At 34.5% G+C, this 72,089-nt stretch overlaps 2 protein-coding genes across 2 annotated transcripts in view; one reads left to right on the forward strand and one right to left on the reverse strand.

The window, feature by feature from the left end:
• Positions 1-18,667: 18,667 nt before the first annotated feature.
• On the reverse strand, positions 18,668-38,891 carry LOC145794724 (protein ACCELERATED CELL DEATH 6-like). Its single transcript, XM_082877105.1, has 3 exons — positions 38,004-38,891; positions 19,587-20,119; positions 18,668-18,842 (listed from the first exon to the last, which is right to left on the reverse strand). Exons 1-3 carry the CDS (start codon positions 38,785-38,787, stop codon positions 18,702-18,704), a joined length of 1,458 nt encoding a protein of 485 aa, XP_082733231.1. The 5' UTR covers positions 38,788-38,891; the 3' UTR covers positions 18,668-18,701.
• A 29,933-nt stretch (positions 38,892-68,824) lies between these two features.
• Positions 68,825-72,089, forward strand: part of LOC145795237 (uncharacterized) — a 7,457-nt gene continuing 4,192 nt past the window's right edge. Inside the window, exons 1-2 of the mRNA XM_082878965.1 lie at positions 68,825-69,036; positions 69,882-72,089. The exon at positions 69,882-72,089 is cut by the window's right edge and continues 4,192 nt beyond it. The gene's annotated coding sequence lies outside the window, so the exon portion shown is untranslated. The remainder of the gene's footprint in view (positions 69,037-69,881) is intronic.

The raw sequence follows: 72,089 nt of genomic DNA on the forward strand, positions 1-72,089 counted from the left end.
TATTAATCAAATATCAACCGTATTGTCCTAAAGCTTATATCTTTATTTACACTAAAATAATTCTTGGTACTCAAGAAAATCTAAAAAATGAAATCTCAGGCTTGATAATGACAGTTTGCTGTTGAAGTGGTGGTGGAGGTACGGGCAGGAGGATGAGGCATTGTGGAAGATGGTTATCTGTGAGAAGTATGGCTTCTTTGGGGGAAGATGGTTCCTTGATCAGATTGCTCATGGCCAAGCATCTCAGATTTGGAAGGATATATTAGTTGTGGCCCACAGAAATGGAAGTCTGTTCCAATTTTATAAGAATAATGTGGAAATTTTAATAGGTAATGGAGAAAGGATTAGTTTTTGGTCAGACACTTGGATGGGTTCAACAAATCTATCAAGTCAATTCCCTAGATTGTTCCAATTGGTTATTGATAAAGACAGTTCCTTGAGCACACAGGTAGCTCGAAGGTCTAGTCAATCTGGGTGGGGCTTCAATTTCAGAAGACAACTTCGGGCTTGGGAAGAAGGTGAGTTGGCCAGATTTATCACTGTTTTGGGGACTGGACCTGTCCTAAGAAGTGATTCAGTTGATTGTTTAGGGTGGAAGTCCACAGTCAGGTACATTCAAGGTTCATCTTGCTTATGATTGGGGCTTGATTAATGATGGTCCCTGTCACAGGTCAGTTGATATTATATGGAATAATTTCTCACCACCTAAAGCAAAATTTTTCACTTGGTTAGCTTGGCGAGGTAGACTAAAAAGAAAAGAGTTGTTGCATAGGTTTGGAATTTTGACAGGGGAAGATGTTCAGACTTGTCTTTCTGTCAGCAGGACAATGAATCAATTGACCATATTATGCTTCACTGTCCTTTTGTTTGGAAGATTTGGTCTGCTATAGCTGAATGGTGGGGCTTTCAGTGGGCTATTCCCAGATCCATTGATGATTTATTACTTTGGTGGTTGGGTTGGAAGTTTAAGAAGAAAGTCAAGCAGGTGTGGAGGGTCTTACCAGCAGCAGTCTTGTGGTCTGTGTGGAGTTACCGTAATGAATGTGTTTTTAAGGCAGTTCATCCTCATATTCATGATCTGTGTGAGTGTATAAAGGTGAGGATATCAATTTGGATGAGATCCCATTTTACTGGTAGTTTATTTTCAGTTAATGATGTTGTGTTCAATTTTCACCAAGTAAGAAGCTATTTAGGAGCCTAATGAATTGCCTCTGATGAAGATGGAGGTGTTGTATGGTCGTTTAAGTCTCAGATGCTGCACTGCTCTCATCACTGCCTCTTGTTGCTACGAGAGGTTATTATATACCAGTTCCTTGGAGTGTTAAGCAGCTGTGAGTTTTTGGGTGGATTAGAACATTTGCTTGACCTTTCCTAGGGTTATTGCATTCTCAAAAGACATGCTTAACAACACTAGTTTGGTGGGTGAAAATAGGCAGAGTCATAGACCTGACAGCAGTGGAGTGATGGGTGCTTGTATAATAAAGAGAGGTGTGTTTTACTGAAATGTTGGGATGCTTTGCTAAGTTTCTGGTTGCAAAGTACAGATCTTGCTATCAGAGAGGGGTGTGTTGTTCTGTTTTGTTGGGCTGCTTTGTTAAGTTGTGGACTGATGAATGATCTGAAATATTATGGTGGCTGCTAAGATGTGGTATGGTGACTGTCAGAGGAGTCTACCTGTCCTGTGCCTACTATGCTAATATGTGGATCAGTGGGTTATGAATTTGGCTGGATGGTTCTGCATCAGGATCTGTTCTACTGGATGATCTGTCCTGCTACACTATGGCTGGATGGTTTTGTTCTGCTTTTGGTCTTGGATATGGTTCTAGCTGCATGGTCGATGCTGGACTGTTATGCTTGGGTTGATGGCTGCTGTGTTCTGCAGATGAACTACTCTGTGGCTGCTGTTCGTTGCTGTATGAAGCAGTTCTGGTTTGTGCTGCTGAATTCATAAGGTCTGGTTGGCTTATGTCTGGGTGCCTAAATCTGTTGCTGAGTTGAATTGGTGTTGATCTGTGTTCAATTGGTGCTACAATTTGGAAGTGGGAGTTGAGCCCCTAATTAAGCTCAGAGGATGCATACCTGGGATTGCACTTATATCAGATGGGCTTTTTGAGTCAAAAAAATCAAACTGTCATGGAGAGTTTGCTATGCATTTGAGATGTATGAGTATGGATGGCTGCTGTGTTCTGCAGGTGGATGGCTGCTGTGTTCTGCAGATGGTGGACCTGTTTGGCCTACTAGGGATTTGCTTAGCAGGGGAATGGTGATGCCAATGCAGTGGGCAACTAAGGGGGTGTGATGCTGGTGGTAAGTTGCTCTGTTGTTGCTGCTGTCTCAGAACTTTGAGGAGTGACTCTGTGATGTGGTGCGGAGTTGCTGATTTGGTTTTACTGGTGTCTGAAGCTTGCATGAGTGTCTTAACAGATTTGCTGATTTACCTATTTTAGGACTTCTTAGGCTGCTTAGTGTTCCCTGTTGTTTTTCCCTTCCTTTCTTTTTGGTTCTTTGGATTGGTTTCTCACCAATCTTGGGTTAAGTGCTAGCAAAGGATTGTACTTCCTTATCGGTGCCAACCTAGTTGGGATTGGTAAGATTAGCTATGATGCTCTTTGCACTTCTCTTCTTTGCTGATGTAAATTTTTGCATGTATCTTGCTTTCTTCATCAATAAAGGTTTCTTTTGCTGATCAAAAAAAAAAAAAAAGAAATCTAAAAAATGAAAAGATATATTCTTGCTAGTCAAGAATATTTTAAAAGAAAAATACAATATTAAGAAATAAAAAATAATTCTTGTGATCAAACAATCTTATTATTGTAAAATAAGAAAATAAACCAAGTAGGAAACTTAAATAAATAAAAATTAAAAGATCCTAATCTTAAATAACAATCATAATCAAATACTAAAATAATAAAATAAAATACATTTATGTTTTTTTACTTGGCTCTCAACCATTTTAGGGTTTTCACACAACAAAACACAAGCAAAATTTGAAACTTTCGGAATTGATTCAGCAAATTAGAAACACAACATACATACTAAATTAACTTGTGACTCAAGCATTTTCGTATTCTTTTTAAGACATCAGTTAAGGGATGGGATTGTGTAAAGTTTAAGGACAAATTAAATTTAGGCACTCAGGCCATTTGGTTCAATTTTAAAACTTTTGAGGTAACAGCCTCAAACTCTATTCTTTTCGGGCCAAATGGATAATAATAATTTAACTAACCATATTATCCTTATATATTTATTTTTCTGTTCATTGTCTACCTAATCTACTTATCTATCCATATCACCACTATCACCATTGTCACCAGCAGACACCACTTTTTACCACCAGTCACCTTCGGCGATGACAAAACTTTCGGTGATCGGCTGACAGAATCTAGCGACGGTGGGATAAAATTGGAAAAAAAATTCCTTCAAATGAATAATTTATCTTTCTCACTATTAAACATTTGTATCACAAAAAAAAGATTAAATCTTAAACCAAATAATATATGGTTCTATAAGTGAACTTTTCACAAATTGTTCCATAAAATATTGCGGACTAAAATAAAATAAATGATTTATTTTAGTAACTATATTTTTGTGATTTATCCTATATATATATATGACAAGAAGGTGATCCTCGTGGGATTGAGATCTTCATGGTGTGAGTGTGATTTGTGTAGTAATTTATGACTACTGGGCGAACATATGATAATAATGTTGAAGTTTGTGTATTTTAATATTAAAATATACTTACTATTTTCTTATTTATTATTCTCAATATTCACATGCAAGCAAATGGTTGTAAAGTTCATACATCAATAGTGAACTATAAATACAAATAGTCGCATATGTTGAAGATGGGTGGATGGTGAAAAAAGTGAAGGAGAAAAATCAATATCAGATTGATAAACATGGTTCGTGCATTTCATGTCATGAATGAATGCATGGTGCGAAAGTGTTTTGTAGATTATACTTCAAATGGAGTTGTTCTCATCTTGTATAGATTCGCTCTAACATTCTCAGAACCAAACGCAGTGTGTGTGATCAATGACAGAGTCTCTCATTTATATGGTTTTGTCGTTATTTTGTGTTGTGTTTTTTTACAAAAAGATTTTAGGCAATTTGTAAGGGTATTTCTATGGTGGAATTTGTAGGAAAAAATAGTTGTATGGTGACTTTACATTACAACATATAAGAGTTTTAGAAATCAAATATTTTGGTCTCTAAAAGTGAAAATTTTGTTGCAAAAAACATTTAAGGATTAATTTCTATCATCGTGAAAATAATCGCTAAAAGACGATAAGATACAAGAGGCAGAGGAGGCACTGGCACTATGTCAACAGCAGCAGCAGATGCCACACTTGTTAGCTCAGCATCAGACTGTGATGCCGGCTGAGTCACACCATTGTAATATTAGTACTTCAACACAATATAGTTGTGCTAGTATGGTTACTTAGAGAGTTGTGTGCTAGTATAGTTAGTCAGTTAGAGAGTTTGTTAGGAAGTTTAGTTATAGCATTTTCTATATATGCAAGTTCTGTAATACAACCAGTTTAAGAGATGAACTAAGAAAATCACTTTTTCATCATGGTATCAGAGCTACAATAAAGCTCCAACGAGCAAAGTTCATCAATGACAGATTCATCTCCTTTACCATCAAATCTCAATCTTCTCATCTCAAATTTTGGATCATTGGTCACTGTCAAGCTTGATTCTACCAATTTCTTGATATGGAAGAATCAAATGCAAAACATGCTACGTACTATGAATCTCTTAGGCTTCGTAACAGGATTGATTCAATGTCCTGCTTCAGAGATCATGGATTCATCTGGAAAATCAATTCCAAATCCAGATTATGCAAACTGGCAAACAATTGATGGACATCTTTTAAGTTGTTTGACTGTTACACTATCTCCTACTATTTATTCATCCAATCTTAATCTTCAACATAGTTTTGAGGTATGGAAAGCTCTTGAAAAGCGATTTACATCTGTCTAGATCACATATTCATCATCAATTGAAAAATAAGCTTCAAAATATCTCCAAGAAAACCTCATCAATGGAAAAATATCTTTTCAAAATCAAAGATATTTCAGATCAATTATCACTAGCTTCTACACAAGTCGATGATGAGGATTTGGTTTTAATGACTTTGAATGGCCTTCCTAGTGAATATGATGCTTTCAATACTGCTATTCGTGCCAGATCTGAAGCTATTTCTATGGATGAACTATGTTCATTATTATGTTCAGAATCAATCCATATTGAGGCTAAGATGAAAGGTTCCAGCACCAGTAATGATCTCAATGTTGCCTACACGGAAGCTAAAGGATCAAATCACCATTATTCGCACTCTGGATTTGATTCTCAATCTTCCCACTCTGGATCTGGCAAAGGTGGTTTTTCACAATCTAGAGGTCGCAATTCTTATCGAGGATGAGGAGGTAGATTTATGCAATCTCGAGGAAGGTTCAACAATCGAAATAGAGGCAGATCTGTCTCATCTCAAGGTTGTCAGATCTGTGGTCGTCTCAGTCATTCAGCTTTTGACTGTTCATACCGTATGGACCCAAATTTTCAACCTATAGCATCACAGACTTCTCAGTCCTATCAGTCCTCAAGCCCTAGTCCTTCTAAAGCCTATACTGCCTCTGTAGCTCATAGTCATGCTTCTGGATCAGCTTCACACAAATCAAGAGTGCCTTGGTACAGTGACTCTACAGCCACCAACCACATGACAAATGATCTTTCAAATTTATCTCTGTATCAAGCCTATCCAAGACATGATCAAGTCACTGTAGGTAATGGTACTTCCTTACCTATTCATCATATTGGACAAGGTCTTTTACCTACTCTTACTTATTCTTTTCATCTTAACCATCTTCTCCATGTTCCTTCTATTTCCTCTAATCTTCTCTCTGTGCACTAGTTGACCAAAGATCACAATTGCATTGTTATTTTTGATGCTCATTCTTTGGTGGTTCAGGACAAAGCCACGAAACAGGTTCTGTATAAAGGAGTTAATGCCAATGGTCTCTATCAGTTCAGTGGTTCTTTTCTCCTTGTTCACCACATGCTTATCAATCCTGCTTTTCTACTTCTGATCTGCTATGGCATAAAAGACTAGGACATTTCTCATGAAAAATTTCAATGTTTAGCTCCTCATTTACCTATTTCTTCTTCTAGGAAAAATAAAGCTATGCCTTGCATTGATTGTAATATGTCTAAAATACATAGATTACCTTTCAAATTGTCCAATTCTCCTATAAATTCTCCTTTTTCTTTAGTTCATAGTGATGTATGGGGACCATTTGTTACTGAGAATGCCAAATTTCGATTCTATGTTTTATTTGTTGATGATTACACTAGATTCACTGGGATATATCCTTTACTTTACAAGATTGAAGTTTATGCTAAGTTTCTTGATTGGAAAAGCTATGCTGAAAATCAATTTCACACTTCACTTAAAATTTTGAGAACAGATAATGGATCTGAGTTTGTGAATAAAAGAATGGATTCGTATTTGTCTTCTCAAGGCATCATTCATTAAACTAGTTGTCCCTACACACAGGCTCAGAATGGTGTTGCTGAAACAAAACACAGACATGTTACTGAAACTGCCATTGCTCTTTTTCACCATTCTTCTTTACCTTTGTCTTTCTGGTTTGATGCAATTGCCACAGCTATGTTTCTTATTAATCGCATACCTAGTTCTGTTCTTGGAAATGTATCTCCATTTGAATCATTATTTCATTTTGTGCCTGATTACTCTTCTTTTAAGGTCTTTGGTTGTCAATGTTTTCCATGGCTAAAGCCATATGTTTCTCATAAACTCCAACCAAAGTCCATTCCCTGTGTCTTCATTGGATATCATCCTACTATCAAAGGTTATAGGTGTCTTGACCCCATTTTTGGTAAAATCTACATCTCTAGGCATGTTCTCTTCAATGAGTCATGTTTTCCTTTTTCTTTATCTTCTTCTTCATCTCTTTCTTGTTCTACATCTTCCTTTTCTTCTATTCTTTCTTTCTCTTGGTCTTCAACTTCTTCTCCATCCTCTTCTCTTCCTACTCCCTCTACTTCTTCTATGTCAACAAATTATGCTTCTCCTTCTTCTAGTTCTTCATCTATTCCCTATTGTCCCACTTCTGTTCCCATCAATTCTATTCCCATTGATCATACACCTGTCTCTCAGTGTCACGACCCAAACCCGGCCCTATGGGTTTAGCACCGTAACCGGCCAGTAATCCGGGATTACCGAAGGCCTGCTTAACAATAGTACAGTAAAACAGAGTACAGGGCCTGGCGGAAGCCAATACGGTAATTAAACAATGCCCAATGAGCTGTGACAGTCTGTATGCAAAAAGACTTTTCATACATTCATACATAAACGGTACAGAACAGTATGCACAATATTTACAACCATTCAGATTAGGGACTTAATCCCTGCATAATAGTACGGTAAACATTCAGTCTATACAGAACAGTAAGACGGTGCAGAAGGGGGAATCTAAAACACCCCTAAGCCTTGGCAAAATAGGCTTGGAACCTCGCAGTGAGGCACAAAGGCTGGCTTGACAAAACTGGAGTAACCCTGACGCTCCTAGCCGCGGTCCGGTGCCTGAACACCTACATATATATATGAGCAGTGAGCTAAAGCCCAGTGAATAACATAATGCGTAAAGAGGTTAAGAATGAATGTCCTTACAGTATGAAAACAGTTCATTTAAACAGTATTTCAGTTGTTCAGTCAGTACAGTCATATGTGGTACACCCATTAGCATAACAGTACAGTAAACAGTAGGTCTTAAAAGACCGAGCAGTAAATGATGGTCATCAGTCAGTAACAGTAGTGGTTCCAACGAGGGAACCGACAGAGATCTCTTTAACAGTAACAGTAAACAGTAGGTGCTAAGGATGCCACAATACAGTTCAGAATATAGGACATACATTCATTCAATTAACAGTATTCAATTCAGAAACAGTACAGTTCAGTCGTTCAGAAAATAATCATTTGTGAACATATCTTTACACAATCGTTACTCACAAAGTTTGGGCTACAGTATGCTAGAGCGTGTCTCCCCAATCGCCAACCCTACACAGTTAACAGATTGAACACACACTAAGCTACACAGTTGGAAAAGATAATAATTTAATCCCTAACGCCTCGGTGTGTTCTGCATCTATATCCTCAATAAGATGTCTTAAACTAGGCCTAGGAATGCCTAGAATGGGATGAGGATGCAAAGATGCACTTTTAAAAGCATTTCCAGAATTTTCAGAAAACAGAGTCCCGCTCGAGCTCAGGTTTCCCCGCTCGAGCGGACATGCAACAAAGGTACACGCTCGAGCGTCAACCTTCCCGCTCAAGCGTACTGTAAAAGTACTGGATGAGTGAAATCTCCGCTCGACGGACGCTCGATGTCCGCTCGAGCTTGAGACATATGACTCTGCTCGAGCACCCAATCCTCCGCTCGAGCGGACTGGAAAACAGTGCAGAGAAATACTGGATGCTCGGATTCCACGCTCGAGCGCCACTTTCCCCGCTCGAGCGGAAGTGCAAAATCTGGGAATTCCAGATTGCACCTCCAAGCCAAAAACCAAGTTTAAATGCATCAAAACCGATCCTCTTGGGCTGAATTTCCAGAAAACACTTGTAAACATACAGAATGACATGGTTCAAAGCTCAACTTTGAGAAATCAAAGCCCAAGGGTGTTCAATTGAAACCCAATTTCAAACCAATTTCATGAACATGAAGAACATGCAAACATGCATGAATTCAAATCAATTCAAAGCTTCAAAACATGCTCTAGTGAGCCAATTGATTCACAAACAAGATGAAAACATGGCCTACACTCAAGACATGAACATGCATGTGACAATTTTACCATGAATTCAACTCACAACTCACCAATTCAAACATGCAAGCATGAAATGAGCTCTATATCAACAGGTATGAACTAAAACATGACTTAGCTCTACAATTAGACATGAACCATGCACGAATCAACTTAAAGGCAAAATATGCACGAATCAACTTAAAGGCAAAATCAACAGATGAAATTCATACCTAGGTTCCTTGAATGCAAGTCTAGAGGTTCAAATTAGCAATCTACACTTCAATTAGCAAGCAATTCTCTAAGTTCCAAGCAATTCACAAGGTAGAGCTCAATTTCTCTCCCTCTCCCTCTCTTGGTCGGTTAAGCACAAGAAATGAGCTGATGAAATGTTTTGATTGGAGTGTATACAAGGCTTAACATGTGTGAAGTAGTGGCCACTAAGTGGTCTAATGGTAATTAAGTCCAAAACTTGCAATTAACTCATTTTAATCTAATTTAATCATACCTAATCAGTTTTCAGATAAATATACCATAAAGTCACATTAATTATGAGGATCACGAAACATTAATCAATTCCCAGTTCGGCCGCCGATAAGGCCTTCAATTAACAGTTTAAACACTAAAACACGAACAGATCAAATAAACAATCAACAGATAGAATGCAATTCAAACGTACACACTCAGTCAATTCAGTTCCAATTTTCAGTCAGTCAGTTCAGTACTTTAACCAGTCCAATTATCAGTCATAATCAGTTCAGTTTAACGGTAATCAGTGTTTATCGGTAAGCAGTGGTGAGGGTTATTACACTCAGCCACCTCCTGCTCCACTCTCACAGCCAACTGCAGCTCATGTCTTCACTTTCTCTCTTAATCTCATCCTTTGACAACTCAATCTAAGGCCAGAGTTCCTGTTTGTTTAAAGGCTACTTTTGTGTCTGATCTCTCTCTTAAGCTTCTTACTACTAAACCTAGTACTGTCAAGAAAGCTCTTCAATCTGATGTCTAGCTTAAAGCTATACAAAAGGAGTATGATGCTCTTCAAGTTCAAGGTACTTGGGATTTTGTTTCCTTGCCTTCTTCTAAATTGGCCATCGGCTGTAAATGGGTCTTTCGCATTAAACAACATTCTGATGGTCGTATTGCACGGTACAAGGCCAGACTTGTGGCAAAAAGCTATTTTCAACATGAGGGGATAGATTTTCATGAGACCTTCAGTCTTGTTGCTAAGCAGCCCACCATTCACATCTTTATCTGCATTGCTCTTCATCATAATTGGCCTATTACTCAGCTCGATATCTCCAATGCATTTCTTCATGGCTCACTTGAAGAGGAAGTATTCATGGCTCAACCTTAGGGATTTGTGGATCCTTCTTATCCTACTCATGTGTGCAAACTCAAGAAAGCTCTTTACGGCCTTAAACAGGATCCTTGAGCCTGGTATTCTACTTTCTCAGCTTTTCTTCTCTCTCAGGGATTTCATAACAGTTTGTTAGATGCTTCCTTGTTTGTTAAAAAGACTCCCACTAGTCTTACATTGCTGGTTGTGTATGTTGATGACATACTCTTGACTGGTAGTGATTCTGCTATTCTTATCCAGTTTCTTCAAAAGATGCACTCAATATTTTCTATGAAAGAACTTGGGTCTTTATCCTATTTTCTGGGTATCAATGTCATTGCTCAAGATTCTGGTTATTTTCTATGTCAACAAAAGTATGCTACTGATCTTCTTCTTAAAGCCGGTATGGTGGATTGCAAGCCTTGTTCTACTCCTTTGGCTGTGAAGTCATTTGTCTCTCCTTCAGATGATATTTTTTTTGCTCAACCTTCCCTTTATTGCAATTTGGTTGGAGGTCTTCAATATCTTACCATTACTAGGCCGGATTTGTCTTTGGCTATTAATCAAGCTTGCCAACATATGCATGCTCCTACCAATGCCCATTTTTCAGAATGTTAAACGTTTTCTTCATTATGTTAAAGGCACTGTTTCTCATGGATTGAGTTTCACTCCTGGTCCATTCAATTTTGATGCCTTTTCTGACTCAAATTGGGCAGGTGATGCTTTGGATAGACGTTCTACCTCAGGGTACTACATCTTTTTAGGCCCAAATCTCATTTCTTGGTCTACCAAGAAGCAGCTAACTGTCTCTCGTTCCTCCACCGAGGCTGAATACAGGTCCTTAGCCAATAGTGCTGCTAAACTTAGTTGGCTTTAGCAGTTGCTTAAGGATTCTTCGTTTCCTACTTCTTCTATTCCGACTTTCTGGTGTGACAACTTATCGGCTATCACTCTTGCTTCTAATCCAGTCTTTCATGCCCCGTCTAAACATATTGAAATAAATTGTCATTTTATTCTCAAGCGCGTTGTTGCCAAACAAATTATTCTCAAATATGTTCCTACGTCCGATCAATTAGCTGATTTGTTCACCAAACCGTTGTCTGGTTCTCAGTTTTATTATCTCAAAGACAAGCTTATGCTCCTTTCTTCTCCCATCAGCTTAAGGGAGGCTGATAAGATACAAGAGGCAGAGGAGGCACTGGCACTGTGTCAACAGCAGCAGCAGATGCCACACTTGTTAGCTCAGCATCAGACTGTGATGCCGGCTAAGTCACACCATTGTAATATTAGTACTTCAGCACAATATAGTTGTGCTAGTATGGTTACTTAGTTATAGAGTTGTGTGCTAGTATAGTTAGTCAGTTAGAGAGTTTGTTAGGAAATTTAGTTATAGCACATTCTTATATACAATCAGTTTAAGAGATGAACTAATAAAATCACTTTTTCATCAAAAAGTCGTGTCAAAAAGTCAAAAACAAGGCTTTTAACGACAAAATTTTGAAAATGTCACTAATAAATAGACTTTTAGGGACAAAATAATTTGGTCTCAAAATGGTTTATTTTTTTAGACAAAATTTAGTCCCAAAAAGATAATAATTCATTAATAATGTCCAATTTTTGTTGCCAAAAATATAATGACACTTTTTGCAACAAGAATATTTGGTCCCTAAAAAATAATTTTGTCCCTAAATTTTGGTCTCTAAAATCTAAATTTTTTGTAGTGTTAATGTGAAATTAAAGTAGGTCCCAACTACTGGTTGAGATAAGATCAAATGGGTTTAGATTCTTTGTAACAAGATCTTTACACTACAAAAAGAATGACCAAAAATCATTGAGAAGTTTGACAACGCTATGTTGTCAAATTAGTTTAGAATCCATGAGTGTGACAAATGCGTACATGTCAAAGATATTGACAGATGTTATGTCATTTTGTGTCTATGCGTTGATAACATACTCATTGTTGATAGTAACGATAAGATGATTAGAACTACCAAGAGATTATTAAACTCTAAGTTTGACACGAGAAATATGGGTCATGCAAATGTGATTATAGGTATTAAGATTACCAGAATATCTGGTGGTATTGTACTTTCTCAGTCTCACTATGTTGGGAAGATACTTGAGAAATTTGGTAAATCGGATACGAATGTATCAAGGACACCAGTAGACTTGAGTCTACATTTGACCAAGAATAATAGTGAGAGTGTCTCTCAGTTAGAATATTCTCGGGTCATTGGGAGTTTAATGTATCTGATGAATTGTACAAGAGCGGATATAGTCTACTCTGTTAGAAAGCTTAGTAAATACACAAGTAATGCTAATGCTAATGCTACTTATTAGAAAGGCATTATGTAGGTGTTAGGTTATCTCCGCTACACCCAGGATTATGGACTGCATTATACCAAATACTCAGCGGTACTAGAAGGGTATAGTGACGCAAATTGGATATCTAATATAAAGGACTCCAAATCCACTAATGGTTATATGTTTACCTTCGAAAGGGCAGCCATATCTTGGAAATCTTCCAAGCAGAAGTGTATATCGTGATCAACGATGGAATCTAAGTTTATTACTTTGGATAAAGCAACTAAAGAAGCTGAATGGCTTCGTCAATTCATTGAAGATATTCTACGTTGGCCAAAACCTATGCCCACTATTTGTATTCATTGTGATAGCCAACCGGCGATTGGTCGGGCATAGACTAATATGTATAATAGAAAGTCTAGACATATCCAACGTAGACATAATTCCATAGGACAATTACTCTCTAATGGAGTTGTCTCTCTAGACTATGTAAAGTCTAAGAACAACATTGCAAATCCGTTAACCAAAGGGTTAACTCGAAAGTTAGTAGAAACATCGTCAAGAGGAATGGGGTTAAGGCCTTTAGTTAATGTTACCTGAACGAAAAATCTAAGCTAGTTGACTAGAGATCCCAAGATCTAGGTTCAATGGGACAACCTAACTGCGTGTAATGGGTGAGTTACTGAAGAGGTAAATCCTCTTACCTATTCCATTATACAGTGATACCCTAGGGAGATGGAATGTTAAGCTATTGCTTTTATGACCTAAGTGATGTAAATAGTCAACCGTTGTATAGTGAGATATCTTATAGAGGTCATCTATGTGGATGCGAAGTGGGGTCGCTTCTTTAAGAATTGACAAGGCCGAATGTTTTAATTACACTCACTGAACTAGGTTAGTGTTCCAGGGCCATACTGGATACACCAGTGAGAACAAGAACAATGGTTAAACTAACTCCTGTGTGAGGTTTATTGTCTCGGCTTACACAAACAACAAAACAGTTCAAGACGTCACATTCACTGGTCAGCTAGTAAATTCGATAGGCTTTCACTACGAAAGGTTCAAGGCCAACTACCTTTTCTGATGCAGGGTTAGTCTGTGTGCTCTCTCTCCAAGTCTTTGTTATTAAACATTGTCCGTTTTTCTTTATTCGGTCAATTTATTCATATGGGGGATTGTTGAAAAAAATAATTTTATAGTGACTTTAATGTAAAATTAAAGTAGGCCCCAACCACCAGTTAAGGTGGGATCAAATAGGTTTAGATTCTTTATAACAAGATCTTTAGACCACAAAAAGAATGACCGCACACCATTGAGAATTGAATATGAAATTGTCTCATAATGCTGGACTCTTGAATGAGGTATTGGGAATAATATATAATTACTTATCCCACATTGATTGTAGAAGAAAGTATTGATGGGTATTTAAGTCCGAAGTTTTGGATAAGGGTATGAGCCTTTTGGGGCATCCAAATTTTCTGAAAGAAAGAAGTTATGGATGCTTCCAAGATAGGCTTGGGCCAAAACTATGGTCCAAGTTGGTTATGCAAAACTTGTCACCTATGAGCTCGTGAGCACGCCCCACCCACCCGAACCGAACCAGACCAGAGCTGGGTTTGGGTCTATGGTCCGTGATCCGTGGGTCGTGGGTTGTGGGTTGTGGGTTGTGGATCATGGATCTTGAGACTTGGGACTTAGGCTTGAGCTTGAGCTTGAGGCTTGAGGCTTAAGGCTTGCTAGAATGGATTAGGTTTTAGTTGGGTCGGATTAGTGGTCTACCAACCTAATCTTTTTGGTCCAAGTCTGTTAGGTGGCTACTGATATATATACATACATGTGTATATTTTGTGTAACTTACACACTTATATCCTATTAGTTTTGGTGCATTACTTCATCAGTTTTGTAGGAATAATTAGTTGCATTTGTTACCAGCCTTCATAGCTGGGAGGCTCTTCTTCTCTCTCCCATTGTGTATAACAGGAGATCATCATCTTTGGTTGGAGTATAGAATTTTTAGCTCTCATATTATACAGTCAGTCTACTCTTGTATTTTTTTTCTTGTGTAAGAGAGTGCTATCATTGTCAGTTCGCCGGAGCTAAACAGAAGGTACTTTTGCGTTAGTAGGTTTTAACAGTTGTATCTGAGAGACATACGCAGACATACCTCCAGCACCCACAGTGAGGCGGCGAATCTATTTTAAGGAGACTGTGATATCACACAAGTTTTGATTTGCTTCCAATACTATTCTATTTTAGTGTTTTTTTTTTTTTTGAATATTTCTATTCATCATGTTATATGATTTAGTCCCATGATTTCCTATTTTGTATCAATTTAATTAAATATGAATTTATTCATTTTATTTAAATGTACAATTTGTACTACAGAATTTTGGATTTAACTTCTTATGCAGAGACAGTTTAAATCAACACAATATATTGCCAGGTCGTTATATATTGGGAGAGACAAGCCATTTGAAATATTCTATTGCATCAGATGCCTTAAAGAATTACTAGCCGTAGAAAACTGGATTGACATTAAAGCAAGAAACATTACTTAATATCAGTCGTTTTTGTATAAATCCTCCATTTGGATATATTTTGTGTAACCATTATTATTTTAGTGATAGTTGATAATATTTAATTCTCTTTTGGCAATATCTAAAACAATCAATTTATTAACTTATTTAATTCATATCATCTCTTTATTTTTTTCATACATCTTTTCGTAATAAGTAAAAAAAAAAATTAGCTTATAAGAGCATCTAGCATCTCCAATCCACTAGGCATATAATGCTTGTTAGTTAAAATGCTTAGTATGACTCACTTATTTCAACTCCAATGCACTAGGCATATGATTAGGCATTTTAGCTCAACTCACATTCACTAGCTACATGTAGCTAGCCTTCACGGCTAGGCAAAATGTATTTAATCATTAGGATCATTTTGAGGAATTTGTATATGAAATGAAAAATATCTCTCTTGAATCTTTCTCAAGTACAGAGTTCACTATTTATACACAATATTCAATTAGTTATGTAACTATCCTATATCTAACTTTATAACTACTAACAGTTACAAATATAACTACTAACAGTTACAAAACAGAACTACTAACAGCTACAAAACAGTTATAACAAACTGAATAACAACTGAACTATCTGAACCTATTTTAATTACAATGCATAGCTTCAGCAGTAGCTTCTTCTGTGACTGGTAGTTCATCAGGCCCCCGCAAGCGAAGAGGAGAGGGACGAACCATGAGCTTGGGCTGAAGAAAAGCAAAGCAAGCAGAGGACAGCGGCTTAGTGAAGATATCAGCAAGTTGGTCAGAAGAACCAACAAATTTGACAACCAGCTTCTTAGAAACCACCTGTTCACGCACATAATGATAATCCACAGCAATATGTTTTGTGCGGGCATGAAAGACAGGATTGGAGGCCAAGCTGATGGCGGAGAGATTATCGCACCAAAGCGTAGGCACAGCAGAAGGGAGATGTAACTCAGTAAGAAGCATTTGAAGCCAAGTCAATTCAGAAGCAGCCTGAGCAAGTGCACGATATTCGGCTTCAGTGGAAGAACGAGAAACAGTGTTTTGTTTCTTGGCAACCCATGAGACCAGATTGGAACCAAGAAAAACACAATATCCAGTGGTGGATTTGCGATCAGGCACACTACCAGCCCAATCAGCATCCGAAAAAGCATGAAGATCCAAAGAACCAGCAGTAAAGACAAGGCCATAATGCAGAGTACCACGAAGAAAACGAAGAAGCCGCTTGACAAGATTAAAGTGAGCCACAGTGGGAGCATGCATAAATTGACACGCAAGATTAACAACAAAGGCAATGTCAGGTCTGGTGATAGTCAGATATTGTAAACCACCCACCAAGCTACGATATAAAGCAGGCTGAGCAAAGGGAGTGGAAACATCAAGCGAAGAGGAAGGCTTAGTAGCCATGGGAGAAGAAGAAGACTTACAGTTAGTCATGCCAGCTTTGGCAAGGAGTTCAGAGGCATATTTGTGTTGAGACAAAAACAGACCATCTGAAGTAGGTAACACAGATATACCAAGAAAATAAGAGATGGAACCCAGTTCCTTCATGGAAAACTGAGAATGCATATGAGTAATAAGCTGAGCAATTTGAGCAGAGTCACTCCCAGTAAGAAGAATGTCATCCACATATACCAACAGGAGAATGATGGAAGAAGAAGAGTGATAAATGAATAAGGATGAATCACAACGACTGTTAACAAAACCAGAAGTGAGTAAAAAGGAGGAAAAAGTGGAGTACCAGGCACGAGGAGCCTGCTTAAGACCATAGAGAGCTTTTTGCAATTTACACACATGGGAAGGATAAGTCGAATCAACAAAACCAGGGGGCTGGTCCATAAACACCTCTTCTTCAAGAATGCCATGAAGAAAGGCATTGGAGATGTCCAGTTGCTTAATGGACCAGTTGAAGTGAAGAGCAACACTAAGAAACACACGAATAGTAGGTTGTTTAGCCACAGGGCTAAAAGTTTCATGATAATCAAGACCTTCCTCCTGAAGATATCCCTTAGCAACCAAACGAGCTTTATGATGAGCAACAGAGCCATCAGAGTTTGTCTTGAGACGAAAAACCCATTTGCAGCCAATAACATGTTTGTGACTAGGAGGAGGAACCAAAACCCAAGTAGCTTGGCGTTGAAGAGCTGTAAATTCTTCAGACATAGCAGCAGCCCAAGCAGGGATAGTAAGAGCAGTAGACCAAGTGGAAGGTTCAATTAGAGAAGAATCAGGAGCAGAAGAAACAGTCAAATGAATGGGAAACTTATGCTTAGACCGAGTAAGCATGGGATGAGTGTTAAGAGAAGAAGCTAACGGAGCATAAGAACTGAAATCAATGTGGACAGAATCAATAGGAAAGGAGGAGTTTGAAAGATCAGGAGCTGAAAGGAGAGGAGCAGCTGTAGGCATAGCAGGAGAAGAAACAGACACAGGAAAAACAGTGCTAGAAGGATCCAGAGGAGCAGCATCAGCTGGAGAGACAGCAGCACCAGCAGATTCAGCAGGAACAGAACCAGAAATAACAGGAGCAGAAGAAGGAATAGACACAGGAGCAGCAGCAGCTGGACTGAAAACAGTAGACTGAGAACTAGAAGGAGAAGAAGAAGATAGAGAAGAGGAGCTGGAATGAGGTGGCCAAAAGAAATCATGAAGTTGAGATAAAGAAGGAACAGTAGAAGGAATTAGAGAAGGATGAGAGACAAAAGGAAAGACAGTCTCATCAAAAATAACATGTCTAGAAAGAAAAACTTTTCCGGAGACAGGATCAAAACACCGATAACCCTTAATAAAAGGATGATACCCAATGAACACACAAGGAGATCTGCCATTACTATTGGCTCCTCTGGAAAATCTGGCTCCTCTTCCTCCTCTGTAAGAGAATCTACCGCGAGAGGCATTACCGCGAGAGGAAAATTCTCTTACAGAGGAGGAAGAGGAGCCAGATTTTCCAGAGGAGCCAATAGTAATGGCAGATCTCCTGGCCATTACTATCGAGGCAGAGGCAGATTTACTCCAAATGCTCCTCACAATTCTCACACTTGTCAAAATAGCATTGAGTTTGTTCTTGAGTTGATGAACATGTGATCTGGATAAGGAGGTGAACCTTTTGGTGAGAAGAGTCCAGACTTCACAACTTGTAGAACATTGGAGAACAGATGTAAACACAGCAGGAGTGAGAGTTGCAGTGATGCAACTCAACAGATGAGAATCGATTTGTTTCCATGCAAGAAACTCTGAATTGGTACTTTCTTTACCAGTAGAATCATGAATTAGTGCAGGAGGACATGGAGAAGAACCATCAACATAGCCTATAAGATTTGTGGCTCGAAGTATGTTCTGAAACTGACTTTTCCAGATCAGAAAATTTGTAGAATTCAATTTGATTGTAACAAATGAATTCAAATTGTTAATCAGAAGAACAAGATTTGCTGGTAGAGAGAAAGCTGCAGACTCCATTGAAGGACCTTGAAGAAGCTTGACTCGTTGGAGTTAATAAGCTCTGATACCATGAGGAATTTGTATATGAAATGAAAAATATCTCTCTTGAATCTTTCTCAAGTACAGAGTTCGCTATTTATACACAATATTCAATTAGTTATGTAACTATCCTATATCTAACTTTATAACTACTAACAGTTACAAATATAACTACTAACAGTTACAAAACAGAACTACTAACAGCTACAAAACAGTTATAACAAACTGAATAACAACTGAACTATCTGAACCTATTTTAATTACAATGCATAGCTTCAGCAGTAGCTTCTTCTGTGACTGGTAGTTCATCGCATTTCCCTCCATCTTTATTGCCGATGTGTCATTCTATAAAGTTAATAGCATTTGGATGAATAGCTAAAATAAAGAGTATGATTGGAGTAGAAATATTTAATACTTAATAGGTAAAATAAAATGTATATTTTATAGTAATATTTAGATAGATAAAATACCTATTACCATTGAAGATGCTGAGACTCTTTAAATGAAGCATGTTAGCTATTATAGCTACCATCAGCATAAGTCACTCCAATGGACTAATTATTACAATAGTTATATTAACAAAAATTTTCAAAGTTAACTACATCTGAAGAGTTTTTGAAGGCTTTTTAAACAGTTTGTGTCTATAAATAGGTAAATAAAAAGTAACGTTGGAGCGTATAGATTAAAAAAGGAATTAGGTAAAATAAATAATATACCTTTTTTATATTTTAGCTAGTGAAAAATAAAGAGTATGATTAGAATCGCTCTAAGCCATATCCAAAATAACCCTTAATCACCTGACTAAATATAATAAACAAACAGAAAAGATTGGTGGTGGACATAGGCTATATTGGCCGAACCAAGTTAAATTTGTCAATTTCTCATGATGATGATTTTTTTTTTTGGTTCCATATTTAATTTTGTCCTACTTTTATTTTTTGATAATAATAATAATAATAATAATAATAATAATAATAATAATAATACAGCACCACTGCATCTACACAACTTTTACAGTTCAAATCTATATAATTGAGATGAAAAAAGTTTGTATAGACGAATCATTAATTATAATAATAATAATAATACCTTGTGAATTGAAGGAGTGTACCCCACGCAACTGAGAGCAGTATCTAAAGCGGTAAAGCCTTTGCCATCCTCTTTCTCTAACCTAACTCTCTTGTCCCATGTCAAAATGATCACTATCTCAGCATGAGCATTCTTTGTGGCCAAAAGCAATGGGGTGTTTCCATCTTCGTCTGTGTCATTGATAAGCATCTCAAGCTCAAGGGCTTTAAGCATATAGCTAACAATGTTGGCTTTCCCACTCTTAGCAGCAACATGAAGAATATTTTGTCCTTGTTTGTTTAGCAACTCTCTTGAATCTGGAAAACGTCGTAGAAACTCCTTAACAACTTCAATATGGCCTTGGCTTGATGCCTCGTGAATGGGATAAGACCCATCACCGTCTCTTTTGTATGTGCAATCAACAAATGTGTCCAGGATGTAGCAAACCCCATCAACATAACCTATGGATGCTGTGTACGAAAGAGGTTTCCTCCCTTTTCTGTCAGGTGCATCCATAAGAGATGACACTGACTTCAATGCTGTCTCAAGAACAACTGCAAATCTTTTTAAAACAAAGATTAAGACCCCAATTCATTAGGAAATAAAAACAAAATAAAATAATGCAACATCACTAGGAGGAGTCAGTTTTAAGCTAAACCAAATTAATGGCATTATGGTTAATTGTTGAATAATATTTAAATTAGCATAGAATAGTTCAATTTACTGGAGTAACATGCAATCATAAATCAACAGCTCTGTTAGATATTATTATTATTATTATTATTATTATTATTATTATTATTATTATTATTATTTTTTATTTTTGGGCAAAATTGGCTTTACTGATTTAGGCCAATTGTACTTTACCGCCTATTATTTAGAAATAGTCAATTACCTTCTTGGTGGTTTGATACCTTTGTGGTTTGATTTGGGACTAAAATGCTACTATTATCTTTTCTATCCAAACTTACAGAATTTGTAATACACTCACTATGTTTGACAATAGGTCTATTTTTCTTTTTAAATTAAGATAAGATTGAAATATAGAAAAACAATTCTACCCTTCGCTTTATCTCTATAAAATCTTTTTTGGGAAAACTTCCACTTTCTCATTTGGGTTGGGGGTTTCTCAACTCACCATCTTCTTAAAAACCCAGTTGTTCTTCTTCCTTTCCCCTTTCCCTCTCCATCTCCCTCTGCCTCCACTTTGGCTGTCGCGAAAACCTTAACGTTGTGTATGGTTAGGGGATTTAAGAAGAGATTTGGAAAAGAAAAGAGAAAAGATAGATGAAATGTGAATAAAATATATCTATATTTCACATAATTTTACATACCTTTTCTCTTTCCTTTTCCAAATCCCTTCCTAAATCTTCTAATCAAATACAACTTAAAAAAACAAAAAAGATTTGAAGTAGATCCAAAGCAAACTCGATGGCGATGGAGTGGACGACGACGCTATTTGCGGCGGAGATGAATCGACAAGCGAAGTAATCGAAGGTGGAGATGGAGGAAGTGGCAGATGAGTGGGTCTCTTTCTCTATCTCTCGATCTTTGCAAGGGTGACGAGAAAGTATAGAGAGTGAAGAGTTGGCCGGAGTGGAGGGGGAAGAGAAAGAGGAGCGGGGCTAGCACCGGTGGCCGGTGTGTGATAGGGAGACAGAGAGGGGCTAGAACGAATGGGGATCGCCACTGGCTGAAGCTGGTGGTCACTGGTGCTGTTTAGTGTAACTGTCAAAACAGATTATAGATTATAACTTAACAGATTATAGATTATGACTTTAATCAGAAGTTGTTAATCTGTTTGGTGCAATTGTTGGATTATAGATTTAAGTTGCTAAGTATTGTTTGTTAAATAAGCTGTTAAGTAGCTTTTTCAATTAACTTTTATTTTTTATTATTCACTATTTGTCTATATTTCTCATAAAAAATAATAATAATATTCTATAGTCCATTTGGGTCTTTTTCTATTTTTAAAAAATAAAAAATAAAAAAATTTAAGAGTATAATCGTGAATTAATATGTCCACAGCTATAGCGATACCGGTTGTCCCTTTACTGCTCTGTTGTATTCCGGACTCGGTTCCGTGGAGTTGGTAGTTGTATCTATCTTGTTGTCGTCCTTTAATTCCATTTGTTTGAGTTATAGAATGTGTTGGGCTTGTTTCGAACAGGTGGGTTGAACCTTGGTCTGAAATTTTGTTGCCAGGTTTTTGGTCGTTCCGCTCGAGCGGGTCTTGTTGCGCTCGAGCGGATATTGCACACTCCCAGTTTTTCGTGTCCCTGCAAAACTTCTGCAGGTGTGATTTTTACGCTCGAGCGGTTGCGCTCGAGCGGGTACTATGGCGCTCAAGCGGATAGTACCTTTTTGGTGTTAGTTCTGGGAGGGGAAAATCTACGCTCGAGCGGACTGGTTTTCGCGCTCGAGCAGATGTGCTTTATTCTTGTGTCTTAGCGCTCGAGCGGGTCTTCTTGCGCTCGAGCGTACCTAGTTTTTGTTCTTGACGCTGGAGCGTAGTGTTCTCCGCTCGAGCGGGAATGTCGTATATCAGTTGGCAGCTGGGCATTTTAAATTCACTTTTTACTTTCTCTCTCTCTCTCTCTCTCTCTCTCTCTCTCTCTCTTACTTTCTAAAAAAGCCATTTTGAGAGTTCCTCTCTCTAGAAACTCCCTTCTCTCTAGGGTTTGATCTAGTTAGAGTGTTTCTTTTTCCTTCGGCCTTTGTAAAAGGTGTGTTGATCGTCGAGGGCTACACATTGATCCGAGAATATTGAGTTTTGGAGCACGTTGAGTTTCTTCATCTTCTTTCCTTGAGCTCCGAATTTGAGGTAGGGATTCTTACTCACTCTTATGGGTTTTAACCTAGATTTTGGGCTTATTGTTTAAATGGTTGATTTTGGGACTTAGGGTTTCAAAATGTGTTAAAGAGGGTTTTGTAATTTTGGGCTCATAATATGTATTTTGGGTTTCAAAATGATGATATAGTTGTTAGTTGGTGATATTTGAACCTTTGAGTTGATATTGAGAGTTGGGGGTAAAAGCACTAATTTGTTGTTTAAAATTAATTGTTATAATTAATTTGGAAAAATTGTAGCTATATGGAATTAAGTTGGAAATAATGAAATTGGTTCATTATATGGTAGAATAATGGAGTTAGATTTATTAATCGCTCACTTTTGAAAACATTGATATTTTATCTATTAGAGCTTTTATTATCTGTCTAGAAATAATTGCTTGGGCTACCGGTGGAGGGTAGTTTTGATTGTTGTAGACAATGCATGATGATTAGGCAAACTAAAACTAATCAATTGGATAAGTCATAGAGTATGACAGTTGGTAGAATACATTAATGTTATGTATTGATTGATTGTGTATATGACCTTTGTGTATATACGTTGTGTATGTGGGAGGAGATAGGGGATGTACTCCACGATTTAGGGGAAGATAGGAGATGGACCTCTAAACCGGATGTTGTTTGGGAGGAGATAGGGGATGGACTCCACTGATACAGCTCATATGCTTGTCAGATAATGTGTTGATATAGCTCATATGCTTATCTTTGGAAGTGTTGATACAGCTCATATACTTGTCATTGGAAGTGTTGATATTGCTAATATGCATATCTGTTGAAATGTGGATACAGCTTGTATGCTTATCTGTTGAGATGTGATACAACTAGTATGTTTATCTATTGTAAAATGGGAAATGTTTAATATTAGTCATTGTCTCATATAAGTGGTTGGCCAGGTTCTGAGCCATTGATGTAAATTATGAAACTGATAGGGAATGGAAACTGATAAGAAATGGAAACGGGTTATGAATTGGTTTATGAAAATTGAACATTTATCAATTGCTAATGTCTTAGTTATTGCTCATACTGTGTTTAGCATACCTCTACTAGGCGTTGGCTCACCCTTTATGGGACATTATTTTCAGGTACAGGTAGTATGCCACCTCCAAGGACATAGCTTGGGTGAGGATGAGAGTTGAAGACTCTTTTTGTTTATTTTGATGTATTACTTGTAAATTCAAGCCAAGGGCTTAATATGTATTGAGTTAGCACTCTTCTTTTTGTAACCAAGTGTTAACTTGGAAAGCTGTAAGCCCATAGGGCATTTGCTTTTGTTGTTAACATGCAATACAGTTATAAGAATTACTCTGATGAATAGAAATGATTGGTTTCTTTTATATCAATGCATGTTTAAAGTAATGGGTTTTATGTATTATTTTGAGGGCGTTACAACTTGGTATCAAAGCGTACCGGGTTCGAATACTTTGGGTACGTGGGAAGTGATTAGGATCACAATGGGTTTGTCTCGCTTGATAGAGACTTAGATGTAGTGTCATATGCTATGTGCTTAATTGATAACATGCTTATGTGACTATGTGGGTATGGAATGTAGTTTCTAGGATGTTGATTGGATCCTTGGGTCTCTAGGAGTCTTATTGGAAAAGCACTTGATCAATGCTATTTCTAACCGGAACTCTAGTAACACCTCGGGACTATCGTTATCCGGAAATGAAATTCGTAAGTGCTTATGTGTTTATGTGCTTACGTGGAGTGAATTACAGTTGTCCATGTATTAGGACGCGAGTGTTTAGTTTTGGCACATTTATGAATGTGCTAACGTTCTTCGTTACCTTTATTAGGATGTCAGGACGAGGACGTGGTAGACGAGGCAGACGTGGTAGGCAGGAGATGCCTTTACCGGATGATATTCCGGCACAGTAGGAGGGGGTTGGCCAGGCCAATGTGGCCGAGCCAGCTGGTCAGGAGGCTATGGGCGCTTTAGCCCGAGGGATAGCCGATGCTTTGAGGGAGTCTGTGGGTATTTTCTGAGCTGAGAATCCAGTTCAGGCTCCAGTTCAGGCCCTGGTTGTTGAGGCAGGGCCTTCCTTCTTGAAGAGGGAATTCTTCCGGTTCAATCCGGACGAGTTTGTTGGGGATCCGAAGAAGCCACTCAAGGCTGACGAGTGGTTGGAACAGATGGAGAAAACGTTCAAGATGCTTGGCATCGAGGACGGGGCTTTAAAGGTGACTTTGGCATCCTTCCAGCTGAAGGGAGATGCGGGTCAATGGTGGAAGTACGAGAAGGGCAGTGTTGGTGGTGCATGGGAGGCGTTTGTGAATGCTTTCCAGGAGAAGTTTTTATCTTCAGCTGCTAGGGAGAAGCTGAGAGAGTAGTTTTTCCAGCTTAAACCGCAGGGCTTGTCAGTGGCCGAGTTTGAGGCTACTTTTACTAGTCTGTCCAAGTTTGCACCTGAACTGGTGGCGTCCGAGGAACGCCGTTGTTTTGAGTTTGAGCGGAAGCTGACGCGTGGACTCAAGTTGAGGGTTGGAGGGTCCTTTATCCGAGAGTACAGACGTTTGGTTGATGCTGCTGCTCATATGGAGAATACGATGCAAGAGGAAGATGAGGGGCAGAGAGGCTCCAAGAGGAGCCAAGATGGTCAGGGTGACGGTAGAAGACAGAGGGGTTCTAACCCTCAGCAGTCTCAGGGAGGTTTGGCTAGATCGACCTTTCTAGTGCCGAGTGCGGGCTCTGGGAGAGGTAGTCAGGGAGGCTTGACTTGTTTTGCGTGTGGCCAGCTGGGTCACAAGTCTTCGGTTTGCCCGCAGAAGGGAGGGGGTCAGCGAGCTGCTTCTTCTTCGGCTAGACCTCAGGGCCAGAGTCAGGGCAGGGGCCAGCCTTTGTCTTGTTATCAGTGTGGTCAGCCTGGGCACCTGAAGAGGTATTGCCCACAGTTGAGTGCTACTTCAGGAGTGTCTGGTTCTAGGCAGACGCAGAGTTATCAGCCAGCTCAGTCTATGCAGGCCTCGAGGGCCAATCAGGGAGCTTCGTCATCCCAGTCAGTGCAGCAGTCTTTTGCTCCTAGAGGTGAGCAGGTAGGTCAGGGGCCTACAGGGCGCGTGTATGCTGTTACCGCGCAGGATCTTGTACCTACTCCGTCAGTTGTGAGAGGTACCTTCTTGTTTTGCAACTCGGTTGCTAATGTATTGATTGATACGGGTGCATCTCATTCTTTTGTGTCTCCTATATGTGTAGTATCACCTGTTGGTGTTGAGTTGATCTTGAAACAAGGTGTTAGAGGTTGTGATATAGAGGTCGCCGACCATAGGCTTCATTTTCCTTTTGTTGTCATGCCCATGAAGGGTTTTGATGTTATTTTGGGTATGGACTGGCTATCGTCATACCGGGCTGTTATTGATTGCTACCGCTAGAGGGTCACGATTTATACCTTGAACGGGGAGTGTTTCCATTTCTTGGGGGATCGGGTTGGTAGTGTGTTGCCACCGATGTATGATCTGCGGGGGCAGAATAAGCTTAGTGGTCTACTTGCTAGCTTTATGAGTGGTGAGTGTGATGAGACTCAGATTGTATTGCCAAGGGTGGTTTGTGAGTATTCAGATGTTTTTCCCGAGGATCTCGTTAGTTTACTACCTCACCGAGAGATAGAGTTCTCTATTGATTTAGTGCCTGACACAGCGCCGATTTCTATGGCACCTTATCGTTTTGCCCCAGCCGAGTTGAGTGAGTTGAAGATTCAGCTCCAGGAATTGCTAGATAAGGGTTTTGTTTGCCCTAGTGTTTTGCCGTGGGGAGCACCGGTCCTCTTTGCTAAAAAGAAAGATGGTGCCTTGAGATTATGTATAGACTACCGGAAGTTAAATCGGGCTACGGTCAAGAATAAGTACCCTATGCCCCGTATAGATGATCTGTTTGACCAGTTGAAGGGTTCCCGTTATTTCTCTAAGATAGACTTGAGATCAGGTTACCACCAGTTGAGGGTTAGGGAGGAGGATATTCCTAAGACGGCATTCCGTACGCGGTATGGCCATTATGAGGTTCTGGTGATGCCATTCGGGCTTACCAATGCACCAGCAGTCTTTATGGACTTGATGAACCGGATCTTCCGGGAATTCTTGGATCGATTTGTAGTCGTTTTCGTGGACGACATTCTTATCTATTCGCCTTCTGAGGAGGAGCACGAGGAACACTTGAGAGTGGTACTCGAGTTGCTTAGAGCCCATAGGCTGTATGCTAAGTTTGGGAAGTGTGACTTCTGGCTAGGAGAGGTCAAATTCTTAGGCCATGTGGTATCCGAGAAAGGGGTGTCTGTTGATACATCCAAGGTAGAGGCAGTGCAAGATTGGGCACAACCTAAGAGTGTGTTTGAGATCCGCAGTTTTCTGGGATTAGCTGGGCATTACCGTCGGTTTGTGAAAGATTTCTTCAGGCTAGCTTCACCGTTGACTAGATTGACGCGAAAAAGGGTCAAGTTTGTGTGGAGTGAGACTTGCGAAAAGTCGTTCCAAGAGTTGAAAATTAGGTTGACCACCGCTCCGATTTTGATTATTCCGGAGAGAGGGTTGGGTTATGCAGTCTATTGTGATGCCTCACAAGAGGGTTTGGGTTGTGTGTTGATGCAAGAGGGGAAAGTGGTAGCTTATGGCTCACGTCAGTTGAAAATACACGAGGAGAATTACCTTACACACGACCTATAGTTAGCAGCAGTGATCTTTGCCTTGAAGATTTGGAGGCACTACCTTTATGGTGAGAGGTTCGAGGTGTTCTTGGACCACAAACGTTTGAAGTATCTGTTTACACAGAGACACTTGAATTTGAGGCAGAGGAGATGGATGGAGTTCATTGAGGACTATGATTTTGAGTTGCACTATCACCCGGGAAAGGCCAATGTTGTGGTCGATGCCCTTAGTAGGAAATCCATTAGTGTTGTAGCTTGTGTAGCCATCCGGGAATGAGAGATGTTGGGTATACTTGGCGAGTTTGATTTGCTTCTGGGCGAATCTGTTGAGGCTGTGGCCTTGTTTTCTGTTGTTGCGCAGCCTACACTTGTGACTCGAGTGTTAGAGGCACAGAGAGGTGACCTTGAGGTAGAGTCCCTCCGAGAGAAGATCTCTAGTGGGAAGATTGAGAAAGGTTTGACGGTGTATCCCGACCAGAGTATGAGATACCGAGACCGTTTATTTGTGCCGGAGTCTTGCCGAGAGGAAGTACTCCGAGAGTTCCATCATTCACGTCTTGCGGTGCATCCGGGAGGCACTAAGATGTATCGGGATTTGGGTCGCCAGTTTTGGTGGCGGGGTATGAAGAGAGATGTGGCTGTTTTCGTATCGAAGTGCCTTACTTGTCAACAAGTGAAGGCCAAGCATCAGAGGCCAGCGGGTTTGTTGCAACCCTTGATTAGTGCTGAGTGGAAGTGGGAGCATGTCACTATGGACTTCATTGTAGGTCTTCCGAGGACTCAGCGGGGTAGTGATGCCATTTGGGTGGTTGTAGACCGGTTGACTAAGTCGGCGCACTTCATTCCTATGCGCGTGAGAGATTCGGTAGATCATCTCGCCGACTTGTATATTCGAGACATAGTGAGATTGCACGGAGTCCCAGTGACGATCGTCTCCGATAGAGATCCTCGTTTTACTGCTAGGTTGTGGCAGAGTTTGCAGTGTGCCTTGGGCACTAAGTTGACTTTTAGTACGGCTTATCATCCTCAGACTGACGGGCAGTCCGAGCATACTATTCAGATCCTTGAGGATATGCTTCGAGGTTGTGTCCTTGACTTTAGTGGGACGTGGGAGAGGCACTTTCCCTTGGTGGAGTTTGCCTACAACAATAGTTTTCAATCTAGCATCGGTATGGCACCGTTTGAGGCCTTGTATGGCCAACCGTGTAGGTCTCCAGTGTGTTGGGCCGAGGTGGGTGATGCACCTTTGTTGGGTCCGAAGTTGGTTAGGGAGACGACGGAGAAAGTTGAGCTTATCCGTAGGAGGCTTGTTGCAGCCTAGAGTCGCCAAAAGAGTTATGCCGACCGTAGGAGGAGGCCTTTGGCGTTTGAGGTAGGTGATCATGTCTTCTTGAAAATATCACCTAGGCGAGGTTTGATGAGGTTTGGGAAGAGTGGCAAGTTATCCCATCGGTTTATTGGTCCCTTTGAGATCCTTGAGAGGGTAGGTGAGGTTGCTTATCTTTAGCTTTACCGCCACAGTTGTCCGGAGTGCATGATGTGTTTCATGTGAGTATGCTTCGGAAGTATGAGCCGGATCCGTCCCATGTGTTAGATTGGACCGACTTGGAGGTAGATGAGGATGCCTCGTATGAGGAGAGACCGGTTCGGGTCTTGGATAGGCGGGATCAAGTCCTGCGTGGCAAGACCATTCCTTTGGTGAAGGTTTTGTGGAAACATCATGGAGTGGAGGAAGCCACTTGGGAACGTGAGTTGGAAGTCCGCGAGAAATATCCGGACTTGTTTGTTGATGTGTAACCATGTGTTGGTAATTTTGTAATATCGTTGAACTTTAAGAACATTATATGTGTCTTAAGTTGTAAAACATTGTGAATGTTTTGGTTAATGGAAATTTGTTATAACATTGCATATGTTCAATGTATTGTGGAAATGCAGGCATGTTGTTAATGTTGCATGTATTATGGAATTGTGGAAAATGAGTTGAAATTGGTAAATTTCAAAAGAATGCATGTTGATAATGCAGGTTGTTATGAATAATGTGTTATGCCTCTTGAAAAGAGATGGGATTGACCGGTAATGGGTCGGGTTGTTTAATATTATGTTGTAATATTGATTGAGAATGGAGAGAACCTGTTTTTGAAAAACCTGTGTTTAATTTTGGGGACGAAATTCTTCAAGGGGGGGAGGTTATAGCGATCCCGGTTGTCCTTTACTGCTCTGTTGTATTCCGGACTCGGTTCCGTGGAGTTGGTAGTTGTATCTATCTTGTTGTCGTCCTTTAATTCCATTTGTTTGAGTTATAGGATGTGTTGGGCTTGTTTCGAACAGGTGGGTTGAACCTTGGTCTGAAATCTTGTTGCCAGGTTTTTGGTCGTTCCGCTTGAGCAGATATTGCACACTCCCAGTTTTTCGTGTCTTTGTAAAACTTCTGCAGGTGTGATTTTTACGCTCGAGCGGGTTCCTTTACGCTCAAGCGGTTGCGCTCAAGCAGGTACTCTGGCACTCGAGCGGGTAGTACCTTTTTGGTGTTAGTTCTGGGAGGGGAAAATCTACGCTCGAGCGGACTGGTTTTCGCGCTCGAGCGGATGTGCTTTATTCTTGTGTCTTGGCGCTCGAGCGGGTCTTCTTGCGCTCGAGCGTACCTAGTTTTTGTTCTTGACGCTCGAGCGTTGTGTTCTCCGCTTGAGCGGGAATGTCGTATATCAATTGGCAGCTGGGCGTTTTAAATTCACTTTTTACTTTCTCTCTCTCTCTCTTACTTTCTAAAAAAACCATTTTGAGAGTTCCTCTCTCTAGAAACTCCCTTCTCTCTAGGGTTTGATGTGTTTCTTTTTCCTTCGGCCTTTGTAAAAGGTGTGTTGATCGTCGAGAGCTACACATTGATCCGAGAATATTGAGTTTTGGAGCACGTTGAGTTTCTTCATCTTCTTTCCTTGAGCTCCGAATTTGAGGTAGGGATTCCTACTCACTCTTATGGGTTTTAACCTAGATTTTGGGCTTATTGTTTAAATGGTTGATTTTGGGACTTAGGGTTTCAAAATGTGTTAAAGAGAGTTTTGTGATTTTGGGCTCATAATATGTATTTTGGGTTTCAAAATAATGATATAGTTGTTGGTTGGTGATATTTGAACCTTTGAGTTGATATTGAGAGTAGGGGGTAAAAGCCCTAATTTGTTGTTTAAAATTAATTGGTATAATTAATTTGAAAAAATTGTAGCTATATGGAATTAAGTTGGAAATAATGAAATTGGTTCATTATATGGTAGAATAATGGAGTTAGATTTATTAATCGCTCACTTTTGAAAACATTGATATTTTATCTATTAGAGCTTTTATTATCTGTCTAGAAATAATTGCTTGGGCTACCGGTGGAGGGTAGTTTTGATTGTTGTAGACAATGCATGATGATTAGGCAAACTAAAACTGATCAATTGGATAAGTCATAGAGTGTGACGGTTGGTAGAATACATTAACGTTATGTATTGATTGATTGTGTATATGACATTTGTGTATATACGTTGTGTGTGGGGGAGGAGATAGGGGATGTACTCCACGGTTTAGAGGAAGATAGGGGATGAACCTCTAAACCGGATGTTGTTTGGGAGGAGATAGGGGATGGACTCCACTAATACAGCTCATATGCTTGTCAGATAATGTGTTGATATAGCTCATATGCTTATCTTTGGAAGTGTTGATACAGCTCATATACTTGTCATTGGAAGTGTTGATATTGCTAATATGCATATCTGTTGAAATGTGGATACAGCTTGTATGCTTATCTATTGAGATGTGATACAACTAGTATGTTTATTTATTATAAAATGGGAAATGTTTAATATGGGTCAGTGTCTCATATAAGTGGTTGGCCAATTGTGAAACTGATAGGAAATGGAAACTGATAAGAAATGGAAACGGGTTATGAATTGGTTTATGAAAATTGAACATTTATTAATTGCTAATGTCTTAGTTATTGCTCATACTGTGTTTAGCACTCTACTAGGCGTTGGCTCACCCTTTATGGGACATTATTTTCAGGTACATGTAGTATGCCACCTCCAAGGACATAGCTTGGGTGAGGATGAGAGTTGAAGACTCTTTCTGTTTATTTTGATGTATTACTTGTAAATTCAAGCCAAAAGCTTAATATGTATTGAGTTAGCACTCTTCTTTTTGTAACCAAGTGTTAACTTGGAAAGCTGTAAGCCCATAGGGCATTTGCTTTTGTTGTTAACATGCAATACAGTTGTAAGAATTACTCTGATGAATAGAAATGATTGGTTTCTTTTATATCAATGCATGTTTAAAGTAATGGGTTTTATGTATTATTTTGAGAGCGTTACAACAGTAGAAGCTGATAATCAGAAGCAAGATGTGAGTAACTTCTCAGAATCAACTTTTTTGACTTAAAATAAGATGTTAAAATCAGAAACTGTTTGAAATAAATTTAACCAAACAGTCCAAAATAACTTTTTAAAAACCAAAAATCATAAATTGACTCAAAAAAGTCCCAGCAAACACCCCCACTATTTTATTTCTTGTATCCCAAGACCCACATGTTCTCATCCCGATTTGTTGAATGGTCATTCATAAACCCATGAAAGAGAAATGAAACATTCTGCTCCTCTTTTTTATTTTATTTTATATTTTTGTTGCCCTGTTTGTTGATGACTTTTGTTCTTTCCGAAAAGATAATCAACCACATAAGATCTTTGGCTACATGTATACATATATAACAGTATGAGATTAAATTAAAAATAGAGTTAAGAAGTAAGAAAAATTATGTGATTAAATACTAATTGTATAACAGAAGAGATGGAATGAGATAATATAAAGGCAAAACATAGGCTTGACTGGAGATGTGGTTGGGACTTGTGAGACTGCCATGGGTCTCAGTCCAACAATCACAGTTCATTTTGCTACGTTATGTATGTATCTTATAAACATAGCTCATCATTTCATCAAATTTCTTTTCTTTTTTCAAATAAAATAAAATAAATGATTTATTTTTAAAATTATTTTTGTCGTTCATAATTTAAGAATATTTTGAAAAAATAGTTAAAAGTTGACATTTTAATATTTTTTTTAAAAAAATATATATAAAAAATATGAGAGATGATATTATTTAAAATATGTTAAAAGTTTAAAAGTGACTTTTAACACATTTTTCAAAAAAGACATTAGTTATGGTTATCAGATCAATATAATTTTAATCTGCATAACCCAACAAAAATGAATGGTTTAAATTGGAGGAAACCCGTGATGGCCGGGAAAAAATCCAATGAAACAATTATATCATGTCATTTTGGTAATATGATATAAGAAATCAATCATTGCCTACTATGTAGGTGTATTCAGGCCTACTGTGTATATATGAGGTAATTATTCATTAATTCTGAAATATAGGGAGGTATTATTTCATAACATTGTGATTAGTGGATAAAATCGATAGATGGGGTATTATGTTAGGTGATTGGAAACATGAGGAGACATATTAAATAATGATTGTTTGAGGAGTACAGATACGTGATACTCCAAAAACATTGAATAATTTTTCGTATATATGGCAATTAGTCGGATAAGTTGAATAGGTGGCTACAACTACGTGGTGGGATTCACTTTTTCTATGTGATATATTATTATTGAATGGTGATACCTCGTGTGAATGATGACATGATATCATTGTTGTATTAAAATTTTGAAAAAGTCTAGGATCCCAAAATAGGTATGTGTGGTAAAGACAATCGATAAAATGTGAAGTTTACAAGTGAAATGAATTTAAATTACTGATTCTTATTTTAAGATAAATTCGAAGTAGATAATTCTAAAATCTATATCTATATATTATATAAGAAAAAGAGACTTTTAGTGAGAAATCTTCTAAGAGCTTCAAATCCTCATTTTAATTTTCTTGATTTTCTTAATTTTAAACAATTAAGAAAATCTCCATTGACTAACTTTTATTTGATAATCCCATATCGAGAAAAGAATGAAAAAAATGAGTTGCTTTACTCATATAAAATAAATCTTATACTCTCATCCCATTTAGTGAGGAGTCTTGTGAGAGTTTCAATATCTCATATTAATTTTCTTAATTTTAAATAATTAAGAAAATCTCGATTGGTTAGTTTTTATTTGATAATCCCACATCGGGAAAATAAAGGAAAAAAATGAGTTGTTTTACTTATACAAAATGAATTTTATACTCCCATCCCATTTAATATTGTAGTGTTGTGCATGTTTCAATTCAATATAGTTTAAATTTTAAAAGTTTTAATTAATTAATTATGACCAAGATGATTATGCTAAATCATTTTTGATTTGATTGATCCGTTGGTTTAAAAGTGATTTTAGAAATTTTATCAAAATATATTGATTAAATTTGAAATAAACTAATTGATATAAGCAAAATGAGATTTTTAGTGAGAAAACCCTATGATCAATATCGCATATTCACTTTTTTGATTTTCTTAATTTCAAAAAAATCCACATTGGCTAGCTTTCATTTAATTTTATTTTTTACTCTCACATAGATGTTTTGATTTTAAAAATAATTTTGTATGATATTTTGAAACTCTCCTAATATTTAATTTCAAACTAATTACAATCATACATCAAGAGAAAGAAAAAATAAGTTGTTTCACTTATATAAAGTGTTACAATCCCACATTGAAAAAAAAAATTAAAAAAAAAAAAAAAAAAGGTTGTTATAAAGGGAGTTTTGAGGGAGAAGCTTTTTAGAAACTCCAAACTCTCATTCTAAAATTATTGAATTGTCTTAGTTTTAAATAAGGGCAATGATTGGTGACCACAAATTCTGTGGCTCAAATGACCCGAAAATGCCAAAACGACGTCGTTTCGGGGCCAAAACGACGTCGTTTCATTTTGGGTACAAAACAACTCTGAAAATGCCAAAACAACGTCGTTTTAGTATTTTTGGGCCATTTGAGCCACAGAATTTGTGGCCACCAAACATTTTCCTTTAAATAATTAAAAAAATTCTCATTGGCTAGCTTTCATTTACTTTTTATTTTACAATCCCACATCGGGGAAAAAAAAATAAACAGTGAATTGTTTTATTTACATAAAGTGAATCTTATGCTCCAATTTATATAAATTATTGAATTTTTTTAATTTTAAACAATTAAGAAAATCCTCATTAACTAGCTTCCATTTAAATTTTATTTTATAATCTCACATTATGAAAAGAAGGAAAAAGTGAATTGTTTCACTTATATAAAGTGAATCTTATACTCTCATTTATATTAACAAAAGAAGATTTTTAGTGAGAAGCCCTATAATCAATACATTTTTTTTATTTTTTTAATTTTAAACAATTAAATAAAATCTCCAATGGTTAGCTCTCATTTAACTTTTATTTTACTATCCTACATAGATTTTGAATTTAAAAATAATTTTGTATGAGATTTTGAAACTCTTATAATATTTAACTTTAAAATAATTACAATCCCACATCGAGAAAAGAAAGAAAAAGTGAGTTATTTTACTTATATGAAGTGAATTTTATGTTCCTATTTAATATTATAATATTGTGCATATTTTAGTTTAAGATGGTTTAAATTTTAAAATAAAATTTAAAAGTTTTAATTAATCAATTTTGTTGTAAATTGGTTGGTCTTTTAACTTAGCTGACTAGGCTGAATCATTTTTGATTTAACTGATTCACTAGTTTAACTGCAATTTTAGCTGTTTTATCAAAATATATTGCTTAGATTTATTTGATTTGAAATAAACTAAGATTGACCATATTAAAAATTGAACAACTAAGATTACTTAATTAGGAATGAACTTCCAATCCAAACAACTGTTAACTTTTATTGCACAATCCCACATCAAGAAAATGAGGGAAAATGAGTTGTTTTACTATATAAACCTTATATTCTAATTCGATATTATAATGCTATGTATGTTTCAGTTCAAGACGGTTTAAATTTTAAAATTAAAATAATATTTAAAAGTTTGAATTGATTAATTTTTGTATAAATTGGTTGGTCCTTTGATCTAGGGGATAGGGTGAACCGTTTTTAGTTTGACTGATTTGTTGGTTTAACTGTGATTTTAGCGGTTTTATCAAAATATATTAGTTAAATTTGTTTGATTTGAAATAAATTAAAAATTGGCCTAATTAAAGATTAAACGGCTAAGATTGCTTAATTTGAAATAAACTTCCCGCCCAAACAATTGTTAACTTTTAAACAATTAAGAAAATCTCCATTAGCTAGCTTCCATTTAACTGTTATTTTATAATCTCACAAGGAGAAAAGAATGAAAAAGTGAATTGTCTCACTTACATAATGTAAATCTTATGCTCCCATTTATCTAAGCAAAAGGAGATCTTTAGTGAGAAGGCTTACGATCAATATATCATACTAATTTTTTTTATTTTCTTAATTTTAAACAATTAAGAAAATCCCTATTGACTAGCTTCCATTTAACTTTTATTTTATAATCCTACAAAGAGTTTTTGATTTTAAAAATAATTTTGTATGAGATTTTGAAACTCTCATAGTATCTCTACTTAAAAGTACTCTTTTATAAAATATATAGATATATCGATAATCTCAATGTCACTCTTAGTACTCATTAATACAAAAATTATGAGATAATTAAGATAATTTTAAATTTGTATTTAAAACTTATAAATTATGAGATAAATTATTATAATTTTAAATTTATATTGTGTCGATTTTAAATTTAAATTAATAAATTATTTTTCATATTTAGTGACAGTTTAAATTTTAATAAAATAAAATTTAAACGTTTTAATTAATTAATTTTTGTATAAGCTGGTTGGTCTTTTGACCTAACTGATTAAGTTAAACCGTTTTTGGTTTGAATGATTTGCTGGGTTAACTGTGATTTTAGTGATTTTACATGTTACGATAATTCTTTCTTACTCATTAAGTTTTTAAAATTTCTTTAATTATTTCCCTTTCAAAAACCAATATGATAATTTTTTTAAATTCATATATTTTTATTCTAAAATAGTGAAGTATTAAAACTATATCATTTTTTTTTATAACAAGGTATAATTTTAATTATTAATTGTCAATACAACAATTTTAATCTATCTATACTATATATTATAGTAAAGGAATATTTGAAACAAAACCCTTAAATTTATATATAAAATTTTATTTACAAAAGACAGAATATATAAAAATTAAATATAATTATCGTATTTTTAATAAATAATATATTATTTTATCTCATGCATAACACGGATGATAGGCTAATTAGAGTATTATTGTAAAGTTTTAGTTCGTCACGGACCTTATGGAAGAAAAACCTCACTTTTAATAAAATATGGTACTATAAATTAATTGGCTCATATTTGTCTCCAATTCATTGTTGGGGGATCATACCTCTTCTCTATATACCTTTTCATATTATTTTTATGGGTTTTAATTTAAACCCACACTAATGATCCGAACCCACATTAAAGTAAAAAATTAATTTCATCGAACAACTATAAACTTGAGAACAAATCACATTTTATTTTATAAAATAGATGGTTCAAATTTAATTATATTTTATATTTACAATTTTGTGATGAATTTGATTTTTTATTATGAATGACCTTTATTATGGGGCCAATGAGATAGACAGTTCGGAATATTGATGTGGTTCTAGAGTGAAACTTACAATAAGAGTATAGAGAGGTATGAAGAAATGAGATATGAAGAAGAGCTTATCCCGTTGTTGGGCTTTATGGAACCACCGTGAAACGGTGATTTGAATTGTTAATTTTGTTTGAATTTATGTGTAGATTATTCTAAAAAAAAATCAAATTGATTAAATAATTATTACTATATAATTTTGTTATTTTCTCGTCAAAAAATTGAAAGGTCAATTTCTAAAATTATACAATTGTTTTTTTTTTTTGAATTTGTATCTGATAAAATTATGTAGTAAATATATTTATAGAATTAATGTGATTTTTTGGGTACACATAAAATTTAACAAAATAAATAGTTCAAATTATCGAAATAAGTCTCATAACAAGCCATACAAAGCCTAACAGTACCTAGAGAAAGCAAATATTTCAAATTATCAAAATAAATTCCGTGATGAGTCAGTCCAACAGTACCTTATGTGTGGATCGGAGAAAAGCTCACTCAAATTAATTAGGGGAAATGTTTGGGCCTCGAATGGTTGAGGCTCAAATGCCTTGAATTTCTTGTTTTTATTTTTTTATTTGTTGGGCTGTGTTGGTTGTTGTTGTTTTTATTTTTATTTTTTTTATTTGTTGGGCTGTGTTGGTTTAGTTATTTTTATTTTTTATTTTTTCTGGAAGGATGGTTATGTGTAAGGGTGTACCAAAAAATTAGATATCCTGCACCCACTCAGCTTGTATAGTTTGATATAGTGAGTGAGTTGGGTTGAACTGGTTAGATGATAAAATTGACTGATCAATTAGAAATAAAAAATATAGTAAAGACTCGTACAAAATATATGAAATTAAGAAATTTTAAACCAGCAGTCTAAATAATCAGTTAATTTTATCACTCAATTAGTCCAACTCAGACTGAGTTGGCGTGGGATGTCCACCCTATCATTCCAAAAAAAAAAAAAACCAAACCAACACAGCCCAAAAAAAATAATAATAATAAAATAAATAAAATAAAAAGAAGAGAGAGGAATTGTCGAGGCCCCTGGCACTGCCGATTAATTAATTAGAATCAATGAAATTGAGTTATAGAAAACAACATGTTGTATATAAAGAAACAGAAAAGTTAGGGATCATAAAAAAGAAATTTGATAAAAATGATCATGAAAGATTTATGATATTTGGATTACCTAATTAGTGTATGGTGTTTTATTCTAAGTGTAATTTAAGGATCACAAAACTTTCATAATTACTTTATGAAAAATTTTTCATAATACCTAGCATTGCTGATAAAAAAAAATAAATAGTGGTAAAAGATTGAATTACCCTTGTTCCTTGTTGTAATAGCAATGTGCAGAAGTGGTTGGCCATCCTTGAGCATATTTTGAGCGTCAACATTCGAAGCAACGAATTGCATCATAAGCTCAAAAAGCTCCTGATGCCCTGCTTTGGCGGCCATATACAAGGGTGACTTTTTTTCCAGATTCGGAACACATGAAGTTAATAGACTTCCAGCCCCCGTAAACAAAAACAAAGCCACCTCGTATTGATGATTCTTCACGGCCATATGCAATGGAGTATTCCCTTGTTTATTTTGCCCCTTTGTGACATCTAAAATGTCCTGCTCTGCTTCAGTTTCTCGCCCAGAAGAAATCGCAAACCGTAAAGCATTACTGATCAAAGACTGGACTATAGATAGATGACCACCAGCTGCAGCAAGATGTAGAGGATGATCATCGTTGCAGTTTTTGCTCTTGAAAAGGTCTGGGCAGCTACTTTGGATTGGTTCCACTAGATGGTGATGGCCTAGTATTGCGGCGATATGAAGAATCGTGTCGTCTCGCGGGGTGAGTTGGTTGAGAAGATTGAGTTGGGAGTCTTGTTGTAGTGCTGTTCTCAGGCCATGGATGTCTCCAGCTATAGCTGCCCTGTATATTGCAGCTTCCATAGAATTAGATCTCCCAAAATCAGACGCCTCATATTCGTATCTGTCATGTGTATCACGATCCTCTGTTTTTGTAAAATGTATTCCCCTGCCTGCTTCCATCTGTATATCAGATAAAACCATACACAGCTGTACTACAGGCTCATCTGTCGCCATTGTATCCATTTCAGAAGCACGGCTTGCACCTATCTCTCTCTCTTTCTCTCTCTCCCTCTCTCCCTCCGTCTCTCTCCCTCCATCTCTGTTTGTGTTTGGTTGTTGTACTCCTGTGTTAGTGTTTATGTGTGGTTAATATAACTCTCCGCATATCATATATACATATAGAGAGAGAGAGAAGGAGAGGACGATTCCATCCCCGGGCTGTTTGGGTCTGTTCGTTTTGTTGGAAATTTCTTAAAAGTTTCATAACTTTATTTGCATTTTATTTTATTTTATATTTATATTTATTTATTTATATATTTCTTTTAACATCTTATTTGTTTGAATTTTAAATAAATGTTTGGTTTCAAAATAAAAAGTGTCTGTTTCCAACAGACATCAAAGAGCCTATTTAAATAGAACTTTTACTTAGAAAAAGTTATACAACGTTCTCTGTTTTCTTTCTCTCTCTCTTTTCTTATTGTATTTTTATTCCATATTTTTAAGTAATCGTTACATTCCTGACAAATTCTTTTAATACAATGTACATTATGTCAGATCTTGTAAAGTTTTGGATTGTATCTTGAAATCGTTTGTGATCGTTAAAACTTGTAAAGAGGGAGCGCATAACGATTTTAGGATAACATCTTTAATGTGACTCTCACAATCACACAGACTATTTTCCGAATCCCTTTTTTCTTCATCTTTCTTATTATGTTATATATATATATGTATATAGTTTCATTGAATTGTCAAAACTTATTTTCAAAATCTGTTTTGTTTTAAATTTTTATTCTATAAAATTGATTTGAAATAATTATTGTACAATTTCCCTAGCAATCGAAAGTCGTTATAAGTTTTTTTATTAAAAAAGGAAAAAAATTATGACGTAGGAATCAAATACCATTCCCATTCTTTCGTTGTTTTGTTTGATTTCTGAGAAATTGCGTTCAGGAAAAAATATATGTTTTGGCGTATTTGACTTGGATTTTTTTTTTTTTCTAGAAAAGCAAATAATTCGTCGACTTGTTTATATTTTTTCTTTGGGTGGTATTTTATTATTATTGTTATTCTATTAGTTTATTCGGGGTTACAGAACTAGTTTGACTTGGGTGTTTATTATTATTATTATTATTTTTTTTTTTTTTTTGTAAAAAAAGAGAAAAGTTGTAAAGTAACTTTTTATATGATAAATATGATATTATTATTTAAAAGTGTGTAGTTTTTCTGAGTTATTGAACACTTCATATTATTCATGATATTTGATTAGTATTATTTTGTTAAAATTTGATTTTTATCAAAACTTGTCACTTTTTATCTATCCTTAAATAGTTGGTAATTAAATTTACACTTTCAATAACATTAACATTTGTTTTATTGTTATTACAGATTAAGATACACTACAACAAAAAGCAGTTTTGACGACTAAAAATGTAAATTTCGTCGCTGAAAGTAGGACAATTGGCGACTAAAATTGAATTAGTAGCCAAAAGTGAAGACTTTTGGCGACCAAAACAGTTTAGTAGCCAAATGTGTACTTATTGGCGACTAAAAATCAGATTAGTCACTGATTACATGGGTTTTAGCGACTAAAACAATTTTAGTAGCCAAAGGTGAAGGTTTTTGGCGACTAAAAAAGATTAGTAGCCAAAAGTATAGGCTTTGGCGACTAAAAAATGGTTTGGTCGCCGATTGTAGGTGTTTTACCAACAAAAAAAAAATGTTGTAGCCAAATGTAAAGGTTTTTTGCTACTAAAAAACTTTTAGTAGCTAAAAGTGGACAATTGGAGACTAAAATTGAGTTTAGTCGGCAAAAATGGCGGTTTTGACGACTAAAAATCAGTTTAGTCGCCGAAAGTGGTTATTTTTAGACGGAAATTAATTTTTTTAGCGACTAAATTATTGGTAGTAGCCAAAACTAAGGTTTTTGGCGACTAAAAAAAACTTTAGTCACCAAAAGTGGCTCCCTTTTTTTTTAATAATTAATTTATTTTTTACATAAATTAATATTGAATAAAAATAATTATATTTATATATATAGTTTTAAATTAATACGGGTCAATATACTATATAAATAATATCTATTGCATATGTATTTATGTGATCTTGTGGCGGCATAGTGGAGGGAGTGTGTTGATAAAGGTGTACAAAGTAGAAGGTTCGTGGTTCAAATCTCAGAAAAAGCAAAAAAGTTGGTAATTTTTTTTTTTCACAGAACCACCTTTGGCGACTAAAATTGTTAGTCGCCAAAAGTCTTTATTTTGGCGACTAAATGGATTAGTCGGCGATTCAGTGAGTATTGGCGACTAAAGGATTAGTCGCTAAATGTATGATTTTGAAAAGTGTAAATCACTATTGGCGACTAAAATGTTGGTCGCGAAAGAGCTGCTTTTTGGTGACTAAAAAAAGTTTTAGTCGCCAATACCTCTGCCGACCATCTATACGCGACAAAACCAGCGACTAAAAAAATTAGTCGAGGAAAGTAAAAAGTCGACTTTTGGCGACAAAAAACGGACTTTTGGCGACTAAAAATTTAGTCGTCAAAGGTGCTTTTTCTTGTAGTGATACTCTTTTGCTCTCTTGTTCCTTAAATATTTAAAATGGCTAATTTAGAAGAAACTGATAGTGTGAAACCTGAAAAATTTAATGGACAAAATTTTGAAAGATGGCAAAAACAAATAAAATATTGATTGACCGTGTTGGGTTTTATGTCTGCTATAGAAGATCAGGATTTTGTTGGATCTTGGTTGTCGCATGAACAAATTGAATTTCATTGCTATAACAAAATCCTTAGTGTTTTGTCTGATCATTTGTATGATGTGTATCAGTCAACCACCTCCACTGCAAAAGAACTACGGAAAACCTTAGTGGCTAAATATGAAACTGTAGATGTTGGTATTGATAGGTTTACTGTCTTTAATTTTAATGGGTACAAAATGAAAGATGACAAACTTGTAGGAGACCAAATATTTCAGTTTCAAGAACTACTTAGAAAAGTAGAAAAGAAAGGGACAACTTTTAGTGAGGAGTTCAAAGTGTCTTGCCTTATCGATAAATCACCTCCATCTTGGAATGACTTTGCTAAGCATCTTAGGCACAAAGAAGGAGATCTGTCATTAACTCAACTAATCAATACACTTAGGGTGAAAGAGAAGCATAAATCAAATCTAGAAACTAGAAAAAAGAAAATGCCTAAGGTAAATGTTGTGGAAAATGGGAATAAGAATAGTTTCGACAATAGGAATAACTTTTGACCTAAAGATAAAATTTTCAAGAACAACCTTAAGTTTAAATTTAGAGGTCAAAATGGAAAACACCATAATAACAACTACCAAGCCAATGCTAATAATTTTAAGGGACAAGAGAGTGGCAAAAGGTTGTGCTATGTATGTGGAAGAACCAATCAATATGCTAAGGATTGTTTTTTGAAGAAGACTGATGAGTATAAACCAAGGTTCAACAATAAGCAAAGAAAACAAGGTCATAATGCTCAAGTGAATATGATGTTGGAGAAAGAAGAAATTGCCTGGCCATCTTTTAGGTATAATCCTGAAATTAATTCTACTTTTGAATATAAAGATTGGTGGTTAGATTCTGGGGCTAATATACATGTGTGTTTTGATTGTGGTTATTTTAAAACTTTCCAGAAATCAAGTGGAGGAAGTGTAACTTTGGGAAATGGATCAATTGCACCAATAGTTGGCATTGGAGATATATATTTAAAGATGACTTCTGGAAAAATCTTAACTTTGAGAGATGTGCGGTATGTTCCTGAAGTTAGAAGAAATCTTATTAGTGGATCGTGTTTAGTATAGTTAGGTTACAAAATTGTAATGGAATCGAATAAAATTGTAATAAGTAAAAATGATATTTTTATTGGTAAAGTTTTTGTATGTGATGGTTTATTTAAATTGAATGTATCTTTTGAAGTTAATTATATCTCTCTTAATATTTTGAATATTGAAGTTTGTGATTTATGGCATAGAAGACTTGGACATGTGAATTTAAGGAAAATTAGGAAAATGATGGATTTAGAATTAGTACCTAAATCACCTATTGATCTCAAACGCAAATGTGAAATATGTGCGCAAGCAAAATAACCTAAAAAACCTTATAAATCTATAGAACGAAATTCACAACTCTTAAACCTTATACATAGTGACGTTTGTAATTCTAATAGACCACTAACTAGAGCAAGAAATAAATATTTTGTAACCTTTATAAATGATTGTTCTAAGTTTTATTACTTATATTTAATTAAAACCAAAGATGAAGTGTTTAGTAAATTTAAAGTTTATAAAGCTAAAGTAAAAAATCAATAAGATAGAAAGATTAAGAAACTTAGATTTGATAGAGGAGGCGAATATAATGTTGGTACCCTTAGTACTTTTCATGAAGAACATGGAATTATTCATGAAGTAACCCCACCTTATTCTCCATAATCTAATGGGATAGCTGAAAGGAAAAATAGAACTCTAATGGATATGATAAATGCAATACTTATTAGCTCTGGTTTACCAGAGAGCTTGTGGAGGGAAGCGACACTCACTGCTTGTGTTATATTAAATAGAGTAATAGTGAATGAAAATGATAAAACACCTTATGAAGGTGTTTAGCAAAAATAGCAATTCCAAAACCTAAACGTAAAAAAATAGGACCTAACACTGTTGATACCATTTTCTTAGGATATGCTCAAAATAGTAGTGCTAATACATTTCTAGTAATAAATTCTGAAAACAGTGAAATTACTAATAATACAATAATTGAATCTCGTGACGCTACATTTTTTGAAGATATTTTTCCATACAAAACTGGGATCTCAAATAAAGTTGTAAATAGAACTTCTACTGCCAGTGCTAGTGTTGTTATTTTGAGAGATGATTCTGAACATCTAGACATAGAACCTAGAAGGACTACGAGAACTAGAATAGAGAAAAGTTTCGGAGATGATTTTTATACTTTTTTAACTGAAGGAGAACAAAATACTTTTGTAGAAACTATGTTGTCTTTAGATGCACCATTTTGGAAGGAAACAATTAATAGTGAGTTTGAATCTATACTTCAAAATAATACTTGGAAGTTCACTAATCTACCTCCTAGTAGTAGAGCTATCGGTTGCAAATGGGTATTTAGAAAGAAATTAAAACCTAATGGAAGTATAAATAAATATAAAGTGTAAATCATAAAGCATAATAACGCAGCGGATAAAATATCAGAATCATACCTTTTAGAGAAGAACCTCGTGGGTAAATCACGTGCTTCTAGAATCTGATCAATCAATTCAACAGTGGAGTGATACTACAAAATGAGTATCACCCATACAAGTCACAGTGCAGAGGCTTGATCGTTGTTTTAATGGGAGAGAGTCAGAGAGAGAGTTTGGGAAAAAAGGTTATGGGTAAAAACCACATAACGTATATCTGATATACATATCTGATCTATTAAATATATTATATATAAAATATATAATCAGATATAACAACCAATATCTATCTATCCATCTATCCGTATCTATTGATATGATAGATATAGATATCCCGAATGGTTATCCAAATAAGTTTTGAATTCAAATTCAAACTTACATGGATAAGGTTCAAAAGGTTCAGGTTCAAAAGGTTCAAAGGGTCATGCCACATGGGCGCCCAATTTCTAACATCTCCCACTCGTACATGAGTTGGCGTGACACTGCCACATCTCTATCTCAATCTCCCCAAAAAAGAACAATCTCATACTAGCCAATGCACTGTGCGACTGCTGAGAACACCTGCATGTGAGAGCTCTATACTAGAAACTCAAAATGAGCCAGCATAGAGACATCAACCCAAAAAGAATAGAAATAGTGTCCCATACACCCCAAACCCATCTAATTACACCGGTCCAAAAAGCATCTCTAATCCCTCAAAAAGAGCATGTTTGACCCTCTCAATTCTTGCAATATATTCACACTCAATTCGCCTCACATACAGAGCGATGTGAGTTGCCGGCAGTGAATATACAACAGTGGTGTAATACTAGATGATCTTCCCTTTGCCCTCATGCCATTTAGTTTAGGATTGACCGTTTTCCCAGTAATGTCCCTTAAGGCCGAATCATACATGACCGCAGGCAACATACCTAAGTAGCAGAACATCAACCCCTTACCTTATGACATAGTCAAAAGTCACAAAAGGGTACATAAATGAAAGTCATATCAATAATGACACGTAAAACTCACACGGTGAGGAAACAGGGATCCATTCTCTCACCTTATTACTCGGTCGCCAAGCACATATAGTATGAATACATGCTACGATGGAGTAACTCTTCCATAAAGAGTGACGTCATACTCGATACACCGTACAGATATTAGTCTAGTCGCTTTCTAGCGCCTAACTCGAATTCTCTATTTGCTCGCCTTCCAGGCGCCAAATGAGATCTCGCATCTGGCTAATCATAACAGGCACAACATGGAAAGTGGGTACTAACATCCATGTTTGGTCCTTAACACGACCTCATCTTGGTTGTAACCAAGGCGACATGCATAGTGGATTATTTAAGCCTCTCTTGGCTCCAAATAAAAATAAACCACTAGCCTCATCCTTGCTCGCTCCCAAGCGCCAAGGGCGATTGCTCGTGTGAGTGAGCCAATCTTGCCTGCTGACATCAACATCTGCTAATCATTATGACACAAACCATAATAGTGTCAACATCCCATCATCTCAAAATAAGTGATCGATTTAAAAAAAAAAAAATTGACCACAGCTTGCGCAATTATAGATTCCAAACATAAGCCTTATCAGCACCTCTTGCAATAAGTATATACAACGGAATCCACCATGTGCGCCTCACATGAAGTGATTCAAGATCACAACCTCTTGCGCAATAACCTCTCTAAAGATATTTTGGTGACCAATTTGCGTTCATTCTTAATGTGCCTAACTAGCGCAGATGCGCCCAACTAGCGCATTGAATCTTACAAGGAGCAAATTAATATGCTACTAGTAAAGCATTTTATCCACAGTCTAATAAGCAAGGTCAATGTCTAAACAACTCAGTTGACCATTTACCAAAGATAACACTTATCATGCCGAATACGCCCACATAGCGTACTTTAGGCTCCCACAACAAAGAAAAAATCAAGGAATATAGGTCATCTGTTTCTCCCAAAGACAATCCGAGGATTCACTCAATAGCTAAGGCTCTGGCTTTTACCGATAGGTAAGTCAATGGGTTTGCAATTTTGCATCTAGAATCATTCTAGGATATTCCTTATGTAAGTCGAAGACAAAATAGGAATTCTCCCATAACAATCCCTAAGGATTGTATATCCGAGCATATAAATTACATCACCCATGTCCATCATATCTAAAACAGAGGACTGCCCACCCTAGGTAGCGACAACCCTATAAATTCCTGGCTCATAATGACTAAGCAAGGAAAAACTTCTTTTGGACCATTGATGATGCCTTAGTAGTCGTCATCGATCATCGTTGGCCTATCATGGCTTGACGAAATCTAAGAACCACTATTTGGATAACTGTTTTAGGATGTAAAAGATTTATTGGAACTAGCAACCTTTTTGCGCTCCTAACTTTTCACCATAAGAGCAGAAGGTAAATCCCTACGGATCTACTTATCCAATTCTCTAACGAGAAAGTTAGGTCACAATGTCTACAAATCAATGTTCCGAACTTATGTCAATCATAGCCTAAGTCAAAATAACCTCACTCCCTAGGAGGAAGTCTTCTCATGGTCTACACTTTCCTCAATAGTGCGACTTTTCGGTATCTAGCGAGCCTTATGCCTCAACAATGACTATCCAAATTACGCATAACTTTAGAACAGTTTCGCTTCAGAATGGAAAGTCAACCAAATTATAGAAATGGTTAATCCTCAAAGACTTTGTCTTAAACTGCGCAACATTAATCCACTTTCTAAAACACAGGGGACTAGAGCCTTTGGCATTATCCTAGGCTCTTTATCATCTTACGGAGTAATCATGAATGTTTCACTCTCAATCACCCAGTGATGACGTGGAAAATTTTCACATTCGCTACCACGCAGCTAAGAATGTAGAGCATTCTTCTCTAATGAAGTAATCTATTAGTAGGCACATCGCTTCCACTGTCTCTAGGATATTGAAAATTTCTTTTCATTCTCAACTAGGCTACATAAAGCGCTATGCTTAGAATTCTCTATCTTATAGAGTTCTAAAGCTGTATTCACATCACCTTTACTAAGAAAACTTTATGTGACTTTGTTATACTACCACAAAGCTGCTTACCTATATGCACATGACCCAGAGGGTTTGCATGACCTCATACAATAATGCGCCACACGACCCTTTGTGTTTACAAGACAACATACAATAATGCGCTATAGAACCCTAGGTCTTAACTTATGAGAAGTAGAATAAAGATAAGCTGCTTAACGGATACAGATCGCCCATAGATGGCTCTCTGCTAACCCATTACTCAAAATGGAGTGTAAAATCTGATATGGAGGGCACTCAGTTAGGGATATAGGCAACAAACTAGTGCAATTCCCAATTGGGAAACATTTTGCGCCATCATCCACCTAACATTAACAATATTTAATTCCTTATCTCTACTACACCATTGTGTTGTTAAGTACTAGGAATAATCAATTTTCTAAGCATCCATTTCTCTTCACAGAGTTTTCTAAAAAATAACTCAAATAGATACTCGCCACCTTGGTCAAAACTAAAAGCACAAAAGTTCTTATCTAATTGATCTCGACCTCATATGTGCAATGTCAAAAATCATCTCAAAACTTTTGACTTATGGGAGATCAAATAGTCTTGACTCACATGCGTATCGTAATCTATAAATGTGTTGAGATTGAGGCTTAGCTATCATACCCTCACACATATCTAGTCACAAATATCATAGTGGACTAAATGCGCCAATACAAATGACCTTCTATGGCTTTCCTACTTACTTGTGCGCAACCATTGCGAACAAAGTTACACATTCACATGAGAGCAGGATGTCATAAGCGAGTGGGCCCGAGAAGGGCTACTCAAACCATCGTGTCATCATCTCATTAATGTGATTAAGTATAATAAGCCACTGGTTCATGACCAATGTCATAAACTAATTCCAATCATCTTAATGTGTGAGTTCTTGAAGACAAGTTTAAAAGGTTTAGGCCCAACTAGGTAATGACTCAGGACTAATTCATATTCATTAGATGATAAAAGGATGTCATGGAGATATCAAGTGCGCCTAAGTCGCAAATTTAACTAGTAAGTGCTAATCTCCTACACCTTCAAGTCAATTTTATTCTCCATACACTTTACTGCATCTAGTTGAAAAATGACGATGCTCCTCTTGCCATATCTGTTTCTCGCTTCATAGTTACTTTCAATTAATTCTACTATCCACAAGAAGGAGAGAATAGGCTATCAATCTATGACAGCTCCTGAAGTAACTTAAGCGCGAATTAGGCTAAAGAGTCTAATTCAACACAATGCTCTCACAAGCGATGCGTCAAATTCTTAGAGTTATAACAACCTTGTCAGCCTTGACCTTTTCATTATTATGCTGCAACGTTTGCGCTTAGTGGTAAACGTTATTCAAAAACGTTAGCCTAGCTAAGGAATCATACAAAGAAGCCCCTCCTCATATCTCACACTCAAGTGTGGAAACAGTAAGTGTCCAAAGTTAGACAAGTTGGCAATGTTAATAGATTTTGCAGCTTCTAAGCGCTAATCTTTTAACTTCACGTGATATTTCAACGCACACTATTATAGTGCATGAAATTTTGCTCCATCCACTCCCAATTATTGGGTAGAGAGCAAAACACTGCTCATACTGGCTACTCGTTTTACACTTAATGACTAATTTATTTAAGCTCGCATTTCTTGGATGACGTGACTCTTGAATGTTACTTCATCCAATGATGTAACAATATTTACAAGTCAAATTACAAAGTCAATCCGCGCAACTCAATAGTCAAGATCATATACAGATCTATTGAGGGCTTACTAATTTCATAACTCCAAAACTCGCCAACCAAAACTACGTAGCGTGCCGCTAACCATAGTGCACACATTAGTTTTTATTATGCCAAACAAGGCAACAAAACAACGACGACTTAGAGTCATGTTTCCTTACTTTGGCTCAATTAAGGCTTGACCTAAAGTCTCAAAGACTTTTGCTCATCTAAAGAATGGGATTAAATTGTTCACATTTGAACATCTTTACTAAGTCTAGGTCAACCAATTAACTTCCATAAGCCAAGTCAATTTAGAGAGAAATTCGCATTGGGATTAATTCGATTAGCATAATATAATTTTGCCACAAAAATCTAAATTAAATAGTGACAATATTACACAAGTCGCAAGATAGAAAATCTGTTATGCTCGTAATCATCTCTTGCGCCACAAGTGACAATTATCCAAAATTTAATTTAATTTATGTGCAAAATATTAGTTTTCGGAGTTAATCTACAAAGATTTCTCTCAACCGAATAACCTCCCACTTACTATGGCATGTCTAAAAGCATGATAAAAAATTCTAATTCCATACAATAGCATCATAATGTAGATTCACAACCAACTCATGCTATGTCACAATTAATAACGGAATTTAAACAAATAACAATTAATCATGCTATTCTCATTACAACATATTAGAAACTCTAGGCAAAAAATAACAATATGCTTTATTTAATATTCAAATTATGCCATAACAGAAACTATATCACTTCTGAAATTTTCTGAAATTTTTTGGTATTTTCTGGAATTTTAAATAACTAATAAACACACATAAAATTAGAAATAAATATTCCAGAATCTGATAAGATGCTATAACTATACCAGTAAATAGTAAACTACAACAGTAGTATACAATAAAAAATTCAACCCCGGAAACTTAATCATGCAACACCAGATGCATTTTAAACCAGAAATAAGGAATTATTATTTCAGGAAAAATATTTTTTATTTTCATAAAATTTTAAAAATTTTACAGAAGACAGCAAATTTAATTCTGAGTCTAACGGTACCAGCCATGCTTAAAACAAAGCTATAACGAATTAATTATGACAATTTAACGTAATTCAGCGAATAACCTCCCACTTACTATGGCATCTCTAAAAGCATGATAAAAAATTCTAATTCCATACAATAGCATCATAATGTAGATTCATAACCAACTCATGCTATGTCACAATTAATAATGGAATTTAAACAAATAACAATTAATCATGCTATTCTCATTACAACATATTAGAAACTCTAGGCAAAAAATAACAATATGCTTTATTTAATAATCAAATTATGCCATAACAGAAACTATATCACTTCTGAAATTTTCTGGAATTTTCTGGTATTTTCTGAAATTTTAAATAACTAATAAACACACATAAAATTAGAAATAAATATTCCAGAATCTGGTAAAATGCTATAACTATACCAGTAAATAGTAAACTACAACAGTAGTCTACAATAAAAAATTCAACCCCAGAAACTTAATCATGCAACACCAGATGCATTTTAAACCAGAAATAATGAATTATTATTTCAGGAAAAACATTTTTTATTTTCATAAAATTTTAAAAATTTTACAGAAGACAACAAATTTAATTCTGAGTCTAACGGTACCAACCATGCTTAAAACAAAGCTATAACGAATTAATTATGACAATTTAACGCGATTTAGAATTTAAAACAGAACAAATAGAGCCTTATGCATCAGCAGCCAAGCCGGCAGAGGAAAAACGACGCGGCTCAGCACGCGGCTCGGCGCGCAGCTCGGAATGCGGCTTAACGCGCAGCTCAGCACGCGGCGCCCGCATGTGGTGCGGAGGGCGCGCGCGTGGACAGCGCCGCTGACGCCCGTGTGACGACGCGTGGAAGCGCGTCTGAATCGCGTCTGGCACGTGAAGGTGCGTACAAGGGCGTGGCAGCGCGTGGAGGCGCGTGGAAGCCTCCCACTGCGTCAAGTGGCGCGCGAAGCCCACGCTCCGCCTTCCAGGGTGTTTTCTGGTTCGATTTTTGTACTGCCGAACTCCATTTTTCACAATAAAAACATTTATGGCATTAAAAATAACATTTAATGAACATAAAAATGAAGACATCTTCCTCCTTTATTAATATTCATACATATATCATGTATATATATTTATATAAAAATATACACATATTTTAATGCATAAAAATAAGCACGAAAATACCCATATTCGCTCTGATACCAATGTAAATCATAAAGTATAATAACGCAGCGGATAAAATATCAAAATCATACCTTTTAGAGAAGAACCTCGTGGGTAAATCACGTGCTTCTAGAATCTGATCAATCAACCCAAGAGTGGGGTGATACTACAAAATGAGTATCACTCACACAAGTCACAGTGCAGAGGCTTGATCATTGTTTTAATGGGAGAGAGTCAGAGAGAGAGTTTGGGAAAAAAGGTTATGGGTAAAAACCACATAACGTATATCTGATATACGTATCTGATCTATTAAATATATTATATATAAAATATATAATCAGATATAACAACCAATATCTATCTATCCATCTATCCATATCTATTGATATGATAGATATAGATATCCTGAATGGTTATCCAAATAAGTTTTGAATTCAAATTCAAACTTACATGGATAAGGTTCAAAAAGTTCAAAGGGTCATGCCACATGGGCGCCCAATTTCTAACATAAAGCAAGATTAGTAGCCAAGGGATTTACACAAAAGAAAGCAATAGATTATTTCAATACCTCTGCACCTGTTTCTAGGATTACAACCATTAGAGTTTTAATTTCTCTAGCATCCATTTATAATTTAGAAATTCATCAAATGGACATTAAAACTACTTTTTTGAATGGAGATTTAGATAAAAAAAAATTATATGGAGCAACATGACGGTTTTGTGGTTAAAGGACAAGAATATAAAGTTTGTAAATTGGTTAAATCTTTGTATGGACTTAAGCATGGTCCTAAATAGTGGCATGAAAAGTTTGATAAGATAATTCTAGAATTTGGTTTTAAGATCAATGAACATGATAGATGTGTATACTATAAAGAAGCTAATGGAGAATGTATTATTTTGTGTTTATATGTTGATGATATCTTATTATTAGGAACAAATTTAGAGATAATTAAAAATGTGAAATCTTATTTATCTTCAAAATTTGATATGAAAGATTTAGGAGAACCGCATATAATTTTGGGTATGAAATTAGAGAAAACAACTAAAGATATTGCATTGAATCAATCTAGAATCTTAGAGAAAATGTTAAAAAAAAGTTTGATTATTATAATCTCAAACCTGTTTCAACTCCTTTTGATCCTAGCATGAATTTGAAGAAAAATAATGGTGTACCTGTATCTCAACTTAGATATTCTCAAATTATTGGATCATGGACAGAGTTTTTAAATATCTAAAAAGAACTCTAGATTATTCACTTTGCTTTAGTGGTTTTCCTAATGTGGTAAAAGGTTATAGTGATGTTAATTGGATAACAGATAACTTAGATGTTAAGTCTACTACTGGGTATATATTTATGTTAAGTGGAGCAGCAATATCTTGAGGTTCTAAAAAACAAACCGTTATCTCTAGAAGTACAACATAATCAAAACTTATAGCCTTAGATACTACATGTACTGAAGCTGAGTGGATTAAAAATTTACTCCTTGATATTTCACTTGTGAAAAATTGAATACCTACTATGTCCATACATTGTGACAATAGAGCTGTAATAGAACTTGTGAGACAAGCACATACTAATAAAAAGATGAATAGGCATATGCAACTGAGGTATAAATCTATAAAAAGTTTGGTGAATAAAAATGTTGTATCTTTGAATTTTGTAAAATCTGAAAAGAATATTGTTGATTAGTTAACAAAAGGTTTATCTAAGAGTGTAGTCTTAGATTTATCAAGAGGGATGGGTCTAAGCCCTAGGGAGTCAACTAAGGAAGTAACCCGACTTCTATGATTGGAGATCCCATGAAGGAAGTTCAACGAGTAGGAACAATCCTTATAGCGTGACTCGTATTCCAGGACTTTAAAGAAGGAGACTTTATTAAATTTATTATTTATATTCTCTTAATCATCCCTAAGATATTAGTGCTGATGTAAATGTGATGGTTAAGGAAAAGTACTTACTCTAAATAAATTCGAGGCGCGCATACTCTCGCAAGATAGACATCCATCGCTTCTATCTTTGGAGTATTCACCTAAGTAAGAGCGTTGTGAAGCCGCGATTGTGGGAATAGGGCTATTTCCTAAAACTCTCATGATAATCAAAATTGAGCACATGGCTGCTAATAGTTTTAACCCGCACCGCAATCATGTTTCATACCATATGTGTGACATGTTGAATTCTAGTAAAAGGGAATTAGTTCAAGACCTGGTTCACTAAGATTCTTTTAGAATGAAACTGTTAACACTAAGTGGAGTTCAAGTTTGAAAAACACCTACACCCATTGTATGGTTTTATTTTTGCCCATATTATTGTTATCTTTGTATTTATTTGACGTTTTACAAAGTTTTGAATCGTGTGGGGGATTGTTGGAAATTTCTTAAAAGTTTCAAAACTTTATTTGTATTTATTTTTATTTTATTTTTTGTTTGTATTTATTTATTTATATATTTCTTTTAACATCTTATTTGTTTGAATTTTAAATAAACATTTAATTTCAAAACAAAGGGTGTGTCTGTTCCCAACAGACATCAAAGAGCCTATTTTAATAAGACTCTTACTTAGGAAAAAAATATACAACATTCTCTCTCTCTCTCTCTCTCTCTCTCTCTCTCTCTCTCTCTCTCCTCTTTATTGTATTTTTATTCCATATTTTTGGGCAATCGATAGATTCTTCGCAAATTCTTCTGGTGCAACTGTGCATTGTGTCAGATCTTGTAAAGTTTTGGGTTGTATCTTTGAGCCGTTTGTGATCGTTAAATCCTGCACGGAGGGAGTGCATAATGACTTTGGGACAGCGTCTTTAACGTGTCTCTCACAATCACACATGCTATTTCTGAATCCTTTTTTCTTCATCTCCTTCTTATTATGTTATATATATCTACATATAGTTTTATTGAATTGTCAAAACTTATTTTTAGAATCTGTTTTGTTTTAAATTTTTATTCTATAAAATTGATTTAAAATAATTATTGTTCAATTCCCCTAACACATTTCAATAATCTGAACTTTTTATTTTGTTGAGTATTTCGTATATTTATTTTACAAAAAAAGTTAGATCGATTTAATAATTGGAACTTGTTTAGCCGATTGTAATTTTCTCAAAAAATAAATGACAATTGTGTTTTTAAAAAGTGAATCATATATTTTTTTGATGACAAAAATAATAAATTGAACAAGTTGTAGTTATTGAATCGACCTAATTATTTATTTATTTTGTTTGTAGTGTTAGTCCTTAGGCCATCGATGTCTCCAGCTATAGTTTCCCTATATATTGCAGCTTCTATAGAATTAGATCTCCTAAAATCAGACGACTTATATTCGTATCTGTCTTCTATAGACAAGTCCTCTGTTTTTATAAAATATATTCCCCCGTCTAATTCCATCTGTATCTTAGATCTAAGCAAATTCTTCATTTTTGTATCCCTTCCAGACATACGGCTTGCACCTCACTCTCTCTCTCTCTTTGTCTGTTTGTGTTTGGTTGTTGTCCTTTTGTGTTATTGTTTCAGTGTGGTTAGTACATACAATTGTCGGCATATCATCTATCTATCTATCTATCTATCTATCTATCTATCTATCTATTATATAAGGGAAATAGACTTTTTAGTGAGAAGTCTTCTAAGAGCTCCAAATCCACATTTTAATTTTCTTGATTTTTTAATTTTAAATAATTATTTTTATTAGATAATTCCACGTCGGGAAAAGAAGGGAAAAAATGAGTTGTTTTACTCATATAAAGAAATTCTTATACTCCCATCCCATTTAGTGAGGAGCCTTGTGAGAGTTTCAATATCTCATAATAATTTTCTTGATTTTCTTAATTTTAAATAATTAAGAAAATCTCTATTGGCTAACTTTTATTTAATAATCCCACATTGGGAAAAGAAGAAAAAAGTAAATTATTTAGGTTGGGATAGTTTAGGTTGAAAGCTTTTATTATAGTTTAGGTTGATGATTCACCAAACTGTACGGTGAAAATATGCCTCTCTAATAGGAAGCCAACTTATATAATTTAAAGACTTTTTTTTTAATAATTAATGTTATTATTATTATTATTATAATAAAAGGGTTTCGAAATTTGGAGGCCGTCACCCATCTCTCCCAATTGGGTCCATCTTACTTGCATGACTACAATTAATTATATTTTTAAAATAATATTTTGCTCCAAATACAATGATGTAAGTTAATTCCACGATTATGACTACATGGATGACAATATAACAAGGCACATATCGAAGAGGAGAAGAGGTCAGTTGATTAACCGTGATCTATTTTCAGTTTTTATTAGCAACATTCTGAATAAATTAAAGTTCGATTTATTTTGAGCTAGATTATCATTTATAATCACGTAATTTTATTATATTTAATTTCTAAAAATAAATAATAAATATGATTTTATAAATAGATCATATATTTTTATTAAAGATAATTACATTGAAATCACATGAACATTACTTTAGAATGAATTTGATTTTGTTTTTTTAATATGCATATGAGTTTACAAAATGATTGAGTATGATAAATTCACCAACTTAAACTATGTCTGTCTAATTCTCGTTGGCTAGCTTCCATTTACCTTTTATTTTACAATCACACATCGGAAAAACAAAGAAAAAGTAAATTGTTTCACTTATATAAAGTGAATCTTATGATCCCATTTATATAAATAAAAGGAGATTTTTAGTGAGAAGCATTATGATCAATATCTCATACTCATTTTTTTTTTCTTCTTAATTTCAAAGAATTAAGAAAATCTCCATTGGCTAGCTTCCATTTAACTTTTATTTGATAATCTCACGTAGTTTTGATTTTAAAATAATTTTGAATGAGATTTTGAAACTCTCATAATATTTAACGTTAAAAAGAAAGAAAAAGTCAGTTGTTTCACTTATATAAAGTGTTACAATTCCACATCGGGGGGGAAAAAAATGAGTTGTTTCACTTCTATAAAATGAATCTTATGAAAGGAGTTTTATGGGAGAAGCCTTATTGAAGGTCCAAACTTTCAATCTAAAATTATTAAATTTTCTTAATTTTAAACAATTAAGAAAAATCTCATTGGCTAGTTTTCATTTACCATTTATTTTACAATCCCAAATCGGGAAAAAAAAAAGAAAAGAAAAGTGAATTGTTTTTTTTTTGATCGGCAAAGTAAAAATTTCATTAACAACATGAAATTAAAGGTACAGGAAGAAGGCATGCATCGAGAGAGATTCGGAAAGTACAAATTACCCCTACTACTGCTACTCGCATCCATACAACCAACCCCTCGGCCTCACGATTTTTTTTTTTATACAAAAAATAAAAAAAAATAAAAAAAAAAAGTGAATTGTTTGATTTACATAAAGTGAATCTTATGCTACAATTTTTATAAATTATTGAAATTTTTTAATTTTAAACAATTGAGAAAATTCTCATTAGTTAGTTTCCATTTAACTTTTATTTTACAATCTCATATCCGAAAAATAAGGAAAAAGTGAATTTTCTAATTTTCTTAATTTTTAAACAATTAAGAAAATCTCCATTGGCTAACTTTTATTTGATAATCCCACATCGAAAAAAGTGAATTGTTTAAGTTGGGATAGTTTAGGATGGAAGCTTTTATTATAGTTCAGGTTGATGGTTCACCAAACTATACGGTGAAAATATACCTCTCTAATAGGAGGCCAACTTATATAATTTAAAGATTTTTTTAAATAATTAATGTCATTATTATTGTAATAAAAGGGTTTCGAAATTTGGAGGTCGTCACCCATCTCCTCTAATTAGGTCCATTTTGCTTGCATGACTACAATTAATTATATTTTTAAAACAATATTATGCTCCAAAAGTAATGATGCAAGTTAATTCCATGATTATGACCACATGGATGATAATATAACAAGGCACATGTCGGAGAGGAGAAGAGGTCAATTGATTGATTTTGATTTATTTTTAGTTTTTATTAGTAACATTATGATCAAATTAAAGTTCGATTTATTTTGAGCGAGACTATCATTTACAATCACGTAATTTTATTATATTTAATTTTTTAAAAGAAAAAATATATATAATTTTATAAATAGATCATATATTTTTATTAAAGATAAATACATTGAAATCACATAAACATGATTTTAGAATGAATTTGAATTTTTTTTTAATATGCATATGAGTTTACTAAATGATCGAATATGATAAATTCACCAACCTAAACTATGCCTCTCTAATTCTCGTTGGCTAGCTTTTACTTACCTTTATTTTACAATCCCACATCGGGAAAAGAAAGAAAAAGTGAATTCTTACACTTACATAAAGTGAATCTTATGCTCCCATTTATATAAGAAAAAGGAGATTTTTAGTGAAAATTCCTATGATCAATATCTCATACTCATTTTTTTTATTATCTTAATTTTAAACAATTAAGAAAATCCCCATTGGCTAGCTTCTAAATAGTGATTCCAATTTTGACCCGTTACTTGTTGTATTTCGGACTCAGGTTTGTGGGGTTTTGAATGGTTATTCACATCTTATTTCCCTTGTCTCCCCTCTATTTTGGTTATTGAGTTGTAGTTGTGCATTTGGAACAGGTTGGTTACTTGTCTTTCCAAACCTTGTTGCCTAGATTTTTTTTGCTTCTCCGCTCGAGCGGTCTATGTAAATTCTAGTCCTCCGCTTGAGCGGCCTTTCTTGCACTCGAGCGGGATTTGCAAACTCTCAGTACTTTGCACATCTGCAAAAATACTGGAAGGGTGTTCTTCACACTCGAGCGGCGTTTCCTACACTCGAGCAGGTGAGCGCTTGAGCGGCTTTTCTTGAGCTCGAGCGATTTGTCTGTTCTGCAAAAGTTCTGGAGGTGTGTTATGCGCTCGAGCGGGAACATCATTTTGTGCCTCACGCTCGAGCGTCAACTTCTCCGCTCGAGCGAACTGCGCATATTTTTACATCACTTTTCCATATCTTTTCATCCTAAACCCTAAAGTTGAGAGTCTCTCTCTCTAAAACTCACATTCTCTCTACTTTTCCACCTAGATCTAGTGATCTATCAACCCTACTTCCTTTGATAAAAAGATTGAGCTTCTCACGATCTTTAATTTGATCCGAACGAACTTGGATTTCAGTGTCTTTGGAGTTTCAACCTTGCTTTACTTGGTTTCTCTTCTTGAGGTAGGGATTTTTCTACACTTTGTTATGACTTCTAACTTAGTTATTTGTGGTTGTGTAACAATGGTGGGTTTTGGGAGCATTTTGAACAAACCTAGGGTTTGGGTGTAAATGGAAAAGAGGGGTCTTTGGTGGAAGTGAAATAAAGGAATATGGGGTTTGAAAATGAAGTCATGTTGTGTCAAAATGGTTGATTTTGGTACTTGGATTGATATTTTGAAAAGGGGGATTTTCGCCCTAAAATGATTATCATATTTATTTGGTATAAATAATTGAGATTGGTGTTGTAAACATGGAATTGAGCGAGTGTTGAAATAGATGGTGGAATTGAGTATGTAATATTTCATACCTTTGGGAATTTTGAATAAGTTATCTATCTCGAGATTGTATATCTGTTTAGAAATATCTGTATTGGGCTATCGGTAGAGGATAGCTGTGATTGTTGTAGAAATTGCATGTGGATTAGGTGAATTGAAACTAATCTTTTGTTGGATGTCATTGAATATGACTATGTTTATGTACATTGCATATGTACGATTATTTGGAAGGAGAAAGGGGATGGACTCCATTGTTTGGGATGAGAAAGGGGATGGACTCCATTATAATTAAGTTGGTCGGAGTGTCCTAGGTGAAAGTCTCGAAATTTATACATGGGTGCCGATCTTATGGATGAAATATCCGTAAAATGGCAATTGGAAGTGTTTGTGTGTTGATTGTGAAATTGCTGAACCATTGAGTTGTAGTCTCATTTGAGTTATTGGAAAATAATGAAATCGGGTCATGTATTGGGATGGATTGAAGGGAAATGAAATGAAATGAAATATGACTTGGTGTTCTATGACTATATAAAATATGAACATTTTATTTTCGGCATTGTAAATGCACATTGCACTTATACCTTTGTTAAACCTTATATACTGTGTTAGATTATTCTTGCTGGCCTGTGGCTCACCCTATTTGGAAAAAAACATTTTCAGGTAAGAATGGCTTACCTCCACCAAGACATTGGAGGAACTTTTGGGAAGCAAGAGTTTCATGTTTTGTTTCACTTTTGTATAGCCTAGGGCTAAAATTTGTATGAGCTAACCTCACTTTTGTTGTAACCAAGCGAAGACTTGGAAAGGTGTGAGCCTGAAAGGCATCTATTTACATTAAACTCTTTTGTACTATTAATGTTGTGAAATAAAAGAATATTATACTCTGATTTTGCTGTCATTTATGTATGCTTTGGGGTTATATTTAATGTGTACTTTTGAGGGCGTTACATTCTATTTAATTTTTATTTTATAATATCACATAGTTTTGATTTTAAAAATAATTTTGCATGAGATTTTGAAACTCTCATAATATTTAACTTAAAAATAATTACAATTCCATATCGAGAAAAGAAAAAAAAAAGTGAGTTGTTTCACTTATATAAAGTATTACAATCCCATATCGGGAAAAGAAAGAAAAAGTGAGTTATTTCACTTATATAAAATGAATCTTATAAATGGAGTTTTAAGGGGAAAACCTTCTAGAAGGTCCAAACCCTCATTCTAAAATTATTGAATTTTCTTAATTTTAAACAATTAAAAAAATTTCCATTAGCTAACTTCCATTTACGTATTATTTTATAATCCCAAATCGAGGAGAAAAAAAAAGAGAAGGAAATAGTGAATTATTTCATTTACATAAAATGAATCTTATGCTCCAATTTATATAAATTATTGGAGTTTCTTGATTTTAAACAATTAAGAAAACCCCCAGCGGTTAGCTTCCATTTAACTTTTATTTTATATTCCCACATTGGGAAAAGAAGGAAAAAGTGAATTTTCTTAATTTTAAACAATTAAGAAAATCTCCATTGGCTAATATTTATTATTGAAAAAAAGAAAAAGAAAAAAGTGAATTGTTTAGATTGGGATAGTGTAGGTTGGAAACTTTTATCATAATTTAGGTTGAAGGTTCACCAAACTGTACGGTGAAAATATGCCTCTCTAATAAGAGGCCAACTCATATAATTTAAAGGCTTCTTTTAATAATTAATGTTATTATTATTATAATATATGGGTTTCGAAATTTGGAGGTCGTCACCCATCTCCCCCAATTGGATCTATCTTGCTTACATGACTACAATTAATTATATTTTTAAAACAATATTTTGCTCCAAATGTAATGATACAAGTTAATTCCACGATTATGATCACATGGATGACAATATATCAAGGCACATGTCGTAAAGGAGAAGAAATCAGTTGATTGATTTCAATTTATTTTCAATTTTTATTAGTAACATTTTGAACAAATTAAAGTTCTATTTACTTTGAGTGAGACTATCATTTATAATCACATAATTTTGTTATATTCAATTTTTAAAAATAAATAATATATATAATTTTATAAATAGCTCATATATTTTTATTAAATATAAATACATTGAAATCACATGAATATGACTTTAGAATAAATTTGATTTTTTTTTTTTAGTATGCATATGAATTTACAAAATAATCGAGTATGATAAATTCACCAACCTAAACTATGCCTCTCTAATTCTTGTTGGCTAGCGCCCATTTACCTTTTATTTTACAATCACACATCAAAAAAAGAAAGTGAAACTGAATTGTTTCACTAATATAAAGTGAATCTTATACTCCCATTTATATAAGCAAAATAAGATTTTTAGTGAGAAACTCTATGATCAATATCTCATACTCATTTTTTTGATTTTCTTAATTTTAAACAATTAAGAAAATCCCCATTGAATAGCTTTCATTTAACTTTTATTTTACAATCTCACATAGTTTTGATTTTAAAAATAATTTTGTATGAGATTTTGAAACTCTCATAATATTTAATTTTAAAATAATTATAATCCCACGTCGAAAAAAGAAAGAAAAAGTGAGTTGCTTCACTTATATAGACTGTAACAATCCCACATCGGGAAAAGAAAGAAAAAATGAGTTGTTTTACTTATATAAAATAAATCTTATAAAGGGAGTTTTATGGGAGAAGCCTTCTAGAAGGTCCAAATTCTCATTTTAAAATTATTAAATTTTCTTAATTTTAACAATTAAAAAAATTCTCACTGGTTAGTTTCCATTTACCTTTCATTTTACAATCCCAAATGAGGGAAAATAAAAATGAATCGTTTTATTATATAAAGTGAATCTTATGCTCCAATTTATATAAATTATTGAAATTTATTAATTTTAAACAATTAAGAAAATCTCCATTGGTTAGTTTCTATTTAACTTTTATTTTACAATCCCACATCGAGAAAAGAAGGAAAAAGTGAATTGTTTCACTTATATAAAGTGAATCTTAGGCTCCCATTTATATAAGTAAAAGAAGAGTTTTAGTGAGGAACCCTATAATCAATATCATTTTTTTTTGTGTGTGTGTGTGTGTGTGTGTTTAAGAACACACGTACAATACTCCTAACATATCACTCGTGCTATGTGAATGTGCACTGTGAAGGTATTTTTGTAAACACAGTTTCAATCTGCAATCAATGTGGATATCCATTTAACTTTTATTTTACAATCCCACATCGGGAAAAGAAGGAAAAAGTAAATTATTTCACTTATATAAAGTAAATCTTATGCTCTTATTTATATAAGCAAAAGAAGATTTTTAATGAGAAGCTCTATAATCAATACCAATTTTTTTTTTATTTTCTTAATTTTAAACAATTAAGAATATCTCCATTGGTTAGTTTCCATTTAACTTTTATTGTACAATCCCATATACACATTTTAATTTTAAAAATAATTTTATATGAGATTTTGAAACTCTCATAATATTTGACTTTAAAATAATTACAATTCCACATCGAGAAAAGAAATACAAAGTGAGTTGTTTCAGTTACATAAAGTGAATTTTATACTTTCATTTAATATTATAGTATTATGCATGTTTCAGTTCAATATGGTTTAAATTTTAAAATAAAATTTAAAGGTTTTAAATAATTATTTTTGTTGTAAATTGGTTGGTCTTTTGACTTAACCGATTAGACTGAATCATTTTCGGTTTAACTGATTCACTGGTTTAACCACGGTTTTAGCTATTTTATCAAAATATATTGCTTAGATTTGTTTGATTTGAAATAAACTAATATTTACCTTATTAAAAATTGAACGGCTAAGATTACTTGATTAGAAATGAACTTCCCGTTCAAACAATTGTTAATTTTTATTTTACAATCCCACATCAAGAAAATGAGGAAAAAATGAGTTATTTCAGTATATAAACCTTATGCTCCTATTTAATATTGTAATGTTATGTATGTTTCAATTCAAGACAGTTTAAATTTTAAAATTAAAATAAAATTTAAAAGTTTTAATTAATTAATTTTTGTATAAGTTGGTTGGTCCTTTAACTTAGCCGATAGGGTGAGCCGTTTTCAGTTTGACTGATTTGCAGGTTTAACTGCGATTTTAATGGTTTTATCAAAACATATTGGTTAAATTTGTTTGATTTGAAATAAATTAAAGATTGACCTGATTAAATATTAAACAGCTAAGATTGCTTGATTTGAAATAAACTTCCTGCCCAAACAATTGTTAACTGTTAAACAATTAAAAAAATTCCCATTGACTAGCTTTCATTTAACTTTTATTTTATAATCCCACATTGAGAAAAAAGAAAAAAAAAAGTGAATTGTTTCACTTGCATAAAGTGAATCTTATATTCCCATTTATATAAGTAAAATAAGATTTTTAGTAAGAAACCTTATATTCAATATCTTATACTAATTTTTTTTTTCTTAATTTTAAATAATTAAAAAAATCCTGATTGACTGGCTTCCATTTAACTTTTATTTTACGTAATATAAAAAAATAAAATATAATTAGCATATTTTTATTAAATAATATATTATTTTATCTCATGCATAACATGGATGATATACTAGTATATATATAGGAGAAGGATTCCCTACTATCGGCATACCACATATATATAGATATAGGGAGAAGGAATCTCCCCAGTAGTAAGGCCCGTATATGGAGGATTATTTTTAATGCCATATATATATATATATATATATATAAGGATCCCTTCCAGTCGTGGAGTCAACGGTTCAGATCATTGAAACGGGACCTGTGGTGGGTTTTACGAGCCCAAATAGCACTCTCCAGTCCAAAATCTGGACTCTCTCCATGGGTTGTTTGCATCTGTGGCGTCAATACAGTCTTGTTTTAATAATTTAAACCGTTTATTTTGTTGGTCATTTCATATATTTCATTCACAAAAAAAAAAATTAAGTCGATCTAATAATTGGAGGCATTGTTGGGCCCGAATTTGATGATTCGAACTGTTCATTTTTATCGGACATCTTGTGTAACGCCCTGAAATTATTCAACATAAACTAACCACATCAACTAATATTTACTAAATAATGACAAAGATCCATCCATCTTTACATATTTGATGAAACGAGCTTATACAAAAGTTTCACATGCGGATATACATTCAATGATAAGGAAAACACCTGAATCTATAGCATGTGAAGCATCTAGTCTCAAATAACTAAAATGCCCTTAAGGGCTTACATCTTCCAAGGTATTAGCCCAGTTTCACAAAATGGTCTCTCGGACCCATATATGTTTAGCTCTTGGCTTAAAAAAAAAAATTGACAACAAAATAAAAGAGTCATCTACTCTTCTCAAAATATATTCCCACCTTCAACTCGGCGGAATCACCATATCTTTACCTGCACCAAAATTCCATAAGGGTTAGCATAAAGCCCAGTAGAAAAACCTTAACAAAGTATATACATTTATGCAAGGTAACCGATATTAAATGCAAATGCAAATGCCATGCAATGCCATTTCAAAAATAATCACATGCCATGCTTTTCTTAAAAACCATCTTGTTTTCAATAACATTTTGCAATCTCATCAATTTCCAAACTTCCAATTTTAGTACATAAGGGGCGGTAAATACGACTCTAGTAATCCCTAGGTTGGTGTCTGCAAGTAGACTCAACAAGCATTACTAATAACCCCACTTTACCGGTTGCTAACCGGAAGAGAAGTGTCACCTTTGCGGTCTTTCACCCCGAACACTCAGGCCAACTTATCAAACTCATCTGCACCTCCTAACCAGACTTACCAACGTATTTACCCCACAATATTTCCAAAGTTTTCAATCACAATATTACGTTCTCAATGGAAGTTCCAATTTTCAAAACCAATTCTCATGATATGCAAGATATTCGCAATGTCAATGCAATAATCAACCATACTACTTCATGTGTCTCTACATTGATTAAAACCATAGTTAACCTTCCATAGAGGTTCAAAACCTCCATTTTCTCCTTTCCATGCCATTCCATTAAGCCAAGAGTTTGTCATCAAATACCCATGTGCAACAATAAAACCACATTTTTCTTGTGTTTCTTTCAACATTTAATCATTTCAAAACATAACAATATGTAAATGTCACCCTCATGTCCCAAAATCTTTCATATGGTAAGAAATTCCTCATCAATGAAAATATACATATGTATAAACATTTGTATACAACAACCATTTCTTATCCTCTTGTCCACCATGTCACACAACAATGCATCTATAAATATATAAATATATATATTTATATAACATCATCAGGAGCCCTCCCCTATCTCATTCAAGAAACACCCAATTTTTAGGTTTTCACAAAAAAAAAAAAAAAAAAAAAAAAAAAAAAAACGCTAACATTATCCATCTTTTCTTTTTTTATAAAACCTTATTACACACCTTAATCTCAACCCATATGGCTCAATGATTTAAGAAAAATCTTTGAGAGGAAACAAGGACAAATTTCTTCTACAAAACTAACAATTTCTTGGGCCATTAAACCCATTTTTTGGAATAGACAAAAGTGAGCTCATAAAATCAATCAAAACTTGCATAAACACACATATAACTCAGAAGAAACCCTACCTCAAAGTTTGATGAAGAAATGGAGATGATGAAAGGAGAAAACCCTAGAAACCAAAGGTTGTAGAAGTTGATCTCCACCGTACACAATGTGGTTCTCAAGAGGCTCTACAATGTTGATGAAGAGACTATGGACCAATCTTCACTAGATGGTGAAAGATCAAAGGTTTAATCTTGTTTTTGAGGTAGAGATATAGAGAGAAGAGAGAGAGATATATTTTTAGAGAGAAAGAGAGATGTAATTAAAATGATACACAAACAGGCCAAAGAAGAGAAAAAACAGAGCCTCGGATCTGGGCTTTTTCCCGTACGTGCGGAGTCCACTCCCGCACATGTGGCCATCACTCCCGCACGTGCGGCCCTCCCCGCACCTCATTCACGCACGTGCATTTATTTCAGTATGCACTACCCAGCCTCCCCTGCTCCTCGCACATGCGGCCCCACCATCCCGCACTTGTGGCCTTGGCCCAGCAGCCTAGAAATTTTTGGTTCAACCCCCGGGCACTCCGGACCCAACCGTGCACCCTCCGAAACAAGTGAAATTTGACATCGAACAAAACAAGAACAAGAATTTTATTTAGAGAATTATTTCCGGACGTTTCAAATCCAACGGAAGTAAAAAGAGAACGGAGCGAAGAAGGAAAGAAAAGAGAAGTAAAAGACCCGGTCGCCACATCTTGTGCATTTCATCTACACAAAAAATTAGGGCAAACCAATAATTATAATTTGTTCAATTTATCATCTTTTTAACAAAAAAAAAATTATGATTTATTTTTAAAAACAATTTTTTTGATTAAAAATGCGATAAATTGAATAAATTAGAATTATCAGATAAATCTAATTTTTTATGTGGATAAAATACACAAAGTGCCTAACAAAATAAATTGTTCAAATTATCGAAACGGGACCCGTGATGAGTCTCATGAGTCCAAATAATGCTTTCCAATCTAAAATCTGGACGGAAGGGAATCCTCGTTTTGCCCCTGTATATCAGTATTAAAAATAGGAAATGTTGGTTATCACTTTATAATCTATTGTGATTGCTATTTTGATTATCATAAAAAAGATCTTTGATTATATTCTTAGTGGTATTTAATTACGACACATTATATTGTTGGTTATGATTTAGCCTATAACTTTTAATTTTGATTAGGTGTGTTTAATTAATATTAGTTAAGTTACATATAAAGTGAGTCCCAACCAACACACAAAAAAACAAAAATATTATTTTTTAATTTTATTCAACAATAATTTTATTTTTGCCAATAAAAAAAATCCAATTCAAGCAATCAATATAAATCAAATTCATTAATAAAATAAAATCAACCATTGTGAATTTCAACTTAAATTTTTAGTACTTCCTTCATTCACTTGTCCTTTTTTTTTTTTTTTTTTTTTTTTTTTTTGAACTCATCCATCACTTGTCCTTGGCCAATATGTGATCAATATTATTGTGATCAAGTTTTCAGTACTTCGTTCACTTCACCTTGGCCAATATGAAATCAAGAACATTTTAATAGACTAATTCGGTGAATATATGTCAATATAAATAAAATTTTATATAATATAGATAGATAAATTTGATTCTCAGATTAATATACTAACTCAATTCTATTGAGTTGACGATTTAGAAATTAATGTAGTTAAAAATCAAACTAACCCAACTCAAAAAAGATCGATTCGTCTCGTGGAATTACTGAATATTTTGTGCACCTAATATGACGTTCTATATGTTCTTATATTTTAAAAATGCCAATTAATATTAATTTACTCTCACTCTTTTACTAAAGCTGAAATTCATTACTTTTTCTAATCAATATAAAATTGTATTGGAATTGGATCCCTTTTGTCCATGATTTGAATTGAAGAAGGTTGTTGGAATTTACGAGAGTCGTCACGATTCTCTTTCCCAGTGATTCAAATCTTTGATTTTTGTCAGAGCTTCCGTATATATCACATGAAAATTAGATCAATCAAATATTTATAACTTATTTGATATAACATGATTGTTATCCAAAAATTAGATGGTGTTTTTTAAAAACACAGTTGTTATTTATTTTCTTAATGACAAATGTAATAAAAAAATAAAGGTAAATTATCAATATGTCATAATAATTAGACTTAATTCCCATTAAATCCTATTGAAAATAAATCTTGGTAAAATTATCGCTAAAAATAATTTTTTTGTGACATTTTTTTACATGTTGCTAAAAATTGACAATTAATGACTTTTTCTTATGACAAATTTTTCTCATAGGACCTATTAGACAATAAGTCTACTTATTAGGGCCTACACGTCAGTATCCCTAAATTAAATAAGTTATGATTATCAGAACGACCTATTTAATTTTTTAGATGACATGTGAATGACCTGACAAAATGAACGATTCGAATAATCAAACGAGACTCGTGCTGGGTCCTATAATCTCAAATAACACCCCTAGTCCATGATTAAACTGGAGAGAAGTCAAGTCAAATTGTACAATACCAAAGATATATTTTTCTGGGTGATGCTAATTAAGCTAAACAATTAGACTTGGTTCAAACTCAATGATGTGACAATTTATTAGAATATTTAAAATAACTCTCTCTCTCTCATGTCTTTTTTAATTATCAATCATTCATCTCATTTATATACTATTGAATTTAGAAAATAAGTCTAAAAAATGAGTTTCTATATAATTTTCCTATTTTTATTTAAATTATTTACAAAATCGGGAATATTATCCCTACCAAACAAATTTCCTCCTAGATGTATTTATTTGAGTAGTGGTATATGATCGGAACCTAAATGTTATATATTTGATCCGTTAAAATATATTTTATTAGTTCATTAATTTGTATTATTTTATAATTTTGTGAGATTTTGTAAATTTTTACATATTTTAAGTGTTTATACATAAATTAGTATAAATAATATAGTTTAGATATTTTATATTATATTATATTATATAATAATTTAAAAAAAAAAAAGAAAACAAAGAAAGGCAAGAGAAAGAAAGAGAGGAGGAACTAAAGTCAAAAGAGAAAACAAAGAAAAGAAAGACAAGTGAAAGAAAAAGGAGGGAGAGTGTCGGCAGCCCAACCTCAACCACTTCCCCTCAATAATTTATATATACTATTATTATATTATTTATATTATTATGTTTGTGTTTTTGGATATTTCATCTATAAATATAGGGGTGTAAATTTAGTCCAGACCGGCCTACCTTAGTGTAACGACTCTAAAATGTTAATCATAATTATGAGTGATTAATTATGTATTGAATTTTAATTATGACATGTATCAAGTGATTAATTGTGAATTATCTAATTTGATTCGTTGTAAATATCTGTTTAAATTGAGAAACTAATGGGTTCAAAAATCAAAATTTAGTTGTAAAACTATGACTTGATTCGTACTAAAACTTGGTACGAGTTTTAGTAAAACCAAGTTTTAGTACAAGATATTTAGTACAAGTTTTAGTACAAGATATTTAGTACAAAAATCAAAATTTAGTTGTAAAACTTTGACTTGATATTTAGTACAAGATATTCAGTGACTTGATACGTTGCGGACATAAATGGGTTCAAAAATCAAAATTTAGTACAAGATATGTTAATTGGAATTTTTAGAGTTATCCGAGAAGTTTAATTAAAAATTGATTCGGTCTAATTTCTTAATTTTAATAGGTTGGAATTAAATAATTAAATAGGAATTAGAACTTAATACACATTAGTATAATTTAATTTAATGTAATTAAGATTATAAGGATGAGGATTGAATTAATTTGAGTGAATTCAATACCAGTTAAATAATATAATTCCTAACTTTTTTTTAATTAAACCCAAAATAGGTAGAATTGAAAGGATTAGTGTGTGGCCATAAATTGAATAGAAAAGAAAAAAAGAGGTTAGTGGGTCTTGTTGGGTGTCATACAAGTTATACATGTAGAGAGAGAGAGAGGGAGAGATTGTGCTGGAGAGTTCAGAGAGTACAAGAGAGGAAAGAAAAGAACACCAAGACGAAGAAAAGAAGAACTTAGGGAGAAGAGTGCCTTGAGTTCTCATAATTCAACAAGTAATGTAAGCATTCTCTCTCTAATTTCTTGAAATTGAGATTTACACATGCAACATCTTTAAAGATTAAGGTTAAAATTAAGAAGAATTGATGATCAAATGAAGGTTTTGCTCATATTGCTAAGGATTAAGACATGCATGTATATATATATGGAAGAATTGAATGAATTAGCTCATAATCCTTACAAGCATGACATATTTTCAAGAGAACAATGATTCTAAGCTTATTTTCAAACATGATTCATGCAGTTTAGCGAGAGATTAAGCATGAATTAGACCTTGGGTTCAAGAAAATGGATGTTTCATGAAATTGAATTTCAAAAATGAAAGAATGGGTTTAATTTGATATTTAGAGTTTTATAAGAATTCAATTAAAAATTTGATTTAGGTTCATAAAATTAGATGTAGTCAAATTAAGCCTTAGTTGAGAATTAATTAAATTAAATTGAAATTGAGTTAGGCTTAAGATTATAGAAGTAAATGTGAAGATTAATTATTTGGGCCTTGATTTGCTTGAAAATGGAGTTGAAATTGCAAAATGTGGATATTTATGAGTTTCTGATTCAATAATTTAAACATAACTGAATAATTGTAATTTAATGTATATGAGCCTAATTTAGGCTTGATTATGTAATTAGTGAACTTAATAATGATTGATTTATGATTAGATTATTTATATTTAATTAGTTTGATTAATACGTGGCTAAACATGTTTTAATTAGAGATTAAAGAAAATTAATAATCTAATTAATTCATAACTCTTGTCAGCCATATTTAAAAGCTTAAAGCTTAAGTGAACTAAATATGTTTAAGATGATTGTGTATCGTGCTATGCACATTTGTGATTGTAGGTCACGAGTCAAGGATTGCTTGACCAACCGTTCTAGAAACCCATTGTTAGTAACGTTATTGTAAAGATATGTTCATATGAATTATGTTCCAAATGTGATTTGATAAGTTATGATTTCTGAAATGATATTTGTTTACGCGAATGAATGTCCTATGTTTGAAATCTATTATGACATTCATAGATAGTCCCAAGTCATGGGTGACAGCATGTTAATACGGGTCCATGACATATATGTGATTACGAGATCTCGTTAGCCACTTCATTGTGGTGATATGTGTTTAATCGGTATCCAGAACCGATTACTCTATTTAGAAGACGATATGTGATATGTTTTGTGAGATATACAATTATGATATGAGACTGATATGAATGATTGTGTCAAGATTTGTTTTACGGATATGATATATTTGGAATTCGTTCACTAACCCCTTTACTTTAATGTTATTCACTGGGCTTTAGCCCACTGTTTATATATATTTATATATATGTATATATATAGGTGAGCGTTCTGGAGGATAAGTATAGAAGGAGTCTTTAGTCAAGCCACCATTTTGAAGCCCACCGCATGGTTATTGTTAGGTTTTTATTCTTAGCAATCTCGTTTGAAAGAATTCCTTTCAGTTGTACTTGTTTTTCATACTTTTTATTTCAGTGAGGCTATGAGTTATTAGTTGCGAATCCAACCCGAATCGTGCCTTGCAGAGAAGTTTGTGGCGTTTAATTCTTTCAAGATTGCCACTTCGCTGACTATGACGGGGATTGAGCTGCCTGGTCAGCTTGCCGAGGTCGAGAGGCAGCGCCCCCGAAGTAAAATGCAAAATTGCATTCGAAGTTTCCTGTCCGCCCTTGCTCGCTCGAGCAAAGGCTGCGTCTGTATAAAAACCTGAAAGAGATGATTTTACGCTCGAGCGCAGGTTGTTTGGTTCGAGCGAAGCCACTTATGGAAAACACACGTTTTTGGTTCTTCACTCGAGCGAGAGAGTCTTCGCTCGAGCGAGCATCGCGATTCAGATTTCTGTAAATTTACGTTTTAGTTAGATTTTAGGATTACTCCTCCAGATCTTCTTCTTGGATATTAAAGTTTATATCTGGAAATATTTTGCTAGTTTTCTTTGATGTTTTGATTGAGTATTCAACTCATGGTTTAAAGAGTATACATCAAAGGATTATTTGTTTGTTTTATACGCTAGAGAGAGTTGCTCTTCGGTAGATTCTGAAGAATTCGAGCCTGAAACTTTGGTGGATTCTGGAGTGGCTCATCGTCAAGACAATTCCGAAGTGAAGACGGGGTTAGAAGAGGCACATAGGGGTTAGTTCAATTCGGGCGTGGATTCGCTAGGTAATTGAGAGTATACCTTTGTAATTCCTTTATGTCTTTTTAGTAGATTGTTTTGTGGCTTTTGCCCGTGGTTTTTTTTTATCACAATTGGAGGTGTCCAATTGTGGTTTTTCCACGTAAAATCGTTGTGTCGATTTATCTTGATTGTTTGATTAAGACTGTTATATACTGCTTAAAATTGATACATAATCACAAATCAACATATAGGGGATCTCTAGATTTTTCAATTGGTGTCAAAGCGGGTTGCTCTATTTTTTTTTAAAAAAAGGCTATTAGGGCGAGATCTTGTTTGAATTGTGATAATGGATTCAATTCATGAGGGAAATTCTACGGTTCGACCACCCTTATTTGACAGATCCAATTATTCTTTTTGGAAAGCTCGGATGAGATCATTTTTGAAATCTATTGATGAAAAAGTTTGGCAATATGTCGTGTATGGGTGGACCGAACCAATGATTACTATTGATGGAGTAACTTTCCCCAAACCAATTGATAAGTGAGACACAATTGATTACCAAACTAGTAGCTGGAATAGTAAAGCTATCAATTCTCTCTTTTGCGCTATCACACCTGAAGAATTTAGTCGTATTTGCAATTGTGAAGTCACGAAAGAGGCTTGGGATATTTTATAAACTATTCATGAGGGCACTCCTTCGGTTAAACGCTCAAAACTTCAAAGCCTCACGTCTAGTTTCGAAAACCTTTCAATAAAAGATAGTGAGACCTTTGATGAATTTTATGCGAAGTTGAGTGACATTGTAAATTTCAGCTTCAATTTAGGTGAAAAAATACCGGAATCCAAGATTGTAGGAAAAATTTTGAGGTCCTTGCCCGATCGGTTCCAACCAAAGGTTACGGTTATTGAGGAGG

Source organism: Camellia sinensis, chromosome 7, assembly GCF_055761805.1.
Source record: "Camellia sinensis isolate YWXY chromosome 7, ASM5576180v1, whole genome shotgun sequence".
NCBI lineage: Eukaryota > Viridiplantae > Streptophyta > Magnoliopsida > Ericales > Theaceae > Camellia > Camellia sinensis.

What these genes read in the sequence shown, in the direction of transcription:
- LOC145794724 (XM_082877105.1), bottom strand. Translation starts at nt 38,787, where the DNA reads ATGGATACAATGGCGACAGATGAGCCTGTAGTACAGCTGTGTATGGTT. An exon ending in TATTACAACAAGGAACAAGG is followed by an intron (nt 20,120 to 38,003) that starts GTAATTCAATCT and finishes AAAGATTTGCAG; the next exon opens with TTGTTCTTGAGACAGCATTG. An exon ending in ACACTCCTTCAATTCACAAG is followed by an intron (nt 18,843 to 19,586) that starts GTATTATTATTA and finishes TTAACTTTATAG; the next exon opens with AATGACACATCGGCAATAAA.